The 72,089-nt window shown below is 37.6% G+C and overlaps 2 protein-coding genes across 2 annotated transcripts; one reads left to right on the top strand and one right to left on the bottom strand.

Moving 5' to 3' along the window:
• Nucleotides 1–21,208: 21,208 nt before the first annotated feature.
• Nucleotides 21,209–22,484, bottom strand: LOC129752015 (uncharacterized). Its single transcript, XM_055747805.1, has 4 exons — nt 22,418–22,484; nt 22,177–22,369; nt 21,501–22,117; nt 21,209–21,438 (listed from the first exon to the last, which is right to left on the bottom strand). The coding sequence occupies exons 1-4, from the start codon at nt 22,482–22,484 to the stop codon at nt 21,209–21,211; spliced, it is 1,107 nt and encodes a 368-aa protein (XP_055603780.1).
• Nucleotides 22,485–25,658: 3,174 nt separating this feature from the next.
• On the top strand, nt 25,659–62,270 carry LOC129755789 (clavesin-1-like). Its single transcript, XM_055752444.1, has 2 exons — nt 25,659–26,101; nt 60,596–62,270. Coding segments are annotated over exons 1-2 (975 nt in total). The 5' UTR covers nt 25,659–26,100; the 3' UTR covers nt 61,570–62,270.
• The last annotated feature ends 9,819 nt before the right edge of the window (nt 62,271–72,089 follow it).

Here is a 72,089-nt window from a genome sequence, read left to right as displayed (position 1 = left end):
ACAACCTCACCCTTCTGAATACTGGGGAACATACACGTCTCGACCCAGTTTCTGGATCAACGGGTCCACTGGACTTAACATTAACATCCAACTGTTTGGGGAATACATTTATCTGGAGCGTAGACGAGGACTGTAGAGGTAGTGACCACTTTCCAGTAAAGTTATCGATACTCGCAGAATTCCAATCCATAAGCATTCGAACCCGCTGGAAATTAGAGGAAGCTGACTGGGCACAATTTGAGTTAAGCATTCAGGAAGCTATATCACTAGATTCAGATTTTAACAATGGTGAACTACTCAAAATTATTCAAAAGGCCGCTCACGAAAGTATTCCAAGAACATCCGGACGCGTCGGTAAAAAATCTCTACCTTGGTGGAATCCAAATGTAGCTACGCTTATAAAAGATCGACGTAAAAAGTTAAGAGTGCTTAGAAAACTATCAATCAACGACCCCCGAAAAGCCGCAGCCCTGAAGGAATTTCAAACCATTCGAAACCTCACACGATCTGCAATTCGACAAGCTAAAATATTGTCATGGGAACGGTTCGTGGAAGGGATTAACCCAAGTACACCCACACAGGACATCTGGAGAAGAGTCAATACATTGAGAGGTCAACGTAGGCGGCACCAACCCTCATTACTTATCAATGGAAACATAATCGAGAATCTTTCGGAAGTTGCCAATATTTTTGCAAATCAATTCGCCCGAGTTTCTGCAACCGAAAATTACACCGCAGATTTCCAAGCACGTAAACGTGAAGCCGAAAGAAATTGGTTGTCTTTCGAGGGAGGCGAAAATCTTGAGTTTAACACTGAATTTAGAATCGAAGAGCTCCTATGGGCCTTAGATAGAAGTAATGGTAAATCTGCTGGATCCGACACGATTAGTTACCCAATTTTAAAACACCTACCGTACATTGCAAAACTGGCTCTCCTTAAAACATTCAATGGTATATGGAATTCCGGGCAGCTACCACCTGAATGGAAACACGGGATCGTTATTCCCATTCCTAAGCCAGGTAAAAATCACAGAATACCAGATAACAACCGACCCATTACCTTGTTAAATTGTGTCGGAAAAGTGATGGAGAGAATGGTGAACAGAAGACTAACTAATTTCCTTTTCAAAAACAATCTTCTCAAGAAAGAACAATACGCCTTCCTATCGGGTAAAGGGACTGATGCCTACTTCGGGGACCTAAAACTTTTACTCCACCCAGTATTGAAGGAAAGTATTCATTGCGACATGGCTCTTTTGGATATTAGTAAGGCATACGACCAAGCATGGAGGTACTTAATCCTGTCCACTTTGCACAAGTGGGGGGTGAAAGGACAGATGGGAAAATACATTGAATGCTTTTTAAAAAACCGAACTTTTGTGGTTTCGGTGAATGGAAAGGAATCGGAATCTAAAACTCAAGAAAATGGAGTACCCCAAGGCGCTGTTATATCAGTGACCTTGTTTCTAATAGCCATGAACTCTTTAATCTGCAGAATTCCAGTAAACGTAAAATCTTTAATATACGCAGACGATATTCTTCTTGTTGCCAAAGGAAAAGATCAAAAAGAATTACGAGCGAAAATTCAACATGCTGTTGAAATTACTAATTGCTGGGCAAAAGAAGTGGGTTTCACGCTGTCCTCTACGAAGTCCCAAATACTTCACGTCTGCCGCAAAAATAAACATATAGATGTCCCTAGTATTATAATCGATGAACAACGAATAGAAGAAGTACAAGCAGCTAAAATCCTTGGTTTAACAATTGATCGACGCCTCCGCTTTGGGGCGCATGCCAGAGATTGTAAAAAAGCTTTGGGTACTACCAGCAGACTTTTCGAAATGATCGGAAATCGCGTGACTGGAGCTAACAGACGCACTATGATGAAACTACACCGTAGCTTAACAATACCAAAAATGTTTTATGGTGTCGGAATGTACAGCCTTGGTGGTGAGAGAATCTTAAAAACCTTAGAGCCAGCATACAACTCCATCATTCGAAGCATAACAGGTGCATTCAAATCCAGTCCAGTTTTATCCATATATGCTGAATCAGGCCTTCTACCATTTCGACATACATACGTCGAACAGCTCAGCTTTAAAGCCATTCAACTGTATCAGAGGACAAAGACCCACGAAGATAATGATTTATTTGGCCACCCTTTGATTGATCGTACAAATAAAATGCTAGAAACTCTCCACTTAGGGACTATAACTCCCATCGAGCCAGTGCTGCAACATGGTCATCGCCCCTGGTACTTGCGTTCCCCGAAAATCGACTGGACATTCAAAAAATCTCTTAAAGCTGGCGTATCTTCGGCTATAGCAACCCAAGTCTTCAAGGAACACGTAGTTCGGAAATATGAGCATTTCCAACAAATATTTACAGATGGGTCAGTTACTGGAAATCAAGTTGGTTCAGGAATATGGTCCGAATCTTTCGAACTAAGCAAACGACTGCCAAACGAATGCTCAATTTTTTCAGCCGAAGCGTGGGGAGTTTTGAACGCAGTAAAAATGATAGCATCACCCAACACACCAACAATCATTTTCTCCGATTCAGCCAGCTGCATCACCGCGATCGAAAACGGAGCCTCGAAACATCCTTGGATTCAAGCCATTGAAATTGAATCTAGACAGAAAAACGTGGTCTTCTGTTGGATCCCTGGACACGCCGGAATCTCCGGTAATGAAAAAGCCGACCTACTCGCTAATGCTGGTAGATCTAAAGAAATGAATGACATGAAAATACCTGCCGCAGATGCAACCAGAAAAATTAAATTGAATATCCGAAATGTATGGGAGGACGAATGGATAGAGGAACAGGAAAAATTCCTTCGTAAAATAAAAAGCACAACGTTTTCCTGGAAAGACAGAACGAACCGAGAAGAAACCCGCGCTCTCAGTCGACTCAGAATTGGACACACACGATTAACACACTCTGGACTATTTAGCAGAGAAAGATGCAGAGCCACCTGCGAGGTTTGCGGGATTGCTTTATCTACTGAACATATACTTCTTGATTGCCGGAAATACGAAGACGCCAGAGCAAGCCTACTCATCAATGGAGATATCAGCGAAGTTCTCTCAAACACCGCCGAAAATGAAGACAGATTAATCTCGTTTCTCAAACAAACAAGACTGATTCATCAATTATGAAAATACAAATTGTAAAAATTGTGAAAACAAAAAAGAATAGACCCGAATGACCCGGGTGGTTAAAAGGTCTCAAATAAATTATAATAATAATAATAAGGACATTCTTCAACCGGTTTTAAGCGCCGATGTGGTCTAGTGGATAGGTTGGCGCGAGTCTGGTGTTGGTATGCCAGGCGTACTGGGTTCGATTCCCGGTATCGGCAAGAAAAGTTTTGGGTTCGAATCCCATAAGTGGCCGACAGGTAAGATGTGTTTCCTCTTATAACTGACTATATAATAAGAATGTTCAATCAGTTGCCAGCTGGCCAGGTATATACACGGATGCCGGAATACCTGTAAGTAAACTAGCCCATCTAATTGACTCGTTCTTCCAGAATAAACCTACATCTACACAATACATTCATCCATAACAGTTCATACGAAGCCATGGGGTCCGGGTATGATGTACGCGTTGCATTGGAGATTTGTCAAACTTAATAATCTAAAGAATGCATGTGAGCACATACTTAGGCAGAAACTGCGGTGAATCCGTGCACCCATGGTGGATAACCAACATACATACTAGAGATGTACCGAATAGTGGTATTCGGCGAACGGCCGAATACCGAATATTGACCTTTTCAACTATACGGCCAAACGAATATTCGGCCGAATATTCGGTCCAATATTCTATTGAGTATTTAATGAAAAAAATTTAAGCGATCATTTCAATGCTTTCTATTTCTTTCATATTAATGCCCCACATGTTTTTAGTCGATTATTTTCAACCAGATGATATTATTATTTTTTTTTTGATTCTTTTTTCTCAGAGATTTTAAACCAGGTAGGTTTATTCATCCCGAAGGGATGATATTATCGGATGATTAAGATATTTTAAAGGGGTCTTTCTGATTTTAAAATGTCACCAATAACTGAAAAGACATAAGATGGTTAGTCGCTTCTAGGGCGTTTATCCCCAAAGAGATTGCGTTCCTGTGAAATCTGGGACAAAATATATCAAAACAGGTGCCAAGCTATTTGAATTTGCTTCTCTGATATTGAATTAAATGAAGGTCGAATTTGAGCAAGATATCTTCAAAATAGTTGTTGAAAAGAAAAATGATTTTTAACCTTTAGCATACCATACTTTCAACCACACGGTCAGGCATTCAGGACGATTTTTGAAAAAAAAAATTGAAAAAGGGCAAAATTTTTGTTTATTTTGAAATTTTTGAAACATCAAACAAAAAACTTAAATTTCTCTATAAAAAGTTTCAGATTTTGTATTCAAACATCTGAAACTTTTTATAGAGAAATTTGAGTTTTTTGTTTGATTTAGCCAATAATCTGACAAAATTTGGGAAGTTTCAAACAATATCTGGACATCCCGGACTGATTTGACTTATCTGGAATCTTTACTGGATTTATGGGCAAGCCTGAATAAGTCCAGAAAATCTGGAAAAAACTAAATCCAAAGTATAAAGCGATACTTGACAGCATTCTCCTGTACGATCTACAGTGAAAGATACGTGGATACACCTTAGATGTTTTGCTAAAACCATAAGTTTTTAATGATTGTGTAGCTTTTACAACATTACTTTTGAATATTTTATAAATTATCCAAAGTCATTTGAAAATTTTTTCAAGTCTGTAGTAGATATTTGGCCTATTCGGCCTATTCGGCCGAATACTTAGCTCAACTATTCGGTGAACGGAATATTCGGCATAACGGTTTTTTGGCGGTATTCGGCGCCGAATATTCGGCCGACCGAATATTCGGTACATCTCTAATACATACATACATAGGACATTCTTCTACCGATTTTACAAAATCAGCAATTCTATAACAAAAAGGCAGAAAGTGGTGTTTTCTAACTGTCAAATTTATTTATTTAAGTCTTTGACTGCCGTCATACAGACCGAGTATTAAAATCACTTATGATTAAATTAAAGTTATGTTAATGCTAGGGAACGTCACGGATTGCACATTTAAACATTGATTTGGATACATTGAAGTCAAACAAGTGTGAAACATCGTTGAAGACTTGACAACATCGATTAAGCGGGTGGTTTTGTCCAAAAACTGTTCTGCTTCTAGGTAGCCAGAAGGTGGTTTGGTTGCGCAAACGGCGTGCTGGGGCGTGTAAACTCAAGCTTTGGAGCAATTGTGGACAGTCAACAGTGTTTGTCAGGATATCGTATACAAACATTCTTTGCAGATATGTTCTTCTTTGACTCAGAGACGATATAGACAGAAGAGCGCATCTTTGTAAGTAAGGCGGTAGCCTTACGGGGTCTCGCCAGGGCAGTCGACGCAGAGCATAACGAAGAAATTTTTTCTGAACTCGTTCGATCCGTTCGATATGAACAGAGTGGTAGGGTGCCCAAACTGGTGCCGCATATTCCAAGACACTTCGCACTAAAGAGCAGAACACTGTCTTGAGAGCATATGGGTCCTCGAAGCTTAAAGTATTTCTTCGCAGGAATCCAAACATAGCGAAGGCTTTAGCTGTTGTTGTCGCGATATGCTGATTAAACGATAGCTTCTGATCAAAGGTTACTCCTAGATCCTTAATGGTGACAACTCTTTCAAGTGGAGTGCCACCAAAAGCGTATTCGAAGGGCACGGAGGTTCTGGTTCTAAAAAAACTGATACACTTGCACTTATCGGCGTTTACTTCCATCCCATGTTTTCCACACCATGCGAGTAGTCTATTGATGTCTTCTTGAAGCGCAGCACAGTCCACTCTCGAGTCAATGATCCTGTAGATTTTCAAATCGTCTGCGAACAGTAGCTTTGGCGATTGAATGAAAGTTGCAAGATCGTTAATGAAAATCACAAAGATAAGCGGTCCTAAGTGACTTCCCTGTGGAACACCAGACGGCATATCGAAACTAGTGGAATGAATTCCACAAATATTTATAAATCCATGACGATGTAACAGGTAGGAATGCAACCATTTGATTGCCCATTCTGGGAATCCGTAGCGCTTAAGTTTCTCGATCACGATCATATGCGGCACTTTATAGGTTTTTAAAATAAAAACTTTTTCAAATGAGTCCACGTGGACATCCGGGGGGGGGGGGGTAGGGGTTAGCCAAATGTCCACGGAGGGAGTCAAAAATCTCATTTTTCTGTCCACGTGGTATCTGAACAGCCCCTTATGAAAGTTAGGGTGCCAATGGATGTACAAGGAAAAAAAAGTCATCTCAATATTTCCAAAGAAGACCAAGCTCATTTTGTCAAGAGACTGAAGCAACTGTCAAATCACACACAAGCAGACCGTACTGACTTTTTGGAACCCGAACGTCAGTTTCCCTTTTATTTCAATGCCGTTTGGCACCAAAACGTCAGTGTGGTACTAAAATGTCAGTACGGAATTTTCTTCTCTTTCAGCCCCTTGCATTTTGCAGATTAGCCCTAAAAACTGAGCTGTGCAAAATGTCAGCTCCATCGGACTTGATTTGAGGGTGTCTCAAAGCGTTATTTTTACCCTAAAAATCACCATAGGAAATTGGAGAAATAAAATTTTTAATTTTGATGCCTAATGAAAGATCGATTTCCATCCAATTTTTTTAAATAACACCAGATCACTAGATTTGGTGATTTTTTTAATCATTCAGGAATTGAAATGCTCTTGCTTAAGCGGTTGAGCATCAAAGCTCTGGAAGATAGAGAGCGGAGAAAGCTGAGAGCCAGTTTTCGCTCACCAATAAATTCCCAAGTTGAGCTCGTCATAAGTCATACCTCTTCTGGCTCTAAGAGACAAGGTTTTGCATATTGCTTTGAGTGTATGTTAGCTCAAGGAGCCGAAAAATCTTGAGCATGCTGGTTCAGAAAAATTTTAGTTACAAAGTCTAGTTAATAGAACTCTTTAACACTTATTTTAATAATCCTCGCAACAAGCCTTTTCATTTGGCGTATTTCTCGAAAATTTCAAAATTTTACTATTTCATAGTTACTAGTGCTGGTAACTTTTACTAGTTACTAGAACTCTCTAACATTAATTTTTATAATCTTCGCAACAAGCCCTTCCATAGTTACTAGTGCACAAAGAAAGCAAGCATTGACTAGAACAGCACCAATGAATACAAGCATAGCAAATTTGAATCTATTGAGCCTTAAAGCTCATGATGAATCTGGTATGGTGGCTTCACATGCCAAATCGCACCTACAGCCATATTGAAACAAGTTTTGACAGCTGACTGAAGTGTTTACGAAAAAGAGGGTCCAGGGATGTCAGGTGTTTGAGATAAAAAATCAGAGAAATTTGGAAAAAAAAGTCTATGTATGTCTGTGCACAATAGACTGAGTCGATTTGGGGTCATTTTGGAATTTCTCAAACCCTGGGGTCTCAAAAGCTTCGTTTTGGTCCAAAACTCATCCATGATTTTTTGCAGAATTTTTAGGTAACGTTTACATGAGTAAATTTGGACTTTTAGGTTTGTATGGGAAAATTGAATATTTTGTACTAAAAAATCAACATCATTTTTGTTTCTTCTGTGCAACCGAGCCAGCTAGTGGTTTTTGTGCCAATTTATAAATTCTTCAAAGGAAATTTTCCGCTGAACAACTTTGTCGAAGACCGTAAATTCGTCTCTTATTAGACAAAAAAATGATTAGCTGTTTAACAGGGGTATGTCTTTTGGCATAGATAAACAATAAATTCAATTGACACCACTGCTTGTGCCCCGCGAAGTATTGCATGAAAAGTAGTCATGCAATACCTCGCAAGGCACACAACAGTGGTGTCTATTGAATTTACTGTTTATCAAAGCCAAAAGACATACCCCTGTTGAACAGCTAATAACTTTTTTGTCTGATAAGAGACGAATTTACGGTCTTCGACAAAGTTGTTCAGCGGAAAATTTCCTTTTAAGAATTTATAAATTGGCACAAAAACCACCAGCTGGCTCGGTTGCACAGAAGAAACAAAAATGATGTTGATTTTTCAGTACAAAATATTCAATTTTCCCATACAAACCTAAAAGTCCAAATTTACTCATGTAAACGTTACTTAAAAATTCTGCAAAAAATCATGGATGAGTTTTGGACCAAAACGAAGCTTTTGAGACCCCGGGGTTTGAGAAATTCGAAAATGACCCCAAATCGACTCAGTCTAGTGCACAAGCTTATCGTAGACCAAAGATCGAAAGATTTAAAACCAAATTGGGTTTTAGTTCATTTTATTTTATTTAAAATACATTCCCTCACGGAACCGAATGCCAAAAAAAGTTCTAAATAAATTTAAAAAAAAAACACTCCGCACTTTTCGGATGCTCCGAAATAGCTGTGATTAAACGTGATAAAAGGAAGGATTTTTAAAGGATGGACCAAACAATCAAAATCCTAAACCGGATGTTGCTTTTCCGATCGTTGGCATCAAGGTCGGACTCAGGGTGTTCACCATCGAAGCGGCAGTCAAGGCTACACTATGCGCTACGTCACTGCCACCGATGACGCCGCCCCCGTCTCCACCCTTCAGCTCATCGGTTCCCTCGTTCAAAAGGGCCAAAAACTCCATCTGGTTCTACCGAATGATATCCATCAGATCCGGATTACTCGATTTGATCTTCTGGAGCAGCGATGGAAGCCGCCGGGGGTCCTTCTGAAGCAGCTGTTTTATCTCGATGAAGATTGGATATTCCTACACGAAGGCCAGCCGCTTCCGGAAGATGGAATGTTATGCCTCGTCATGTTACCATCCGATTGGATGACATTTTGCTGCTTCCAGACAGCTCCTGGAAAAAAATAGTGTTGAATAAGCATAAATTTGTCTTAAGTAATGCATAATTAATGTTACTCACCGCCACCGACAAAGCTGGCACCGTCATCTATTGGTCCAACGTCTTCCAGCTTTGCTTACCAGCCCGGAAGATTTTTTTTTTCGATTCTATAAATGAAATTTGCAAAAATCAAGGCGAAATCTTTGTCTTAGCAATATCTTGATGATTGGAAAAACTCCGAGTTTACAAAAAAATTCAGAGCACATGGCATCCCAGCTAGCCAACAGCCAGCTGTCTAATTCAACCCTTGTCTACTTTTGCCAAAGTGAGACCACCATACTAGATTCATCATGTACAAGCTCAAGCTTCTCTGGAGGCATGAGCTAACGTGCTCTCGAGTCAAAAAAAAAAGAGCTAAGGCTCCTTCCAAAATAGTGCTTAGCAACAGCCTTGCCAGATCTACGGATTTCTCCGTAGTTCTACGGAGCTACGGATCGATGCTCGAAATCTACGGGTTTTCAGCATTCCCTAAGGATTTTCTACGAATTATCGAAGAAATTCAAGGGATGCTGCGGATAAATGAAAATTCTATCTGACGACCAAAAAAAAAGGTCATCAAGTTTTGTTTTGCCGAGATCAGTACATTTTTAGGGTTTTCGTCAAATCTACGGACTTGAGCGGTTTTCAATCTGGCAACGCTGCTTAGCAATACGAAGCTCCGGAGACAAAAACGATAGCAGCTTCGTCTATTGCTTTGTAAGCGGAGCTATAAAATTATTTAGCAATGAAGCTCGCGCAATTCTCCCGATTTCCTTTGGTCCTCCTTAGTTGATTTTTTATAGTAAAAAATGTACTTTGAGCGCTTTGGGGCACCCCTTAACGGAGTCTTTTAAGCCTGAAATTATGCACAGGTACCGTAAACTGGGAGAACTTTGATCTACATGACATTTCTCCAGGTAATTATCAATAACTAGGCCTAAAGTTTAAATATCTCCAAAATGCCTTCTGTGGATCAAAGCCTATAAGGGGCCGTTCTAATATTACGTAACGCTTTTTTCGATGATTTTTAAAAGGATTCAGAAATGAACGAGTTGTTTTATGAGAAATTTTATTGAATCAAAGCAATCAAAAGATTCCTTTTAATTCAACCACGGTAAATGAAAAGTTCATATACCAGTATTTCGATAGCAACTTACTACCTTCTTCAGTGAACGTTTTCGATTGATATATGGATATGTATATGAACTTTTCATTTACCGTGGTTGAATTAAAAGGAATCTTTCGATTGCTTTGATTCAGTTGAATCGTTCAACCAAGTAGGCTCATACCACAACAGAGAGAAATTTTATCTTATTTCTTTTCTATAAGTATACAGTTTCAATGTTTTATGAAGTCATTTTGTCATATTTTTTTATGTTAAATAATGAAAAATCTTCCAAGAGTAGGCCTGTACAGTAAAAAAGGCTAGGAACTTTATAAAATCGAGTAGTTTGAAGAAAAAAAAGAAAATGGGAATACAGTAGTTTTTCGATTTCATCACACTCAAAAAAAATTCATTTGCGAATCCAAAAAGAAATGCTAATTCAAGTATTTTTTTTGTCTTAAATTATTAATTATAATGTCCTAAGTGTGTATACGGTTTGTATCAATCGGTTTTAATCTTCATATGTATTGTTAATAGTTTACCTTACACGAAGAATCGTCTTTAGTTCATAATACTCTTCTCCATAGCAATCTTACGATGTCTCCTCAAAGCCAAAGCATATAAAATATCAATTTAATATTGTTAAACTTATTGAAGTGCATCATTGAGTGAGTCTAATGAAGACAGGAGTTCTATCTTATACCAATTTTTCATATTCCAGACGAAAAGTTTTAAAAATATGTGTGAATTTCCACAACTCAGAACTTTTCAAGTCGAATTTTTTCGAAAGAAGATTTTGCCTTCAAAAGCCTTACATAATCTTTTATCCATCGTCCCCTTTGACCCTATTTTTCAGAAAAAAAGTTTTGGAATCACTATCGCATATTCAAGCCAAGGCAAATAGAATTTCATTTTCATCAACAAAATTTTCGAGTATCATACTAACATTTCTTCCTTTTATCCCCGTTGACTAATAGGACGTGGCCGGCGCCGTTATTAATCATTTAAAAAAAGGAGAGCATCGGTTTAGTACAATGAGAATCTACTGCTAATCCCATTCATTCTTTTGGACTATGTACAAAATGGATAGCTTCGATTAATTAGCAATTATGGAATTCAAAATGTATAAATAGAAAAAAAGTTTTGGAAAAAGAGACACTAGAATGCATTTTTGAATAAACTGTTCAGGAAGCATTTCGAGTTCAATGATTTATGTTGAATATGAGTAGTCAATCAGGCTAAGCTTCAATAACAAAATTTTCGTTGAGATAAACCAAGCACAAATAACGCAGGGTACATCACCAACTCAGCACGTAGTTTGACGTTGAAATTCGTATGCTATAAAAAAAAATTAAAAATACCAATGGCGTTTAAAGATCTATTCAGTAATAATATATACCAATCAGTGACATTTTTAAATTATTTATGGCTTTAAAACCACACCATAAACCATAAAAACACCATCCACAGTAAATTTTTGCCTCGATTTCCAGCAAAAAAAATCCTAGTTTTGCTGAAAACCAGCAAACATTCTCCGTCTGGCGGATTTTCCAGTATACACACAAAACTTTTGGGGCTCTACTTAGCAAAAAATCGCTGTTACTTTCCGTTAGCAAAATTTTTTTTTAACTTTCGAGTTAGCAAAATGCTAAATTTGCTTGTTTTTGAGTAAACCAAAGTTTGGTAGCCGTTTGATTTTTGACAGAAGCCGTTTTGCCGCCGCCAACCGTTTCCAACCAAATCCAACGAGCAGAAATCTAGTGCGGAAGCAGAGTTCGCGGCTGCCGTTGGCTGTTGTGACCAAATCGACTTCCGAACGGTGCACTTTTGTCGATACAGGAAGCGTACATGTGAGGATAGATCTCAACAAGAAATTCCGGTTTATAATGTGTAACTTTTTTGTATTTTTTTAACCAGGTTCCCGCTGCCGGCATCACATCAATCCAAGAATGGTTGGCGGGAAAAATGCCAAGTCCTGGCACAATTTAAAGTTTTAAGAACAGACACCAAGAGCTGAAATCAACCCCGCCATTTTGGAACAATCCGGAACTGGTAAAAATTTCGATCCGGATTCCGCTACCCGGAGGATAAGTTTACATGAACAAAATGAAAAAAATAAGTGAAGAGGGAAAATGAGTGAGAATTCATAAAAATGTCCCAATAAATAAATAGAAGAAAAAGAATCTGTTTCTGTACTTTGTTTGGTTATTCCCCAAGAATATCAATAAAAAAAAATTAATTTTTCTATACAAAATCCCACGCGATCTTTTCCACCGGTTTTTGCTAGAAATTTGAGCAAAAATAGCGGCGGCTAGCTTTTTCTCTCGTTTACTAAAGTTTTAGTTAAAAAATATTGCTATATTGATTGCTAAATTTCTAGCTGGTCAAATTTGAGCAAAATTTTGCTAAATTCTGGCCTCGAAAGTTTTGTGTGTAGGTACTTGATCTGCATTGCTGAAAAACCAGCAATTGATCTGTCAAAATTGAAACTTGTGTTATTTTTGTAGGTGAAATGTAATAAGAGAAAAATTGAGTTGATTCTGCTTGGTGAAACTTTCGTCCAATAGAATTTTTCGGTGTGTTGATCGTTTGAATACTTGAAATTTGAACTACAAAGCAAAGCTAAAAGAATTTTCTTTTTTCTAGTTCTATAAGTTTTCCTAAGAAGTCCTATCAAATTTGTCTAGCAAAACTTCCTAAAAAACGCGTCGAGGTCAACATTCAGATTTCTCATATTAGTGTCTGATGTATATAAAGTTAATTTATCTAATAAAAGCACTAAAAAGCATTTAAATATTTTTAATTTAGAAAATTGGAATGATAATTACTGAATAATACCGGAACCGAACTTGCTGGTTTTCCAGCAATGGAGATTGCTGATCGTTCCCAGCAATTCATATTGCTGGAAATTTTGCTGGAAAATCAGTGGGACTAAAACCAGCAAAATTTTGCTGGTTTCCAGCAAAAAATATTGCTGTGTGGACAAAGGAGTTCTACGTTTTTGAATTAATATGAAGATATTTAAAATGGTTTCAGGATGATTTCTGATATTTAAAAAAAAAAGTAAACAAATCGAAACAACAACCGTGATAAATTCGAGCGTGAATTTGGCGAGTAGCGAAAAAATCGAACAGTGATAAAATCGATAAACTACTGTAGTGGAAAGACCTTAATAAATTGCATAAAGCTTAAATTAATTTATTTTGTATCTAAAAAATTTTGAGAAATGTTTGTTTAAATTTATTGCAGCATCATTTTCCATCCTACAAGTGAATGAAAAAAGTGATTAAAGTTCCTTCAGTATACGGTACATAAATTTCTTAAGCCAGTCAACCAAATGGTTTAATTATTGGAAAAGGCTTACGATTTCCAAATTTTTAAAGGATTTAATTTTATGTCAATTGACAAATGTAAAAAAGCTGTTGGTAACAAAAAAACATCCTAACTGTTTTTTTGAATTTCTTTGATGAAGTGTTTATCTTATCCACATCATACACAATTTGTGTTTAACAAAATGTTAAGAAAGTAGTCTTAAAACTGTTCCTGTTCATCTCATTTTATGGTATTTTTTACAGCATAACATAAATTAAATCTAATTTTTGCTAACGACATGTAAATGTATATCCACTAAAGTCATAAAAAATTTGAATATAAAACATTTGAATGAAATGTAAAAAAAGAATTATTATTTTCAATGTCAGGCAGATAAACATGAATCCGTTGAATGATAATTGGTTTGCTTTAAGCGAATTAATTTTATTGTAAAATTGCTACATACAAGAATTCCGCTGAATTTTTGTTACACTTCTTGAAGAATTTTACCTTAATTTTTTATTGGCCATTATTGTCGTAATTAAACATCATTTTTTCATCATTCCGATTCCAAGCCTTAAATCTGATTAGATTTTAATATGTTTTTAAATTGATTTCCTGAAGATTGCAACTTTCACAAGACTTACTTAGAATATAATATCTTTGCTTAAAGCTAAAAATTGTAGATTTTACTAAGAGGCCGGGCACTGAAGGTCTCAAAACATGAATGAAAACATCAAGCCATGATAATGAGAACATGCTTCTATTTCAACGGATTTCACCACGCTGTGCCTACTTTTCGAAACTTATCTAGATACAAAAAAGAGCTTTTCGTTGCCTACCGAAAGGCGTTTAAATTGCGTAGCACAACAAACCGGTACGAATCTTTCGATGGGGTTGGTTGGCAGCGTTATCGAGACTAGGGCACATCAAAACAATTCACAGAAAGAAGAGAGATGAATGGACCACAATTTCCGGTTGAATAACTGAAGAACTAATTATACAAATGGTATTACATTTGGCGGATGAGATTTTTTTGGGTACAAAAAATTTGTTTTTGGATACTTGGAAACAACTTTTTTGTACATTTATCCAACAAGGCATGCGAAACTTTATTGGGAGCTGAAGCTGTTATTTGGAATAAATGGTTGTTCTTTGAGAACTTCAAACCTGAAATTTTTTTATGCAAGTCAAAAATTTGAACCCCTCAAAATCAGAGATTACCAATCGATTCTTTAACTTAATCTACATCTGGTGCAAACCTTAGATTTGTTTTTAAATTTTTAACACTTTTTCGATAAAATGCTCGAATTAAAAAAATGTATGAATAATCGAGCACCTTGAGAACTTTGAAGCGCGTTTTCTCGGAACTACCATTTGGACACTTATCACCCTCGGATTCAAAGGGCGAGTGCCTCATTAAATATCTTATGTTTGTTAGAATTTTAAATTCATTTAAAAATATGTAGGTAATTTGAATTAAACTCAGTATTGTAATTAAGTTTCTGATATTATCTACATCAAAGTTTCAATAATCCTCTCTGGGACCAATTTGGCATTCTTTATATTTAAAACGGTTTTCAATTGCTTGGATCACAGATGGAGGATTTAAAATTTTTCATCTGCGAGTTACGATTTTTCTAATTCTCCTGATTGTAGATATCTGGGATGTCTCATATTTGTTTTCATAATTTTTGTTTAAAACTGCTTTAAGCTGAGATTACCAGTTTTAATTCACCACTTGAGGAAAGCACCCTTTATAGGAAAGAAAAATTTCCTTTCAGTTTAACTGTCATTGCAAGCAGGTTAAATTAAAATCGTCTTTGCCCAACCAGTTTCGAAGCGATGCATCAAAATTGCGGCACCTATCCGTCTCTATTCCATCACATTCACAACACCATGATGCCCGGCGTTTGCTACTCTAAGTATATTGCTAAGACTGGATAGCATTATTTTTGTTTTTGCAATTCCTCTATCAGCGTGCGTGCGGCTGCAATAAAAATAAAACCCAACTAACATTGCGCATAAACTTGATTTGTTGCAAAACACTTTCAGCCAAAGGTAGGTACCTACTTACACGAGAAAGGATCGTTGACATTGGACGCGCAATCCCTCGATTGGAGAAGTGCGGATAAGGTGAGAACCTGTTGGATGTTAAATAATCGGAGGTCTGTTGATATGTTTCAACGTTGATTGAATCATCTGCCAATTAAATTTTCCTGGTGGAGAAATTTTCGAATAAAAGGAAGCAAGATTTTTTAGATTTAAACAAACAAATTCTGAATTAGGGAAACCTAAAATCGTATCAGCACAACATCAGCTTTTCACGCACAGGTTCATTTTGTTAAGCAATAGTTTTTAAATAGGTACAAAACAAAGCCAGACTAAGTATGTTTGTTTACACATGCTGATACTAAATAATTATGCTGCTGGATTGTGATGCCTCAACATATCGTTCATTTATAATTGCTAAAGAAGTCAAAAACCCATCGGAGCATGTCGAACGAACGAAAAATCGGCTGAACGCATGCAAGTTGATAGACTAGCTTTATTGTGTTTAAAGCCTTTCTTTTTGCCGATCCAGTTTTCCTGAAAAAACATACGTTCGAACAATTTCGACACGTAATAACTGTCATTTGGATTGTTTAGCTTCCTGGGTTATTGTTTCAAGGGGAAAAAACAAACAAATCAAAGAAGTACCAACAAACTCTTATTTATCGAGTTAAAAAGTTCATTGCACTTTCCCTTTCGTTGAGACAAAACATGCTCTCAACAAAACTCTCCACTACCTGGGAGGAAAAATAAGGGAAAACGACAGTCACGTTACGTAGCTCGACGAACTGCTGGCTGAAAAACAGTGAACAAACCAGTTTTCCTCTTGACGACATACTTTTCAACTACCGTGGCCTTTTCCGATAGGAACCATTATACACCAGAACGTCATCAACTAACGCTTATCTTTTTACAGATATCTGAAAGAATATTTTCATCCGATCATAGATGATGAGAGTGGTAAGTTTGATCTTATTCCATATCTACTGTATTAAAGATTTTGACAAGATGATACAAATCCATAGTGATCATTCGATCAATTCGAGTAAACATGAGTCGATTTTGAATAAGAGAAATAAATTTCAAACCTAATATAGTCACCTTCATTGGTGTCACCAGCTCTCTAGTCGCGAACATACATGCATGTATGTTTTCTGTTTCTAATTTTGTGTCTCGCGTATAGCTACAAATGTATCTACGCCTGACGACCTCCAAACTTCGTCCGACATTCAAAGGTACGAGATTTCTCCACAGGCTATCTGTGGCGCGACCGACCTGTTGCACTTGGCCCGGACTAAACGGTAGTTAATGAGTGTTACGTGATGGTCTACATTCGGCCAGTCATGTGGTGCCTTTTTTAATTGAGCAGCATTTTAATTTTAATCATAACTCTCACTTTAATTATTTTGCCACCCAGCACTTTGTTTGAATGCTTTCGAGTTTCAATCGAACCTAATGGAACTCTCGAGACTCATTTTGACAAGTTCTTATTAGTTCTTAAAAAAATACAGGCTCATCCAAAAAACACAGGTATATCGCAAAAAGAGTTATTCAAACGTTTATACCAGATTAAACTAACCAAAATAGAATATAAATAACTACAAACGTGAGGCATTATAGCTATAAAGACTAGATTTCAACGATGGATTTGAGATTTCACTTCACCTACAACATGCAAAACCGTAAATAATATGAGGTTTTTGAAATAAAACCTCTTGCTCCCGAGGAAAATTGAACTCTAAGCGAGTTTGCTTTCCGGCATCTTACTACAACTCGTCAGTTGAAGAGTTTTTTTTATTAGCTGATCACACAGTTGGTAAAGACTTTTTACGAATTGTCCTCAGTATGCTACTATGGGTCCATGGGTGCAATTGGTTAACTCTAGATACTATGTAACCCTACGCCATAAAGTCCACCTGGGGCCTCTGGTCATTATTCCCATCCGGACCTGCATCGAAGTCTGTACCCGAGATGAGAGACCAAGTCCGCGCTTAAGCGCTCATCGGCTTACTCAATTTCAAGTCAAAACTCCAGCATATATACCTTGCCTCTTGTAACGATTCAAGACTAAGGACCTCGAGGTCTCGAGGTCCGGCCTTTACTCGTAACTCGTGGCTCGCTTGGTCTGCACGACTATCGTGCACTCCGTCTCTGTTCGAGACCACTGACCTCTCCTCTAATGACTCGAGATCTTGGTTCCGCTTGGTCTGGCTCGAGGCCTTCTCCTCTTTGCCCGTCCGTGTCCGTGCCGAATCGAGAGCAGCATATCCTGGACACGCGCCTGTCACAGCACACGTCCGGGGCTTTACAAAACTACTCGGATGATTCCCGGCGAAGACGTCATCCTACACCGACTCGAGTGACTCACCCGCCGACGACGTGAAGTCACTCTACCCGAGAATATTTCGCGGCGTAAATACTCTTCTCCCTACGAGTTTGTAAGCGTTGCTAGTCTCTCGAAAGAGGTCTCAGCGATTTTGTTCGTAGATTGTAGTTGTTGCGACGTCACGCCCAGCCGTTACCGCCGCTGAGAACAATATCGAACAGTGTGAGCAGGCCGATAGTTAGAAATGTCATGATAGAGAAAGATAGCAAAGTAGGAGTAGAAAGAGTGAAGATAGAAAAGTAGAAGGAAGTTAGGAGGAGTGAGTTTTTTGAGGAAAAGTGTGTAAGCTAGGCCAACGTGGTTCTGCGGAAAATTATAATTGAAGTATTACAAGAATTCGTTGATATTTACCATTCCCATTCAAAGTGAACTGGTTGAAGTTGTTAATCATACGTTGCACCAACTGTAAGTACGGTGAACAAATTTTTTAAGGCATATTTGCTAAAGGTTAGCACTCTAAATTTCTAGGTAAACGTGCGACAAAAACCAGTCCGTACGATAGAAAATACTCGTAAATTCGAAGTATTATTCACATCCTATATCCTATTCGTATTATCCCAAAGGATTTCGGACATTCCGGATAATAGCGTAAGCATTTCATACCAGCTTCCGAGTGCTCTGTATTAAATCCCATCCCTTTGAAATCATAGGTTAGGAAGTAGAACCACAGGGATAGAACCCCGAAAGGATTCGAAAGTAATAGTTGTCTGCTTGCCAACGGGAACAACGTTGCTAAAAATGTAAGATTGATTTGATTACCCGTTAAAACATTTAAGTAATTTAACCTACAACAATTTCAGCTTAAAAGCGTCAATAAACTTTGTCGACTTATGAGAAGTGGCGTTTGTTTTCCGTAGCGACAACAGTAGTTTAACGTATGCAGTGGGATTTGTAGGGGTTGAACTATTCCTCTGGAAGGCGAGACCATTGACCAGAAGGCGAAAAGTACGCAGCCCTCACTACCAGTTCCACTACTCACCACCAGAGACCGTAAGCTACCGGAGCGAAGCGAAGAGGCAAAACGGCGAAACAACCAAATTAGACGAGGCAAGGAAAGGCGCGAGGCGAGAGCAATGACCAGCTGGAGTTCAAAGCTCCATCGGAATTTTAGATTCAAACTCTCCGACATTCGGATTTGAATTAGCCGTTGACTTGCCGCATCGCATCCGTCGCTGGATTGGGTTAAATTCCCACCGGCGAACTTCGCCAGGTACGCCACAACCTACCGTGCGACTGTTCGCTTCTACAATAACCCCGTGCCTGGTTCAGCACCCCAGATGGGGACAGGTACACAACTCACCGCACGATCGCTACGCTTCTCGAGAGTCGTTCACCAAGGTCGCAATTAACAAATCGCCACGTCGGTGCAAGGCTCCGACTTCTTCGAACCCGAGGTTGAATCGCGACGAGGATTGGATCCAGGTGGTAGCAGCAACAGGTCAGATACAACCTTATTTTATTTAGTGATTAAAGTGGTGGGCAAAAACCAAACTTGGATTGTAAACCCAAATAAATAATGTGTTAAGCTAGAAGGTGGAGTTGTTTCTTCCTCCGGAAATTCTCTGCATTTTGCATTTTACTCAGTAAGCTTGCCCACCCTAGGGATTACTAGGGAATCTCTGGGACGCCTGCCGACTGACTAGTGGTTAGTCTAAGAAGTTCGACTGCAAAGAAGGTCAAGTCTTATCCCCGCAGCTTCCGTCGTAGGGAGCGCGTTCTACTCAGATACTCCCCAGCAGTGGAGGTATCCTACACAACGTTCACGACGTTCCTAACAGCTCGGCATACGCAGAAGGTAGAGTCTTATCTTTGTATGCTTTACTGCCAGGCTCGGACGCACACTACTCAGATGCTCCCCGACGAAGGAGTCACCCTACACCGGTCGCGGACCGGTGCTGGCTCCAACTCCTCTGCAGGGCAGTTATGATCCGGGTGAACCCATCGCTGACCACGCGTCAAGTATTGGCATCTCACACATCCTCCGCGCGATGTTGTCGGCTGTCGTGTCTGGGCCGCAGGCGGCAAACATGTTAGCGCGTACCTCTTCGAACCTCGGACAGTTGAACACTACGTGCTCTAGTGTCTCTACTGTGTCACCACAGGTTGGGCAGAATGGCGAGGCCACATGTCCAAACTTATGGTGATACTGCATGAAGCATCCGTGACCAGTCAAGAACTGTTTTATGCAGAAATCCACCTCTACATGTCTTCGATCCATCCAGAATCTGATGTTAGGGATCAATCAATGGGTCCACCGTCCACTTTCCGAGCTGTCCCACTGAACATCAAGGCCTCTCTGGCATGTTTCCACACATCGGACGAGCAAGACCGAGATGGGCATGACCCCCGCCACAACATCAGCAGCTACCAAGGACACCGTTCGGTATGCGCTGATTACTCGCAGGTTCATCAGCCGCTGTACCCTGCAGAGCTTTTGCAGATTACCCTGCCTGCCCAAGGCTGCCGCTCCGTACCGCAAAATGGACGAGGTCACACTCGCCAGTACCCTCCTTCTGCTGCAGCGGATCGCCGAGTTGTTCGACATGACCCGTGAGAGGGCTGCTGTCGCCATTGCCGCTCTTCGTAGGCGTAGTCCACGTGGGCCGTAAAACTCAGCCAGTCGTCGATCATCACCCCCGAGTATTTGATCGCACGCTTGGATTCGATTGCGCACGGTACAACTGCAATCGTCCCTGATTGTGTTGAAATCAGGTTGCTGATCAGCACCACCGGTCTTGTGGTGAGCCAGACGCAAGCTCTTGGAGCGCATCCAACTTTCCACCTGCTCAATCACTTCTGTGGCGAGTAGCTGGACCTCTTCAGTTGATGGGCCCGATGCCAGGAGAACCACGTCGTCTGTGAATCCCACAAGTCTTACTACCGTGGGGAGACGCAGTCTCAGCAGTTCGTCGTGAACGATGTTCCACAGTACCGGGCCAAGTATCGATCCTTGTGGAACCCCTGTCGAGACACTCACTGTTTCCAGTCCCTCGCTGGTCATATACTGTAGTTGGCGGTCACGGAAGTAACACTCCACCATCCTTCAGATATATGCCGGAATCCTCATGTTGATGAGCGACGACGCAATTGCTGCCCAACTGACGCTGTTGGAAGCGTTCTTTACGCACTGCGCACAACCAGTCTCCTCTCCTTTTCTTCATTCTGGCTTCAACTGCCCTTTCGATGCCTGTCGAATGGCATCCACCGTACTGCGGCCTTTCCGAAAACCGAACTTTTTTTTTGTTTCGATTACAGTCGTTTTACCATCTTTATGGCATTCGCGACTTTATCAACGTTGCAGTTGGCGGATCGTTATTGAAAAACTTATCCGGTAAAACTGTGTTCGATGTTTACTCTTGGGCTCGAACTCGCGGACATCGGCTCAGGAGACAACAGACTTGCCAACTGAGCTATATTACAAGCTGGATCCTGCTCTGTACCACCTTTCCATCAGTATCCAAGAGGCATATCGGGCGATGGGTCACCTGGTGGCTTGTCCGGTTTTGGCAGGAGCACCAATCGCTGCCGCTTCCACACATCTGGGAAGACCCTACCATCCACGTACTGTTGCAGTGAAGACCGGAACATTTCGGGATGTTCCATGAGCGCAGCCTTAACTGCCACATAAGGGATGTCAGCCGGACCCGGAGCTTTGTTCAGCTGAATGTTACCTCCTCGTGCTGTGGGAACAGCTCGTTGACGATCTCACGCAGTTTTATCGGACACGACTCCTGTAGCGCACCTCCGCTCCGCGTTTTGGCCATGACAATTCTATAAGCGCCGCCCCAGGGATTGTCGTTGGTGTCCTCGCAGAGTTGCCTGAATCGTGCCTTTTTACTCGCCTTAATTGCCTTGCAGAGGGCAGACCTCGCAATTGCGTAGGGTACTCTTAACTCCGCTCTCGCTGACAGGGACCTCGCTCTCTGCATACGTCGCCTAGCCCGTAGGCAGCTAGTACGCAGGTCCGCTATTTCCGCCGTCCACCAGTAGACGGGTTGCCGAGTATCCTTCCGCTTGGCCCTCCTTGTCATCGCAGCGTCGCATGCGCGTGTGAGTACCCTCGCCAGGTTTTCCGCGGACAGGTTTTCCAAGGTCCGCTCCCAGTTTAACACTTCGACAAAGACGTCGCGGTCGAACTGTGTTGTCTTCCAGTGGCGTGCTCCTGTTGTCGTACCTCTTCTACCTGCCCGCGTACTTGTGCCCACACGACAACGAATCGCAAAATGATCGCTATCGGTGAATAGTCGCTCGTCCAGCCCGGACTGCTGAAGGTGACGTCGATGATGGACTCGCTCCCATTCCTGTGGTAGGTCCTTGTATCGCCTACATTCCCCAGGTCTACGTTCAGCCTTGCCAGGGCTTTCAGTAGAAGTTGACCCCTGGGGTTTGTAAGGCGACAACCCCATTCTACGGCCCACGCATTGAAATCCCCGCCTATGACAACGGGGCTCCGACCCGTGAGACCTTCGACGATTCTGTCCATCATGACGCCGAACCTCTCCAGAGACCACTGCGGAGGGGCGTAGCAGCTACAGACGAAGATCTCGTTGACCTTGGCTATCACGAAACCTTCTTCTCCCGCCGACACCACCTCTTGTATGGGGTATCCTCCTGTAACCCATATCGCGGCCAGTTTGGCTTTATCGATTACTCAATTACTGCCATTCGTGGTCCTGCGATACGGGTCTGCCACTAACGCCAGGTCGAGCTTTTCCTCAAATGCCATCTGCCACAACAGCTGGTGTGCTGAGTGGCAGTGGTGGAGGTTGAGCTGGACCGCTTCTATCCCCGCGAAGGTGCAGCCGACGCCATTTGAAAGGCGGGGCACCTAGGGTTGCCAACCCTGTGTCCTCCACCGTAGTGGAGGACACAGTGCGTATTTGGTGCAGCTAGCCGCCTGATGGCCGCCTTCACCGCGCCGCCAACGAAAACTACTTCTGTCAGTGCCCTTGCACGCAAAAGATTTGTGCCCAAATTCCAGGCACCGGAAGCACCTTTCCGGTTGCTGAGGGATGGCTATCTGGCAGATAGACCAGCCCACCTTTAGCCGCCCACACTTGAGTGCGGCGTTTGCTGCCGCAACCGTAAGCTTCACAAATGCCACCTGTGTCCCGGATCTGGGGGGGCCCTCTCGCATCTTGACCTAGATCTGGTCGGTCCCGATCTTGCACAGATCCTTAAGCGCCTCCTGCACCTCAGCATCCGTGGCTATCTCGTCAAGGTTTTTCACCCTGACGGTAACCGTGGTGCTGAGGGCACGGATTTCCGCGGCTTCTCCCACTATCTCTTGCGTAAGCGCGCTATACTCCGAGCTCTTTACCTGCGAGCCACGTCGGAGCTCGAGGATCATCTCGCCGGAACGTGTTCGGCGGATTCTCCTAACATCCCTTCCTAGGCCCACCAGCCTATCGCTTGACCTCATTTGTCGGAGGACATCAGCGTAGGTCCCTTCCGGTGCCTTTACGACCAAAGCCTCTCCCTTGTCCCTGACCCGATTGGGCTTGGGTTTGGGTTAGGCCTTCGTGGTCCTTTTCCTTTTGCGCTCAACCGTCTGCCACCCGGTTGGCGCCTCAGGAACTTGGCCTTCCACATTTCCATCCTTATCATCATTTCCACCCGGATCCTGCCGGACCGTAGAATCCCGGGTCCGCTTTTTTAGGGCTCCTGGCCTCGTTTCGCCTGGCGATCCTCTCTTTCGTTTGCCGTTTCCGGCTATCTCTTCACTGCCATCCGTCTGCACGCAGACGCTGACCTTCTTCGGTCGGGTTGTATCTGCCCGAAGGAGGGTCGCAGCATTCTCGCGTGCCTTTGACCGGCATTCTGGAGCTGTGAGCAGGTTCACTACTTCCCTGTTTGCTTTCACAAACATTGCCATCACGTTTGCGAGTTTCTCGCGCACTTCCTTGTGGATTTTGGACTTCTTCCTCACACAATTCACAAGGTCCTGCATCCCAGCCTTCGCGACAGCTAGCTCAGCAGGGGTCTCAGAGTCCTGAAGCTCCGGGGAGCTTAGGAGTTCCTCGACTGCCTGCTGAACCTGAGCGAAGGGGTCTCCGCTCCCTCCACTAACGACAGGCGTCCTCATCGACTCGGCGGGTTGCCTAACCGGCGAGCGCCTTAGCCCGCTCCTGCCAAACGGATTAGGACAAGCGTCCCTCTCCGCATCGCTTCCTTCCATCCGCGTTCTATTATTTTGTCTGATGTTGTTATTCATAGTAAATCCCACGAGTAGCAAGCTAATATACGGTCCACTTCTTAGCGCAGCAAGGACTGGGATACTGCGGGGTGTGTCCCCGTGTCCCATCGGCAACCGTTAGAGACTGGCGTGACTTAACGACCCGTCACCTTCACCAAATGGAGTCGGTTTCCAATAGTTTTTCCATTTTCATATTCCGCGGTCATTGCAAGGGTCTTCATAAGGGGGGGGGGGGGGGGGGGGTTGTAGTTCTCTCGGCCGTACATCTGCATAAAGCAGATACCACGAGGAGGTGGAACTACTTCGCAGAAGTTGAAGTGTGCTACGCTATTACGGTATACAGGGTTTGTCCGGAAAGTAAAAGGACTGACTGTTTTCAGCCGCGACTGTACTTCGGAGCATTCCCGCGCTGACTGGTAGAGGGCGTTTCTAGTTAACAAACGAGCCGCTTTTGTTTGTCTCCTAGCAACGGGAGAACCAGGAGAGCCATTTTCACGCGACGTGTTTCTGTAATAGAGATGCAAGCCGAAAATTCAGCGTTCGTTAGACCGGAACGCGATAAAATTCTGTGAGAAACTCGGTAAATCTGCGAAAGAATCGTTTGAAATGATCTAGCAGGTTACTCAGATGTTGCTTTAGCAAGACGTGGTGTGTTTAGCAGTCACCAAGCCTTTTTGGAAGGCTGGGAAGAGGTATGCGATGAAGACCGTGCTGGAAGACCTTCGACACGTTGTCGGTGTTTGTCGAAGTCGAAGGTCTTCCAGCACGGTCTTCATCGCAGACATCTTCCCGGCCTTCCAAAAAGCTTGGTGCCAGCGCCAATCGAAAGATTCCGTTTATTTCAACCACGGTAAAAGAAAAGTTTAGATACCGGTATTTCGATAGCAACTTACTATCTTCTTCAGTGAGCATTTTCGATTGAAACTCTCACTGAAGAAGATAGTTAGTTGCTATCTATCCAAATACTGGTATCTGAACTTTTCTTTTACCGTGGTTGAAACAAAGGAAATATTCGATTGTTTTGATTCAGTAGAATTATTCAACCAAGTAGGCTCACAACACATATCAGAGTGTACCACTTTTAAATGATAATCATTATTATAAAAATTATGTTTACTTAAATTACTCAATTTTTCAACAAATTTTCAAAACCATTCAAAATCCACATTTTTGATTATGTTTTCATCAAAAATACTTGATCTTTTTTTTTTGGAAATAATTGTTTAATAAAAGTTTAACAAAAAATCTCGTACATTTAGCTTGAAAATCTTACAAAAAAGTAATTTTAGACCCTCCGATCGATTGTATTTTTGTGATTTGGTAAATAAATGTCGATTTTTTTTTCTTGAAATCATTCTAAAAAACACTGTGTCAGATTTTTAAGCAGTTTGGCCCGGTTTTTTGCTATTTGTTATATATTTAAAGCGTCTCATCCTAGTCATCTTAATCTATCAATTAAATAACCAGTTTTTTTTTTTCAAATATTAGACAACGAAAGGAAAACTTTATTGAAAAATTCCAACAAAGTTGGCAACCTAGACTAAAAGACCACCCCAAAAAGAAAGACGCAGACCACGTGCGTCTAATTTCGCCCACAGCTTTGCTTACCTTAGTAGCGCACCACGTATCACGTCTTCGTCGTTCGATAAGACGCGCGGCAGCAACGAAAGCGAAAAAACAAAACCGCCATTCGGCCTGAGGAGGGCGCCCCCCTTTTTCCATTTGGCGGCTCGTTCAGCGCAAAACAAACCACAACTCTAGCTTCGAGCTAGGCTTGGGGTGGGGAGGACCAGTTTGTTTGCCACTTTTGGAGATCGACCGATCGACCACACCAAAGCCAGGCGAAAGCTGCTCGTTCGTTGGACGGGCTCGTCAGTTTGGATTTATCCATCTCGGAATTCGGAAGTTTGCGCGGCGCGACGCGTTTCGATTATTACGTTCGACTTGTTTTTTTCAAACAAACCCTAAAACTACCCCTAATTCGTGTTTCCCGGGCTCTCCAGGATCGATTTCCGTTAATCAACACCCACTTCAGCATCCGAAAAGGAACACAAAGGATCTCTTCACCGAGCGCCGCCGCATCTTCCCAGCTTCCGTTTCCAATTTCGAGCACCCACGAGACACGAGAGGATTCACTGACATTGAAAGTGAGTTTCTAATAAATTATGTCAAATTATTCCAAAATTAAGTTTAACAAATGAGATCAATCTACAAGCTAAGTGAAGAAAAAGTGCGAAAATCAATTACGAGTTACACTGATCCGATCATCAGGCTAATGAATCGAATCAATTTCTTTCCGGCAAGTTAGCCAGAAACGAATCAGTGTGATGGAGCTTTCTTTTTCAAAAAAGAAAAGCAAAAGAGAAACAATCAAAAGTGCGAGTGGAAAAGCGATCAAACCAATTTGATGAACTCTTGCTGCAAAGTGCATGCAATGTTGTGGTTTCGCTCAAACTTATAAAATGCCAAATCATTCGGAGGAAATTTGGGACCATTCATTACCGGAACAGTAATAATTGCTCATCTCGAGGGGAAAACCAGTTCAGCCAAAAATACAAAACGGACTCCCAGTAATTGGATAAAAGTGAAAGTTACCACCCGTTTAGTAAGGTTTAGTGGAGGACCAAACAAATTAAGTGAGATATTGCACTTAATCATAATAAAACATTTTTAAATGCGTCAGTAGTAATTATTAAATTACTGGCAAAATGGTTCATTTTTTATGTTTCGATTATAGTCGTTTTAACATCATTGAATTTTGAAACAATTTTGAAACAATTCGTTGTTAAAGTAAGGATACAAAAAACAAACATATAGTTTTGAATATTATTTTTATTTCACGCGATATTTACGAAAGCACAAGGGATTGCACGAAACTGGCCCAGTTCATGGCAAGACCAGGACGGGCGTATTCTAACAAAATATCAAAATACGATATAAGAGGAGATTCAACTCTTCTAAACCCTTTAACCATTCTAAAGCCAAAGTGAACTTGTCACTTGTGTCAATACAAGAGAAGTTACACCCTATTGGGTGAAACAGGTATAAATGTCGACATGCGATATTAATTTTGACTTCCAACTAGACACAATGAGAAATTTGAAAGCCTTTCGGCTAAATACCTTAAGAGAAAACATATCCTTGAACATTTGTTCCTTGAAGACGATAATATCTATTTCCGAAAGGCCATTTACTTCCAAAAAAGAATGTTACTGTAGAAAAAAGTCCATTCAAACGGTATACCGGTAAACTTAAAATAAAGTTTTGATTTCGAAACGATAGACTTCCATCACTACAGTTATCATACTGAAGATAGAAGGCACTGGACACTTGTATTTACACAAGGAAAAATACGAAAAATTTTACTTGGTGTCACAGATATAACTGATGTAATTTAGATCAAACCAAGGTCTAAAAGTTATAAAATACCAGCAAGAATTCAACCCCCATCCAGATTCAAAAAGAAAATTCACATCCAAAATCCCAGAGAATTTAGAAAAAAACAAACACTATTGTTACAGTCAATCATAATTTCTACAATTTTCAACCGATCATAATAAATAACCTTTTGAGTTATTTGCTTAAAACTGTTTAGAACTGTTTAGAAGTTTCAAATCTGGTACGAAACTTTCAATAAAATTGAATTTTCCCTGACAAGGCGTTTTTTAACGTGTTTTGATTATCAATTTTCATATATCTACAATACTGTTAATTAAACACAAAAACTGGGCCGGATTATACCGTTGAGGGGCCTTGGGCAATATTTCTAGGGATACTTGAATTTGAAAAAAAAAATTAAGAGTTCGGATTATTGATAAATTGCAGTTTCCAAACTGTGAAATTTTAAATTTATCTCGTAATTGTGAAAAAATATATTTTTTTCCAAATCTAATGATTTTATAAAAGTGCCTAATACAAATCATGATTCGTAAATACTTATTTATTGCTTTGTCGAAAGTTTGAAGATATGAAACGTTACTTTACCATTTTACCGTTTGCTTAACCCATATGAGGCCTTCAGAATCAAAGGGGTAAAATTGCCAAAATTGCCAATTTTGAGTTTAATCCATAACATTTTTTCATGTTTCAAACTATATTTGGTAAAATTTTAAGATTTATAAAATTTTTCCGTTATACTTTTCCGATCGCACGAAAGTTACAATTTTCTGAGCGATCAAAATGAAAACTTTGAAACGCGTTTTCTCGAATAAATAGATATTCATATTCTTTATAAATAGATAGTGTACATCTATACGATTAGGAAAAGGTATAATTTATGAAAATCGGTTAAGTAGTTTAGAAAATACAGCCAAAATATTTTTTTTAATTTTTAATTTTGTCTGAAAGTTTGTTGATGTCTGAAAATTAAGCCGAAAGATTAATTGGTAAAAAATATGGCGTTTTTAGATGAAGACCATGATCATCCCGGTTCGAACAAAGAAATTTCGATGTCATATGTCGATGAAAACATGACAACCAATGCACAGTGGTCCAGAAATGAAATTTTGTGGTAAATAATTATTAGCGTCTTCCCCTTAAGTTTGATGCATTAAATGTCTTAGACAAACTTTTACAACATCTAAAGGCGGTCATTTTGACTGGAAAAATTTTAGGCTGGTTTATAAGATTTTTTATATCCAAAAATTATTTCTAACTATGAAAAGATAGAGGCCTACATTATTCTACAACATTGTAGAACATAATAATCCAATAAACTTTGTCCAAGACACCACACATCTATCTCTTAAGCTGAAAGTTTTATGATATCTTGTTTCCATGGGTGATATAAAAATCAGTTTTTTTTTAAATCTTTTCATGGTGATATTTTACCAAAATTATTTATTCATCAACATTTTAGATAATTATAATGCGCACCGTTTGTTGAAAACGGAAACCAAAGTTTGTTTTTGTTTAGAAGTTATAAGGCAATATGTTTTGAAAAATGACTCTTTTAAAGCTTCAATAACTCCCAATGGAGCAAGTCGAAAATTTTATCGTTGATTGCATTTTAAAGTTCATGTTACAATCTTTGCTATATCAAAAATCTGGAGACATGTTTTTAGTATAATGAGTTTAATCGTTGTATAAATTTTACTAAAAATCGTCAAAACCTCTATACAAGTAGAGAGAATTTGTACATTTGTTCTTCAAGAACTCATAAACTACTCGACCGATTGATGTAAAATTCGGCATGAAGTATTTTTTTTTTATTAAAAAAAGATATCTGTGGAGTTTTGAGTTGGTCACACTCAAGGGAGGGAGGGCTCCTATACAAAATAATCGTAAAATACGATAAAAAGCGGTTAATTTCAATATTTTAATAAGTGAATCTCATCAAATGTTGTGAAAATGCTTACATTTACATGTTCAGATAATTTTTAGTACACAAAAGTCTCGTCCGTCAAAAAAAGGAGGGTTCCCACCAGTATAAAGAAAACAAGAGACAAGCCTTATTATGGATTAAATGTGCAGATTTCAATTTTTTGAGTTAGTTGAAGTCTCTTATTTGATTTCTTTTAACATCATTCAAAAAATAATTTTAACATTTCAGAGTATATAGTTGTGCCCAGGGTAACAAAAAGCGTAAAGTTATAGCCAATATACCTCAGATTTGGTTCTTTATATGTTGAAATTCTATGATTTAACAATAGAATTTGTCATCCTATCAGTCTTTTCATTTTTAATTCATCAATATCGGTTGTAACTGAATGTAATTGAACAGAATGGTAATTTTTTCTTCAAAATTTCTTGATTCTCATGAAAATTTTGTTATTTAATTTTTGATTTTTTTTTATATGTATTTTTATAATAATCAACTGTGGTCTCTAAAACCAAACACTTTTATTATGAGCTATCAATCTATCAAAATTCATATCAATCACAAGTTTTTCAATACGACTTCAACAAAATGAACTGTCTTTTATGCAAAACACCCAATTTCCAAGGACTTTTTGGCTTTAAGGTCGTTTTCTGAAGACCATAAAAAATCAAAACTCTAATTTTTAAGAAGTATTTGATAGCAGACATTTGAATGATTTCAAATTAATTTTAATCTTATAGGCAAAACAATAATATAGCTCCTCATTTTAGGTAATCAAGAGAAAACATCGAGAATGTACCGTACTGGTCATATAGACCCTAACCGCAAAGGAAGGTTAAGTTAATGTTTATCGTAGACAGAATGCAGTTTTGGTCCATAAAAATATACAGCTAATAACACCAGTTTATAAAATTGGAAAAAATGTGACCTTTATTAACTAACCCATATTTCTAATGTAAAACAGCTGAATCAGAAAATGAAATTTAAAAAAATTCAAAAGAACAGTTTTCTAGTTATGTTCAAAATAAAAAAAATTTGCTAAGATAAATAAAGGGCAACATCCAAAAATCTCGAACTATATAACATCAATTAATTTTTTTTTATATTGAAGGTGAATAAATTTGCTATAGATCATCTGAACTTCACTTTTGCAACGCCGGATTAAGGGGGGGGGGGGGCAATGGGGGTAATTGCCCCAGGCTCAAGGGGGCCCCCTAAGGAGAAAAAAAAATTAAAAGTTTAACTCTGAACAGTTATCAAAACTATATTAAAAGTTAACCAATATTAAAAGTTAAAAATTTATAAAATCTTACACAAGGACGGGGCCTCCCAAAATAAAGATTAATATTATTGAAGAAATCCTCCATGGCTCGATGGTACAACATATACCGTCAAACGGGGCATCATGCATCAACAGGACTAGATGCAACACCACAACACTTTTTCAATTTTTATTTTAATATAATTTAATAAAGTTATCGAGCAATAGATGTACAAATTTTTACAATTTTTGAGGCCGTAAGAATTTTACACAGAATGACGGATTGGCTTAATGGTAGCACCTACAAACATTATATTGCTTTTATTATCTTATACCAACACTGTTTGTATAAAAATATTTTCTCGGACAATCACCATTTTTTTAAATATACTTTTAAACTACTAAACTACTACCGTCAACTGAGGCAACATGCAACACTTTTCAACTTCAATGGCTTCTAAAATCTTAATGCTTACAGATAATCATACCTCTTGTACATCAAAAGTTCTAAGGTTGATGGGACACCAAACTGACGTAGTCAGAAAAATTATAGGTTATTTTTAAATTTACAAAACATGCGATTTTAACCCTAATAAGAAAAAGAGGTAAGTTGCAACAAACTCTGTAATTAATGAAAATTCAAATGAAAACGTTTGAAAATTTATAGTTTTTGATACATTTGTAATGTCATAACGCATAAAGCACCAATAGCAGTAATTTTTGGTTTTGTTCGAATTAAATTTTACATTTTTTCTGTCAAAAATGTTTTTGAGAAAAAATCTGCTGCATAAATTTAGGGGTAAAAATACTACAAAATATTCTATTAGCTTAAATCATGAAAATAAATCGTTATTATGGATGAAATTTTAATGTTAACATACGCATAAAGCAAAACAATCATATCCCAGCATATGGAGACGCGATTTATGAGATTTAGTTCTGATTTGCATTTTGTTGCATTTTGCCCCAGGCAGCTAACTGAATTATACAAATATTTATTTGAAAAAAATTGGTGATTTTCCGGAAAATATTTATACACCAACAGTGTTGGTAAAGGATAATGAAAGCGATATAAAGTTTGTGGGTGATATCATTAAGCCAATCCGTCATACTAGGTAAAGTTTTTTATGGCATCGAAAAATGTAAAGATTTGTACATCTAAGGCTATGATCATTTAGTATCCGGGCACTTTATTTTGGTGATATCTACGTTAATAGACCTCGGATATGCAAAACTTTAGTAGCGTTGTGTTGGTTATGAAAAGGACTATCTTTCCTATTTTTGATGGATTTTTAGGTTAACGTGTGTTTGAGATATTTACGACGCAAAAAGACATGGTAAAAATAATTTTGCACAAATTTCCTTCTTTTACGCATTTTGCGCCTCGAAAATTCTTCATTGTTGACTTGAGAGCTCATGAACTGTTGATTTTTTCTGATTTTTTTTTCGGACCGAATGGTTAAGAAGTATAAGGAGCTACTCTAAGATGCTCACGAAGGTCAAACCAAGCATCTTAGTGGAACCCATGATCTTAAATATGGTAAAAAGTCTATGGTTATTGGGGATAACTGAATGCAGACTCCTTAAATAATGCAAAAAATCCATTTTTGGCAGGCAAAAAGTGTTGCCTGACTAGTAGACACCAAGTAAATAACTAATAATAATCAGTTACAGAAATTGTAATCTGTGCATCCAGTTTTTACGCAATATGACAGATGTGTTCTGAAGGACAAAAAAAATTATGTTAAAACCGGAATTAAGAGATAAAATTCTTCGAGATGCCTACTCATGAAAAGGTTCCTACACGATTCCAATTGCTTTTTCCAGGTGAGTTTGTGTAAAATAGCATGATTTTGCAAAGGTTTTGCTTCTGTGGTAAAAAAAAAAATCATTACATGACTGAAAAAAGTGTGCAAAGATAAAAAAGAGATTTTATGAAAAAATTAGAGTATTTCTTGAAATCATCGATAAATAATTTTTTTTTATATTTTTACATTAAATGTCATATTAACACCTTCATTTCTTCCATAGAAAGTTTTCCGATCAGATGAATAGTTTTTAAAATACACACGTTTGTAACTGCCCGGATACTAAATGATCATAGCCTTATTGCTCGATTTTTTAAATTTTTTATGTGTAGGATCAGGCTCGTTGTTTCGGAATTCAAATTTTTAAAATACTTGAACGGGTTAATTTCCGGCAGCAACCGATAATATATTCACTTCGTAAAACTTTCAGTTACAAATTTCGTAGACAAAGTTGGCGAAATAATGACTGGCTTTATTGGCGGTTTAAGAACAAGTAGTTTAATTCCAATGCCTTATCCTAGCTTCAAACCTACAGAGGCTAAACTGACAGCCTTTCCTTCTCGCTACTCTAAATACTCTCTCTCTCATTGCTAGAGAGGTAATAGAAAAGTTGAGTTATGCGAAGCTATAAATACACACTTCGTTAAGAATATTCATTGCCGCCACCTGAAATTGTGAGATTTCACTACAACTAAACTTAGCTAAACATGTATCTCTGACAAACCATAACAATCTAAACATAAACAAACAAATAGTGTGCGGAAATTCTCCTACCATCTATCTTAATTGAATCGAATTTTTCTAAATTTCCGAACTAAATCTTTCTGGTTGCATCTCACTTTCGTAGGGCAGCATGCATATTTTAGTGATTGCTCGTTCCGTGATTCCTTTGCTCGTTCGCAGTTGTACGACTCTTGGTAAGCCGTCTTTCCCAGGAATGGTTTTGATGATACGTCCCAAGGGCCACTTCACGGGTGCCAGGAAGTCGTCGACAATAACAACCATACGCCCGACTTGGAATTCGGTGTTTGGTATGGTGCGGCGGCTTTCTTTCTGTAGTTCCTGTAGGTATTCACGCTTCCATTGATGCCAAAACTGCTGAACGTACTCCTGCAATCGATGGTAATGATCCAGCTTGTTGGCAGGGATATGTGTGACATCAGGATCCGGGAGAGATGACATTGACATCCCAATAAGAAAATGCCCTGGTGTAAGAATTGCTAGATCATCAGGACTTTCCGTCATCGGTGTAAGCGGGCGAGAATTCATGCAGGCCTCAATCTGCGCCAAAACCGTAGCCATATCCTCGAAACTTAACGATGAGCTGTCGAGCTGTTTAAATAAATGCTTTTTCGCCACCTTGACTGCCGCCTCCCAAAGGCCGCCGAAATGAGGAGAACGGGGAGGAATCATGCGCCACTGGATGCCAAGGGTCGTGCAACTGTTAGAAATATGTTCAATGCTCTCCTTTTCCGTCAGCATTTCGAACAGTTCTCGAAGATCATTTCTAGCGCCTTGGAAATTTTTACCTTGATCGGAATAAATTTGCGTGGGAGAGCCACGCCTCGCAATAAATCTGCGAAGTGCATTAAGAAAAGCGTTTGTAGAGAGATCAGCGACAAGTTCTATATGCACGGCTTTTGTCGCGAAACAAACAAAAACGCTGATGTAAGCCTTAGGAGCTGCTGCTTTTCTATGAGGGGGTTTTAAGTAAACCGGGCCAGCATAATCAACGCCAGTAAAGGTGAACGGTCTACTAGCTGTGATTCTTTCGATGGGAAGTTGACCAGTTTTTTGTTTACCCGGGACTGGTGCAGCACGTCTGCAGCGAAAGCAGTTCCATACTATTCCTCGAATCAATCTGCGTCCGTCGATTGGCCAATACTCGTCTCTCATCGCTGCCAGACTCACACGGCCGCCACCGTGGAACAATTTTAAATGAAAGTACCGTGCAACTAACCGTGTGTATGGATGGGAACTGGGGAGTAGGATGGGGTGTTTGATATGGAAAGGCTGCTGTGAATGTCTCATTCTACCTCCTACCCTTATAATACCTTCAGAATCGAGGAACGGGCTAAGAAGACGCAAGGGGGACTGCTTCGATACGGGGTTTCCCTTTCTCAGTTCTCTCAATTCTGCTTTCAGTCTATCCTCTTGAGCCAATCGAGCTAAACATTTTCGAGCTCGGACTATTTCGATAATGGTGAGAGCATTAATATTTCTGCTTACCCTTGCAGATTTATCTTGGGACTTCTTTTTTCGACACGCTTCAGCAAACCGCAAACAGTAAGCCACCACACGTGACAGACGCAAGTAGGAACCTTGATCGTGAAAAAATGGATTCACTGCCGATGTTGTTTGGACGGCCGCCACCGTTTTACGCCGCTCAGGAATAAGATCATCTTGATCAGGCTTGTTAGACGAAGGCCATTCGCATTCTGGAGACTTTAACCAATTCGGGCCATAACGCCATAAATCGCTTATCAAAAACTCTTCAATGGACGTCCCTCTCGAAACTAAGTCAGCAGGATTTTGACTACCACATACGTGGTTCCATATGGCTCCATTGCTAAGATCTTGTATTTCTGCTACTCGGTTCGCAACGAAGGTTTGCCATGTTCCTGGGGTGGATCGCAACCAAGCAAGTGTAACCGTTGAATCAGACCAAAAGAAGGATGATGAAACCGATAACTTCATGGCATTATTGATTTTTCTGTGTAGGCGTGCTCCAACTAATGCTGCGCTAAGCTCTAATCGTGGTATCGACATCCTTTTTAATGGGGTCACTCGAGATTTTGATGCAATCAAACAAACTTTAATGCGACCAGTGGGATCGATGGATCGAGCATAGGTGCACGCACCATACGCTAGCTCGGATGCGTCGGAAAACGTGTGTAGTTGGATAATAGCTTGCGGTAGAAAAACGTAGCGATCGACCTTGTAGTTGAAGATTTTTGGTAACTCTACACAATAATGGTCCCATTTTGTTCGGATCTTATCAGGCACCTGATCGTCCCATCCACAAGGCTCCTGCCACAATTCCTGCAGCATCATCTTTGCGCGAATTACAACTGGACCAGTTAGCCCAAGGGGGTCAAAATGCTTCGATATCGCCGACAGTATGGACCGTTTTGTTGGTGATCCTGTTGTTATTGCCAATGTACAATCAAAACGTAGTTGATCTGATCCGGGCTCCCAACCGATGCCCAGTGTTTTGACTGCTTCTTCGGGGTCAAAGTGCAATGTCGATTTTGTTCCGATACGCTCTTCCTCCAATCCCTCAAGAACCTTAAGATTATTGGAAGTATATTTCCGCAACTGAAACCCGCCCTTGGCCATCAAGTTGTCTAGCTGGCATCTGGTTTCGATGGCATCTTCCAAAGTTTGCACTCCCCCTATATAATCATCCATATAGAAGTCATTTTTCAATGCCGTACTACCAAGAGGATAATTTTCACCTTCATCTAAAGCCAGTTGATGAAGCGTTCTGGTGGCTAGAAAGGATGATGGGGTGAGTCCGTAGGTCACGGTTTGTAGCTCATACGTCGATATAGGTTCATCGGGATGAAAGCGCCAATAAATCCGTTGTAAGGCGGTGTCTTTAGGGTGGACGAGTATTTGTCTGTACATTTTAGCAATATCGCCCACAAGCGCAATCGGATACTTTCTAAATCTGAGAACCAACGACAAAAGCTCTTCTTGAATGGTAGGGCCTATTGTTAACGCATCATTTAAAGAGTTTCCCGTTGAAGTTTTAGCTGATCCATCAAAAACCACTCGAATTTTTGTGGTAGTGCTGGATTCTTTAAAAACAGGGTGGTGTGGTAAGTAGCAGACTTGTTCTGGCTCATTTTCGGACGGCGATACTAGTCTCATATGTCCCAAACTCAAATATTCCGATAAAAACTCATGGTATTGTAGCTTTAAACTTGAATCAACAGCAAATCTTTTCTCAAGTAATTGAAAACGACGGAGAGCGATGTGCTTCGAGTCACCGAGAACTTGGTCGAAATTTTCATTGCGGGGAAGACGTACAATATATCTGCCTTCAGAATTCCTGGACACATTTGACGCATAATGAGCTTCACATTTCCTTTCCTTAGGGGAATATTCTGGCCGTTCGATAACTTCTTCAACCTTCCAGAATCTTTCAAGCGCTTCAAGCAACGAATCGGATACAGCAACATGACAAGTCGTAGTTTGATTGACCAATTGAGACTGATGACGGCCACTAACGATCCAGCCAAATAGACTATTTATAAGAGTAGGGTGTCCTTCTGTTTGTATTTTGTTTCCGGGGTTGACTATGGTGAAAAAGTGTTCGGCCCCTAGCAAAATATCAATGGGACCAGTTTTGTTGAATTCCGGGTCGGCCATATTCAGATTTTTGGGTAACTTCCAATTGAGGGTGGAAAAGCTGGTGCTGGGCAAATCAATGGTTATCCGGGGCATAACTAAGAAGTTGGCTTTCAGTTCATATCTGTTAGTACGTGATCGAATAGTTATTTTCACTGAATGTCGCACATTTGACGTCGATTCACCGATACCATACATTGGAATACTGACGTTTTCTCTTTTCAAGCGTAGTAGTTGTGATAATCTTTCGCTTATTATGTTGGATTGGGAGCCGCTATCGAGCATCGCTCGAGCCGGGTGTGCCTTTCCATTAGAATCAAGGATCAATAGACTAACCGTTGAAAGCAGTACATTGGAGTTGCAAACTGGGGCGGAGTTGCTAATTTGAACAGCGGAGTTGGTGGTTTGAACCGCGGAATTGGTCGAAGTAGTTTCAGGGTCGGTGATAATAACGTCTTCACTTTCAAATGGAACGGGATGCATTACGGTTGGATTTGCTGTTTGTGGCGTGTTGGTAAACAAGGCGGAATGGATCATACTGTGATGACGTTTCTGACACAAACGACAAGAGAACTTTGATCGGCAATTTCTGGCGAGGTGACCATGACGAAAGCAATTTTGGCACAGGTGATGAAGGTTGATGACAGTTAAGCGTTCGTGGGCATTCATGTTGTTGAATCGTGGGCAGTGGGTCAGCAGGTGTTGTTCATTACATGCATAGCAATGATAAGTAGGGATTTCAGCAGCAGCGTGATTCGATGTTCGAGCGAATGTTGAATTTCTAGAAGCATGTTGGATGTTGGAAGATTGATAAACAGAATTGTGGTTGACTGACATTGATTCGAGGACTCTTATACGACGGTGCAAGAAATCTATTAGGCAGGGATAATCCGGGTTTTCGACGGTGCTTGCGAAATCTTCCCAAGCCTTTAGGGTGCAGTCATCAAGACGTAAACATAAAAGGTGCTCGAGAATGGTGCTCCATGAATCGGTGGGTTCTCCCAGTTGTCGCAAAACCTTGATATGACGTTCAAACTCATCGACTACGCCGTGTAAGGCGGCAGCAGTTTCCTTTTTCATACGAGGACATTCGAGTAAAGATTGCAGATGACGTTTCTTAAGCAAATAATCGTTGGCGTATCGTGATTTCAAAGTCTCCCAAGCGGTAGAGTAGTTGATAGAGCTAATGGCAATGGATTCTATTAACTGAGCGGCCTCGCCTTTTACTGCAGCACGAAGATAATGAAACTTTTGGATAGGAGGCACCTCAGCGTTAGAATGTATGAGCGCATCAAAAGTGTCATGAAAAGTAAGCCATTGGTTGTAGTCTCCGTCGAATTCAGGTAGGGTTATAGTGGGAAGCTTCAGTCCAGAAAGCCCAATTGTGGCAGCATTAGGGATTGCGTGCGAAAAGGTAGGAGGAGGAGATGATAGTTTGGAGGATAGACTAGCCTTTATTTTAAAGTACTGGTTTTCAGAGGAAGCACGGATTTGCAGGTTATTTTCCATACCTTCAGTTGTATCTTCGATGTCCGTTAGATGCCTTTGTACTTCACCCAGTTCCCTCCACATGGCATCCAGGGCATCCAGGCGAATTTGAACTTCAGCTGCATCTCTAGCAGCCTCATAGTTGTTGACGAAATGTTCAGCCCTCTCGAAGGAAGATAGCAAAGCAGTCCTTTGATTAACCAAAGCTTGCTTCCGGCGTGTGTCTGGCATTTTCTCAACCTGAATATTGAGGGAGAACGAAAAACAAAGGTAGAGCCGTTCGAAAACGGTGTATGCTTTGGAGCGGTACTCACCTGCTCAAAGCAAATTAATGCCTTGAGAATTTATAATTCACTCCAACTAACAGCTTGTGCAACAAAGTTGCAGTTTCCTGGCTATAGTTCTGGCAACGTGTCGTGAACGATGGTACAAACAGATGAGAGGTGGTTTCCGTGACCTTGGATACCGAACCGTCTAGGACTCTCCGATGGACCCGTGATATGAAATAAGGTATAAAAAATCTCAAAGCACCCGTTGAATACCCTGCACACTTTGGAATTTTACGTACCGTGTGCCTGTACGTTACAGGCCTTGTATTAATAAAAAACAGGAGCTATTATTTCGGGGTGGCGCCAAAATCTCCGAAATGGCGTGTATCCTTTGTAGTCGATATTCACGATGGCGCTTTATCAATTGTTTGACTGGCGGGAATTCCTCGAAACAAAAGGATCCTGGTCACGGCACCAAAATGTAGGATCAGGCTCGTTGTTTCGGAATTCAAATTTTTAAAATACTTGAACGGGTTAATTTCCGGCAGCAACCGATAATATATTCACTTCGTAAAACTTTCAGTTACAAATTTCGTAGACAAAGTTGGCGAAATAATGACTGGCTTTATTGGCGGTTTAAGAACAAGTAGTTTAATTCCAATGCCTTATCCTAGCTTCAAACCTACAGAGGCTAAACTGACAGCCTTTCCTTCTCGCTACTCTAAATACTCTCTCTCTCATTGCTAGAGAGGTAATAGAAAAGTTGAGTTATGCGAAGCTATAAATACACACTTCGTTAAGAATATTCAATGCCAATCAAAAATTTTATAAAACTCTTTCACGATGTTAAAAACTATGTCATCATCAATTTGTTATCATTCAATAATAACATTTTTACAGTATAATGAAATAAAAATTGAATGAGTTTTTTGGTATACAAATGTTGCATTTAACCCTGCTTTTGCATGATGCACGGTACTAAACTAAACTACTTAACCGATTTTCATAAATTATACCATTTTCTAATCGTATAGATGTACACTATCTATTTATGAAGAATAAATAGATATTCATATTTTTCATAAATAGATAGTGTACATCTATACGATTAGAAAATGGTATAATTTATGAAAATCGGATAAGTAGTTTAGAAAATACAGCCAAAATAGTAATCCGAGTCTATGTGAACCTAACCGGCTTATTGTCCTTATATAACCGTAAAAGAAGGTTAAAGAACTTACATTTTTTTTAATGTTTAAGAAATACAGTATTCCTAAGAATGTTAATAATGATTATTTCTTGTACATTTTTATTGTTCTTTTTTTTAAATAAGTCAATTTTTATGAATGACTCAGTTGAAAATCAGTTTTATCAGAATATCGTCAACCTTGAAGTTCAAAAACGTGTCATTCACAGTTTTCTTGATAAATAACGACCTTTGAATTGAATAGAAAATCGTAAAGTTTGAAGAACTATTTAAAAAAATGTTTTATAACCCGGAAAACGCCAATTAATTTTTAAGTTTTCAAAAAAGACACTTTTCCATACGTAATGATGAGCTGTATTTTATATTCATGTTTGTTCATTGTGTTTCGATAAGATTCATCTTTCGGCCGAATATTCGCATCGCCAAAAAGTGAAATAAAAATTATTCTGTATTCGGCCGTTGACCTAATAAACTGCTCAGTTCAGCTCTAAATAATTCGTCAGTTTTTGTTCGACAAATCATGATATGCCCTTGAAGTCTAAACTACACTAGAACAAATAGTACTTATATAAATGACAAAATTGACGCTGCGTTCCTGTTCAGCAAACCAGAACCATTTGATTGGCAAACGGACCGTTCAATGTCAAAACAAAAACCGGACACGCTCCGCCAAGTTCAATATTTGAATAAGGTGCTTTGAAGTGTTATCAAACGTCATGTGTTGCCACATTTGTAGCATCTATGTATGAAGCTAGTTCCGGGTGACTCAATTCTACCGTAAATCGATTCGCACCTTGAGAAATGTAAGGTCGAGATTTGACACATTTCCATGCACACAGATTTCAATTCAAGAAATGTTTTCTGTGGAAAAAGTTCGTTTCTTGCTTTTTCGATTCTCAAGCAGTCGTTTGTGTGAAGATTTCGCATCAAGCAAACTACAAGCGAGAAACCCGTTTTTCGGGGTTGACATTGGTTCAACAGCCCAAATTCAAATATCATAAATGTCTTCTCGCGCCCCGGTTTGACGTCACAAAAAGCGCCATTTTGAACTTGTTTTAACGTTTGTATCGAATCAGGTAAGCGCCGATGACCAAATACCTACCCCTATCTTCAGACTCGAAGGCGCTAATGAATCGTCTTCGATTGTGGCATTGCAAATTGCGTAAAAGAAACCGGCTGCCGGCTGCTGCTGATGGAGATGACAATATTTAAACTATTCATGACGATACGGCTTGTGTAATGTACGATGGGATGCGGAGGTATGTTGCTTTTATTTTTGCTACACACCATCTTGAATGGAAGCCCTCCCAATTCCTTTCCGAGACATCAAAACAAGATGATCAGAAACAAACCGGTTCCCCCGTGAGAGACCTTCGTGGGTCCCATGAAAAAGAAAGTATTTACCCTACCCTTCGCATTTCGCGACCCGCTACAAGAGTACCTCGAAACGGCCCCAAAAAAAAACCCCTCCAAATAGCGTGTGGGTCGCCAAGAAAACAAACCTTAAATGTTAATTTCCCTTTTTATTTTGGTCGACCGATGGACGAGTTGAAACTTCTTTTTTTTAGATCAACTGCAACAGTTCAAACAACTACAATCAGCTGCGGCTGGCTGAGAAAGGAAGCAGTTGTTGAGTTGAGGTTGAGGAAAAAGGTAATGGAAAACTTTCTCTTTTGCGCCGGCCCATCCGCGCGATCTTCATCTGCGCAAGCAGCTATGCCAGTCTGCCTTTCCTCTTGGATTGTTCCGCGTTTTTCCGTTTGCGTTGCTGGATGATTCAGATTTACCTCATTGCATGAGATATTGCGCGCGATTGCAACAGCGTGAGGTTATTGAACTATGAACATTCTCCCAATCGTTGGTACTTATGGTAAAGTCAGACTTTTCATAGAAATTTGAGAATTTCATGAAGTTGAGATATACTTATAAGCAGTTAAAGGTATTCCAAAACTTTTGGACCAAGAGTCAACACTCAACACCAATATAATTTATTACTTATTTCTTGAGTATGACAACAGTTCTAAATTTGGATTCAACTTTTACAGACTCTACCAATTGGAACATATGGCAGTTGGGCTTGACGGCATATTCACTAGACTGGCCCACAACAAAAACAATCCTTATATTCCACGCGGCACCCCCTAAATTTGTGCATTTAGGTGAAAATATGACTTTCTGAAAGTTTCAGGTCATTTGGAAGAAGCACGAGCTGGCGCAAAGGACTTGAAATTTGTATGTAGATTTTAGGCAAAATGTATGAAAAATCGACATACTTTCACTCTTTGTGTTCTAAATTATGTTACCAGAATGATAGAAAGCTCAGAATTCTATCACATATAGAGTTACATATAGAAATTGTTTATGTATTTGTATTCAAAACTGTCTCAATCCAACTCAGTATTAAAATCGCAAATTAAGGTTTCTGATAACTTCGTTTCTTTTAGCTTTGATACTTGGTATACATTTGCTTATTTCAAAGCTCCAGATCTATTAATTCTGACTCCGAGATCTAGCTTTGACTTACATGTTTACCCTCAAAAGATATGCAGCAAACACAGGTTACATATTTGACTTCCTAATTGAATTGCCTTTAGATCAAGACCCCAAATCTGTTAAATGTTCACCATAGTGAAATTTAGTTCATGTTTTTACTGCTTTCACATTGGACGCTACCTTTAAAATCTTTTCGTCATTCATATAATTTTTTATTTATTTATTTATTTATATGACAATCTTTGCAGATGCTTCTAATTGTTTACGAAAATTAAACTATCCTATTCTAGATTTGAAAACAGATTTCGAAATATTAAAATCAAATTCACTAGCGACTTCATTTAATCTAACACAACATACATCTAAAGCAGGGATGAGCAACCTTTTGAACCAACGGGCCAATTTAAAATTGAAATATTGTCGGCGGGCCGCACCTAAAATATTTTTTTTGTGATAATTATCAGAGCTTCACATCATTTTTCATAACTACAAATTTTTGGCGAAAACAAATTTGAAAAAGGAAAGATAAATAGAATTCACGTGTTCAAAAACAGTAATTCAACACGGTTTTTTTTAAATACCCGATATTGAAAAGGTACCTCGCTAAATGTTTGTCATTTTTAAATCCTCTTAATTTTTTAATAGTAGGTACTTCTTGGCGAATATTCGTTGTTACAACATTCTTGTTTAAAACGATGATACTATTAGTCATCACATCCATTTGAAAATCTTCTGGAGCTTACCACAGTAAAAACTAAGAGTTTGTTAAATCGCTATTTGACATTCTGTGATTTTTTTTCACCATTAAAATTTGTCCTCAAAGCTTATATTTGTTTTCTACAAACTTTTAAAAACCCGATTTAAATTGAAGTTCTGTATTGGATCATTGCATTCAGATGTTGAACAAGGTTGTCGAAATCACAGAAAAATGTTCAATTTCCCATATTTTTAAGCAACTATCTTCAAAACTACATTTTTGATTTTAGAATTTTTATCTACATTTTTATTATTTTCAATCTTTTTTATGTAGATATCATTGCGATAGGATTTCTTAAGCTATATTTTGACTCTGGTAATGTGGATTGCGAATTATAAGTGAAATAACTCAATTTATCGATGTTTGCGATAAATTTGCTATTAAATTTCTGAAAAAAGCATCACAAATAATCGTCAAAGATATTTTGGGTGGAATCACAGAATTTCAGATAAGTTAAGAACTAATAATTTTTGTGGGTAACTTTGATGCCGGTTGATTCATGTTGAAAACCAATCGTTCTCCCAGGCTTTATTATTTAATTGTCGTTATTTTCGTCAATATTGAAATATGAAAATTATTTCACAAGTTGTTGGTTAATTTTTTTTGCCAGAATTTGAATGCTAACAGAACAACCCTTTTTGCCGAATTGGATAGAATAATTTTAAAAAAATATCTGCTGAGCGTATTTTTTATCATTCAATTTTATTTTTGCTTGAAATGAAATAATGACTTCACTAAACGGGCTTCAAAATTCCTTTGATCATGTGTAGGTTCCGATTTTTTACTGTTCTTCCGACTCACTTCAATGGCTCTCAAAGTGTTAGAAGTTAGATAATAAGGAAAAAAGTATGCTGAATAAAAATAACACTCTAATATAATGTTATGCCAACCAACAGTATTCCATTTTAGCCTTCAAGACTATAATAAACGCTTAAAATATCAGGATTAAGCTAACAATCTGAACTTTTCCTAACTATCCATTGTTAAAACAAATACAGGCATAAAAAATTGAAAAAGCGTCGCGGGCCGCACAAAAGGGTCTCGCGGGCCACATGCGGCCCGCGGGCCGCGGGTTGCTCACCCCTGATCTAAAGGGTTGTTTCGACCGTATTGAGTTCGACGATGAGAGAGTCTCAGCAATTCCTGGGATCGGTTAGTTCTCAGAGGAGCATTAAACGGTAGAAGTGATAACAATTCTGGACAATCCACGTTATTCTGCAAGATGTCGAAGAGTCGTTGTAAGAATACGCGCCTTGATGCCAGCGTCGGTAGATTAAGTAGCAAGCAACGTTGTTCGTAAGGCGGAAGTTCAAGGGTGTCGTTCCAAGGTAGCTGGCGTAGAGCGTATCTTACGAAGCATCGTTGTACTCTCTCTATTTTTTCGATTGGACCGCCTGATATGGTGCCCAAATTTGTATTCCAAATTCGAACTTTTGGCTGGGAGAAGTTGAGCTTGTTGTCTAAAGTGATGCCAAGGTCTTTGACGGCCGATGCGCGATTCAAGTTAGTCGTTGCCATTTTGTACTCGAAAGCGATGGGACTTCGTTGTCGAGTGAACGTGATGGTAGTACATTTGGTAATATTCGGAGTCATGCCTTTTTGATGGCACCAATCTAGCAGACTGTCAATGTCCTTTTGGAGAGCGCAGCAGTCGACTAACGAAGAAATAGTTCGGAAAATTTTGAGGTCGTCGGCGTACAGCAGTTTTTCTGACTCAAGAGTAGCAGTCAAGTCGTTGATAAAGAGAAGGAATATCAGAGGTCCCAGGTGACTTCCCTGAGGCACTCCCGAGGTAATTTTGAAAGGTGTCGAGTAAACAGAGCCCAGTCTTACGTAGTTAATCATGTAACTAATTCTGATTTGCAATCGAAATCACTCGCACTATTCATGATTTTAATCGAGACCTCTCGCTAAATATTTCTATTTTTCTCAGACTTCTAGCTCGATTAACTTTATCAGATCGAGACCTTTTGCTCGATTTTATTACACTAAATTGAGAATTTTCGTTCAAAAGTATTTTTCGATCAAAATCTTTCGCTAGATGAAATTTCCCACATTTTTAATGAGACCTTTCGCTCGATTGATTTTATTCGATCAAGAGATCTCGCTTGATTTGATGGCCCCAAATTTAGACCACTCGCTCAAATTTAGACTATCAGTACGAGACCTCAAAATCGATCAAATGATTTTAGTTAAAGATACAGTGCATTATTCTTCGAGGTTCAGAAACTTTCGTCCTATATAGATCCTCCAACTGTCCGATTTAATCAATAATTTAGACTTTCAGAACTTTCAGTCTGACGTTCACATGTTCAGAAAGTGTGGTCTGACATTTACTTCTCCTATTTAGATCCTCACTCTGAAAGTCAACACTAAACATGGTTATGTTCAGAACTTTCAATCTGACACCATCAGTAGTTTCCTCGTTCAGATCCACCAGTCTGACGTTTTTGATAACCTACGCAATCTCAACGCTCCGCTAATTAATACGTTTGGGATTTTACCTGCGCATTACTTACCGCCATTTTGTGTTCCAAAAACTTTACAATTAATATTTATTTTCTCAATATTTTTCATCTTAATCGTGACCGAATACTTTCCCTGGGGGAGCAGGTACGCCATAAAGCATTTCCCGACTTGTCAACCGAACAGCTGATTTCTCATGTTTATAATTTTCGGCATCTGGTGGTAGGGTAAAAATAACAACAACACTACGCATGTTCAATGACCGTATAGTAACGAAACCAAATTGGGGGTGCAATAGTAATGGTTATGAAATTTTTTTAAATTTTTAAACTAGCTAAAATAAAAAAAAATTGTAGACATGACATACTCTGGAGGTTATGTTGATGTTATGTAACGTTAATTTGGAAAAAAAATCTTTTGAAGAAATAATTTAACAGTGCTAATCTCCCAAGTTCAAAATGGCGACCAGTAGATGTTTACATTTTTTCAAAACAAAAACAAAATGCTACCCTACCACCATCTGTCTCAGGAAATGCTCTATTGTCGTGACTCTGGGCCTTGTTCAGGTATCAGGTATCAGAATGGAGGTAGGCTTAATAGCGGCACGTTATCCAAACATACGGGAAAATTGTGCCTAGCCTTTTTTTTATCCAAGATTTCATCATTTACCTGAGAAACCTGAAAAACCTATAAAAGGAAGAAATAAATTCAATCTATTTAAGATGGCATAAAGCCTTTCCACTAGGGATTATTAGCATTAAAGCTCTTTTCTACATTCGGTAAGGAATGATAGAATGTTTTTTAAGTCTAATTTCTTAAACTCAGATTCGCTTAAAGCGTAAGATCCCAGAGTACGAAAACGTAGTCTGGCAAATGAGGGACAGTTACATATAAGATGGAAGGGATCTTCCACATCTGATTCACAACTACCACATACTGGAGATTCAGCACGCTGAATGTTGTGCATGTGGTAGTTGAGTTTACAATGACCGGAGAGTGCTCTGATCAAGATGCTGCAATGAGATTTATTTAAAGTTAATAAGTAACTCGATATGATTGGAGATGGTTTTTCTAAAAATAATTTAGTTTGACGACAAGTGTCCAGCTCTTCCCAGTATCGTTCATGCTGGTTAGAGGACCAAGTTTGAATTTGGTTTCTGAACCAACATGGTGATATTGGGACAGCTGGCTCTGGTCCGTAAAATTCCTTTTCCGACCCAGCTCTAGCGAGTTCGTCGGCGCATTCGTTTCCAAAAATTCCCTTATGTCCGGGTACCCATAGAAGGTTTAATCCATTGCCTTCAGCAAGTTCTTCGATTGCTTTCCGGCATGCGATTACCAGTTTTGATCTAGAACTGGAAGCACTGAGTGATTTGATAGCTGCTTGGCTATCTGAACAGAAATAAATTGTTCTGAACATAATCTTCTTTTGAAGTGCAATTTGCACTCCATACATAATAGCATATAGCTCAGCCTGAAAGACTGTACAATATTTTCCTAGAGGTTGAGCACATTCTATGTTCAACTCGTGACAGTAAATTCCTGCACCTGCACGGCCTTTTGATAATGAACCGTCAGTATAGAATACAATATGAGAGGACATTTGGTCCTCTACGAAACCTGATAACCATTCTTGAGGAGATGGAAATTTGACTTTAAACCCCATGTAGGGAAAACTACTCGAGAGTGTTAAATCGTTTGGCGCTAGATTAAACTTGTTTAATCTAACTAATTCAGGCCACACATTTGTATGACTCGATGATCTTTCGATATTTCCTGACAGCCAGAGACCAACTGCCTGTAGACGAAAAGCACATGAGAAGGCTTCCTGTTTTAGGAACAAGTGTAGAGGTTTGATAGAAAACAGAGCCTCTAGTGCTGCAGTAGGAGTTGTAGTGAACGATCCGGACATCCCCAAAAGACACATTCTTTGAAGGTGATTTAATTTAGTCCGAACTGTTGCAACTTCTCCTTTCTGCCACCACACTAGACACCCATAGGCCAGAATTGGTCTTACTATTGTGGAGTAAATCCAGTGAATATGTTTGGGTTTGAGTCCCCAGTTTTTTCCGATTGCACGTCGGCATTGTCCGAAGGCCATGCATGCTTTTTTGATTCTGAATTCGATGTGATCAGACCAGTTTAATTTGGAGTCAAGAATGACACCCAAATATTTAACTTGATTAGACACGGTGATTTCGGAACCATAAAACAGCAGAGGGCGCACCCCGCGGGTGATACGTTTTTTAGTAAATAAAACAATATTAGTTTTTAGAGGATTAACTGAAAGTTCTACATGAGAACACCATCGTTCAACAGAGCGCAGAGCTTGTTGCATTATATCAAATAATGTGCTTATGCACAAACCTCTTACCAGCAGAAGATAATCATCTGCGAATCCATAGGTTGGTATTCCACGGTCATTGAGTTTTCTCAACAAGCCGTCTGCAACTAGGTTCCACAAAAGAGGTGATAGTACACCTCCCTGTAGGCAACCACGTGTGCTAACTTTTGTTATTGAAGCCTGTCTTAAAGACGAATGAAGATTCCTGTTACTTAGCATTGCGCTAATCCAGTTAGTTATAACACTAGGCACTCCATGAAGTAGTGCCGCATCCATTATTGATGTAAACGAGACATTATCAAATGCTCCTTCTATGTCTAGAAATGCTCCTAGACATGATTCTTTCTGTGAAAAACTATTTTCAATATTATGTACTACGTTGTGCAGAAGAGTTAATGTTGATTTTCCTGTTTGGTATGCATGTTGTGTCGCATTAAGCGGATGTTGGACAAGGCATTCTTGCCTGATATGATGATCAATTAAACGTTCAAGTGCTTTTAATAGAAATGAACTTAGACTAATAGGACGAAAGCTTTTGGCTTCGTCGTATGATGATCGTCCCCCTTTAGGGATGAATTTCACGGCTATCTGCCGCCAAAGTTTAGGAATATATCCATGAGCAAAACTGCTTATCATTATTTTTCTTAATATGTGTTTGAAATGATCGAAACCTTTTTGAAGCAAAACTGGAAATAAACCGTCACTTCCAGGAGATTTGTATTGAGCAAAACCATCGATTGCCCATTTGATCGATTCTGTAGTAACTATTTTCCGAGCAAAATGCAAGGAATCTAGACTTCCAGAAAAGAACTCAGGCTCTATCGATGAATCTTGATCAACACATCCTGGAAAGTGAGTATTGAATAGACAACTTAATGTTTCTTCGTCGTTTGATGTATAATCACCACTAGGGGTTTTAAGGTATGAAACCTGATAATCTTTTGATTTGGCTAAGACTTTATTTAACCTACTTGCTTCGTGCAAGCCTGAAATGTTTGTGCAGTAGCTCTGCCAACTTGAGCGTTCGGCAGCTCTTGTTGCTTTCCGGTAAGCTCTGCGAGCCAACTTGAAAGCATCAAAACCTTCCGTACGCCTTCGGTTCCAAGAGCGTCTGCAGTTTTTTCGTAATTTACTGAGATTTGAGTTCCACCATGGTGTACTGTTTTTGTTGAATTTCAACGTTCGTAAGGGACACGCTTCTTCATAAGAGTTTAAAATAATTTCGGTGGTTTTTGCAACCACTTCATCCAACTCAGAAGGAGTAGTAATTTCAGGTGTATATCCATGAAATTTATTAGCAAGATGCTCCAAATATAGGTTCCAATTAGTTGTTCTTGGGTTTCTGAATGTAATTGTTTCTAAAAACTCACCTGAGTGTTCAAAATAGATAAACCTGTGGTCAGAAATCGATTCTTCGTTAGGCACATGCCAATTTGAAATTTCCTGAGAAATTTTTCTAGAACAAAGTGTGATGTCAATCACCTCTTCTCTGTCACACCTAACAAAAGTTGGTTTATTTCCTACATTTAGAATTTCTAAATCAGTGCTGCTTAAATATTCCATTAAATTTAAGCCTCTCAGATTGATATCTGAGCTACCCCATACAAAATGATGGGCATTGGCATCACAGCCAATTACAAGAGGTATATTTTGTGATTCACAGAATGAAATGACATTTTTTAAATCATCCGTAGGGGATGATTGTTCATATGGTGAGTATGCTGAACAGTAGACGTATTTTCTATCAGGCAGCGAAACCTGAACGACGCAAATATCTCTTGTTGTTAGATTGGGTATAAGTGTTGCATTTAAAGAATTGTTTATCAATATACATGCACGAGGCATTATTCGGGCATTAGTCATTCCAATCACACTGAACACAGTAAAGTTTGGTTTGAGCAAATTCCCTGAGTAAAAAGTTCCATTTCGGAAATAGGGTTCTTGGACCAAGGCGATTGATGCAGTTCCATTAAGGATTAAACGACATAAGTTCAGTGTAGCGGTTCTTTTGTGCTGCAGATTTATCTGTGCAACCTTAATAGAAAGCATTTCTATCAAAGAATTCCACACATATTCCCATCACACACAAGAACCACTGCACCTTCATATCAACGCATGAAGCGGGGTATCCCATACAGGATGAAAATTTAAAAATCGTGTGTATAATCTGAATCCCACGAGTTGCCAGGAAAATTACGGCCCTTTGCACCAGTGCCTGGCTATAGTGCAGACCTTAACAACGTTCTGCTTAAGATAGGATTATTATACACCCTCCTACCCCCACTTTGGGGCCCGCAGGCACAGAACCACCTTGAAGCGGGTGTTGTTGCTCGAATTCGCAATATTTTTCTTCATATCAATACACTTTTTTTGCGGAAATAAAACGTGTCAGTTACTTCCAAATTTATACAACTGAATGTCCGCTCTTTTTCGCAAAGTCACTCAGTTCCATTCTCTCTCTCTCTCTCTCTCATCTCTTTAACCCAGTACTCAGTAAGCGCGTCCTCTCAGAAACCCAGTAAGCGCGTCCTCTCAGAAATCGACAGAGCATGCAAAAAATTGAGAGTTGAGCCACCGAACTTAGAATAAAACGGTTAACTTCGGTGACACTCCAAGAACGCAAATATTTTCATTCGGTTTGTCCTGCCGAGATACCTAGAGGCAACAAATACGAATGCGTACATGCGAAATCAGTTTGAATCGTACACTCGCACGGTGTGGTCGCATTTTGTCCCCGTGTCCCGTGTGTGCTTTCAATCGTAGCTGTCGACTTCTCAGGCAGGCGAACACGCGTCTCGGAGGGAAACATACAAACACGATTCGGATTGTGTTCGTGTGTTTCTCTGGAGGGCGTGTCTTAGCTTAGTTCGTGGCACTCACCCAAGGCACGCGTATGGTGTGTCCTCTCTAACGATGTGATGATGCAAAATCGCCAGAGAGATCGTTACGATCCCTCTGGCGATTTGAGTTACCTCTCTGCCGATTCAAATTTACCGGGTAAGCGCGTACTCTCAAAAATCGACAGAGCATGCAAAAAATTGAGAGTTGAGTCACCGAACTTAGAATAAAACGGTTAATTTCGGCGACACTCCAAACGCAAGAATTCTCTTTCGGTTTGTCCTGCCGAGATACCTAGAAGCAACGAATACGAATGCGTACATGCGAAATCAGTTTGAATCGTACTCTCGTACGGTGTGGTCGCATTTATCTCCGTGTTTTTTATATGCGTGCTTTCAATCGTAGCGAGAGAAACATACAAACACGATTCGGGTTGTTTTCTTGTGTTTCTCTGGAGGGCGTGTCTTATGCCATATTCGTTTTCATCTGGTGGAAAGATGGTTGTGCACCAACTACTGTCATCTTCATATAAAAAAACGCTTTGACAGCACTTGGTGCACTACCGGTGCACCACCAGAATGAAAATGAATATGGCATTGGATTATTTCGTGGCACTCATTCAAGGCAAGCGTATGGTGTGTTCCTCTCTACCGATACGATGATGCAAAATCGCAAGAGAGATCGTTACGATCCCTCTGTCGATTTGAGTTACCCCTCTGCCGATTCATGTTTACTGGGAAGTAGCTCGGGAACCCCTCAACAAATCTCATTCTCTCAGTTACACGCTTCAACTGTTTTGCAACATTTGAGTTAAAAGTTTTAATTATTTCGTCAGAAAATTATTCATTATCGATTACGAAGAAATTCAATATATGTATTTAATCGTAACATTGTAAATAATGAATGTAAAATTAAACTTAAACTTCATTGTGCTTCATTTATCATTATCATACACTAGATTTCCTACAGGGATCATTAAAATATTACGTAACGCGTTTAAGAGGGGAGGGGGTATATCAGCTTGATAAGCTTGGTAGATTTCGGATCGAAAATCTGATTTGAACGTTTTACGTCGAAAAGTAGGTGGGGGTTTAAAAAGTTTTTATTTATGTTTTAAGGAATCTTAATACATCCAAGCTCAAAAATTTAAAAAATTACTTAGCAAAAACTTGTATATTTTGCGCGTATATTTGACTTAAAAATCTTCAAAAAATGCAAATTTTTCTAGACCCCCGATCGACTTTTTTTCCTGAATAGTGTGTGTGATAGGGTGTAGTCTCCTTTATAATGTGGCAAATTTTTAGAAATGCCGATTATTTTAAAGATCCAAACAAGAGACATGTATGAAAATGTTTTTAACGAAACAATGGCGTTTTCGGAATCCAGAATTTTTATAGGAGCTTTCTTCACGGTAGATAAACTTTTTACAGCTTTTATAGCCTGTTTGAGATGCTGAGTGCTTTTGAACGACAATTGCTCATGCCAAGGTCTTTTGAATGCATATGAAATTTCAAATCGGTGAAAATTTTCAATACCTGGAGAAATTTAGGTGTCTGTCTTACCCGACCTAATAACTTTTTCTTGAGCACGTGGACCATTTGCTGCCTTTTCTTCAGATGGTCAATGAGAAGCCTAACAAAAATTCCATCGTTGGAATGTTGCTAGTTATGGACTGTTTTCTGAGCAGAGAAAATTATATAACATGATGCGACCTCAAGGTTTTTGTTTGTTTTATTTACTTTTTTGAAAGCTTGCTTGCAGTAAATCAACAAATGGTCTTGAAAGTGTTGATATACTTTGGCAACACTTATTCTTATCATTAGATTTGTGCCGAAAACTGTAATTTTTGAAATACTGGAAGTGTCCGTTTCACCCGCTGTGTCCATCTTACCCAACTTTCCCCTACATGAAGTACTCCTACAATGCTACAATTTTCCTAAGACATTGATAAATACCGAGGGAGGAAAGCATTTATGAACTCACAAATCAGACTCTATTCCAATAATGATCTTCCTCGGAGGTGGAATTATCGGTATAAGATTCTATGCCGAACCAGCATTAACAAGCTTTCTCATAACAGGCGCAATCGCATTGCATATGTCTGAAAGAAACTAAATAAAACTTATCCCATATGCTACCACAAGACAAAGCAAGATGGAAACAATCAGCCAGCAAGGAAATTGTCGAATGATGTACAGAGTGCTGTGTGTGTATGTAAATCGGCATTTGAAAAAAAATCTTTCAGTCTGTTGAATGAAGTTGGGTCGGAATAGGTCAAAACAGGTAGAAATGAAATGACGGTTGATCACCTGTCTTTTTCCAATTGACTTAGATCGATTTCTATCAGGTCGCAACGGATCCTCCTACCGAGCTGTATCGAATTTGACTAGTTTCGATCGATTTCAACTTGCTTCATTGAACGACCTGACTAGTTTCAACAAAAAAATTGGCTCATTGAACAACTACCAGTTGACAGAAACCAGTAGAAACCAATTTCTGCCTACGATTGAACGAAGCTTTTGTTTCCAACCGACGGCAAAAAAACACCAATAATAGAATAATAGAAAACAATATATAGTTTACATTCCCATCTTATTCCCTTCCCTTTATCATCCCTTTCCCATCAAAGCCAAAGGAGGATAAAAAAACACCGACCAAACGACAGTCATCCTCGACTCAGATGGTGCACTGCGAAAGATACCCGACTGTCAAGCCGAGATAAGAATGTGGAGTGAGTTCGAGTTTCGCTTCAAATTTTGTTTGGGATGAATTATCCAGTAGGATGAAAATCCCATAAAATGTTTTTCTTGTTCCGCTTGAATGTGTAGTGGTCATGGCATCACTTTGCTATGCCAGTAATTCTTTTCCAATAATTTCATATTTGGTTCAGTACATATTTCAGTGAATTTTCGGCACAGAGATTTGCTAAATAGGCATTGGATTTTTGAACCTTTTCTATGGGGGTACATTCCAGTGACTAAACTTGAAATGAATGCATTTACCAAAAACATGATTGGGTATTGTTAAAAGAAAAATAATCTTACAAAATATGCTTTTTCATGCGCACTGTGCTTTATTGCTCAGTGCAATACTTCTACGTCCAGTTTTATTTTTGCTCAACATATGTTCATTTCCTTAAGAAATTTTAAATTTATAAGTTCGGTTGATGGAAGCATAGGGCATGATTCTTCACCACAGGAGGGGGTATGTAATTCGTATGCGGTAATCAGTCATTGCGAGCCGCAATGTCGCAACACTGAAAGTGAAATCGATCAACGCAACCGTTCGAGTTGGGCCTGCGATGAATGACTCGCCGCATGACTCGCAGGTAGGCCTACGCAGAACCGGTTCGATTAACGCGTACGCTCCAAGCAAAACAGAGAGCATAAATACTCAGGTCCTACCTATCGATATTGCATGGAAAATTGCTCACACGTGAACATGTGCGCTCAGCTGCTTGCTTTTGCGTTATCATTTTTGTTTTTTTTTTTTTTTTGGTGTGTAGGTATGTTCGAGAAAATGAAATCATGCTTTCGGATCGAATTATACGACTAAATGGTTACCGGCATCGACTTGCTCAGAAGCCGGCTATTTGCGACATTTTAAGGGTTGCAAATTCAAATCAACCCATCGATCGATTAATTCTCTTGAGAATTGATGAAATGCGATTCAAGCCCACTTGCCATGACCCAGTGTTCCGGTAAAGGTGAAAAATATTTAATTTGAAGTTTGAACTGACTCAAGTAAATGGTTGTCAATCTAGTTTGTTCATAGTTGTACACACGAAGCGCGTCAGCTAAGATTTTGGGCCCAAGGTGGACATAGTTGTTTATATGGTCACTCGCAATGGAAAATTGAAGTTATTAGAGTGCCAAAGTGAACATGACTGCGAGTCGTATGATAATTATTCCTTCATTTGACGAAGGCAGTCGCGGATGATGGTCTGTCACTCATCAGCTCGTGATGGATAATTTCGATGAGAAATAATATCCGTGCAGTGAGGCTACATAAAGTGGATAATTTCGTTAAAAATTTCCAACGAAGCATGTAAAAATTGATATGTTTACCATCACTGATGAATCTAAAACTATTTTTCTAGACAGGGATGGCATCTCGATACCACATGGAACTTTTTGATAAATAGCTAGCTATAGTCCCCAGATAGAGAATAGGTCTCTCTTCAAAACATTGAAAATATGTGTATATCACACGATAAAAACGGCAACAAAAAAAGGGTTCGCATTTGTCATTCATCATGCGAATGGTCATCCGCTGGAAACTTTCAAAGTTCCGTCTACTGCAGATTAGTACGGGGCGGATTTAACGCACATAACGCTAGGTGGCCATCTATTACTAATACGGAAAACGAGTGAGATACATGCCAGAAAAGTCACGGAATGTGGGTATCGTGCCATGCCAGGGCCAAGGTTGAAGCGACGGGTGACGCCACTTGGAGGGGAGTTTTGCTAGATGATTAATGGCAGTTATACATAGCTCTGTTGCTTGTAAAAGAACACTTTAAATGCTTGAAAATTGTTAAAAATTCCAAAAGGCCGAATGGATGTGGAATATATGCATATATGACCTAGTGAAGTGTATATATGTAAAAAGTCAAGTATCGTTGGCAAAGTTCAAAAATAAATTCAATTTGAGAAAACCTTCGCGGGTTGCCTTTTGTTAATCCCTGATTTATATCAATATTTCCTTATTCGCAGGGAGGACATGGACGTGTGAATAAGAAAATTTATTTAAGAAATTTGTGCACTATTTTTGCAAGAATGTCGAATATTACAAAGATTTTGAAAAAAGTGGTTTTAACTTAATGATTAACTTTAAAAAAAATCTGCGGTTAGTTGATACTTTTGAGTAAAAGGTTATGGAAAGTTTTTTTTGACAAATTTTTTCTACGTTCTGTGAAATTCAGGAATTTCGATGGAATTTTAAAGAAATTTTACACTAAAATAAATCTTAGCATGGCCGTAGAAACGGTGGGGTTTTGAGGGTTAAACACCCTCCTCCCCCACTCAATATTTCAAATTCCCAATCAAACTGAATGATTGAGTAGGGTTATTCAAGAGTAATAATCTTCATTCAAAACTTATGCCAAATCTCGAAAACTACTTCTAGGTTCAGTATTCTGCCAAAGCTGAAAATTTTGGTCACTAATTGATAGAAATTCCGTTACATGCCTCGAAAGTTTTGGTTCCATATTTTTAAAATCAAATCTGTATTTTTTTTTTTCATTTTTCGGATTCTGTATTCAGTTTGGGGTTCTTGATTTTCAGTTCGAATCATCATAAGAAGTAAAAAAAATTGGAATACTTTTCTGCAATCCTGGTTCAAATATTGTTTCGCATGTCGTTCAAACTTAGATTAATAATTTTCAAATCTCAAATATATTTTCAATATATTTCCGAATATGAAGAAAAAAAGGAAAAACCATCCTCACTCTTTGTTCACCATTCAGATACGAAATTTATAAACTAAATTGTTATGAAAAATGTCCACTTAACAGAGCTTCTAACTGGAGATCCACAATCAAAAACTCAGAATCAGATTGATTATTTGAAATTAATTTTTTTTAATTGAAGAAGAAGTCAGAATACAAAAAAGTGAAACAATGTATTCTGATTCAAACCAAAAACAGGAAAGTTTAAATTGAAGATTCATGACTGAGGGCCCTGAAACAAATTGCACTTCTTGGCTGATATTTAAAAATTTCTGACCTGCAATTTGGATACAGAAATCGTCGTCAAACTTTAAATTTTGAATTCAGGTTAAAATTTCAGAATCTTTTTTGTTATCTAATCGACGTTTTTCGGCAAGTTTTAAAAAATAAAAACGTTTTTATCAGTTGTCCAGACGTTTCGAGCTACTCTGGCTTTCGCTCCTCTCCAGTGGACACTAAAACTATATTTTGAAATTAAATCCTACACTTAATTAACAAATTTTAAAATAAATCTTTCAATTTTCTGGCCTTCATCTATACTATTTGTTCTGGCTCGGTTTGTTTTGTTTTGCGTTTACTTTTACTTGTCATTATTTGTGTCAGTTTTGTTATGATAGGGTCGTAAGCTGTTTTGAAATTACATGAGTCTCTTTGCCTATTAACTACGTTCTGATCATCTCTTAGTTTGATATAGAATGTTTCGGCAGTTATTCTTGCATTGTAGCCTGTTACACGTTCTAGAATGTTAGTATTTTCAAAGTCAAATAAATGCCCGGTTCCCAAGCAATGTTGGACTAGACCAGTGCTTATCTGTTTTGTTGATACGGTTGTTTTATGTTGTTTGATTCGTTTCTCTAAAAACTGACTAGTCTCACCAACGTATGACTTTTTGCATTGCCCACATTCTATTTCATATACTTCATTAATGTTTTTATTTTTTGGGATTTTGTCTTTCGTTTTTGTAAAGATTACATTTTTAATTTTATCAAATGGTTGAAACGCAACATTAATATCGAATTGCCTCAGATATTTGGAAAGTAATTAATGTTTTGAGGGGTATCTTGGGCTACCAATATTTTCATGTTTTTATACACAAATACGATTTTTTATCTGTACAGTTATCTTATGCCAAATGAAGAGTTATGAAAAATATTTTGTACATCTTATATAAGGAATTTTGCCGAGACGTTCGCGAACCAGGTTTAAGGAATTATTCGATCATACACAACTTTCATTTTTATTTCCTCATCTGAAATTGCTTTAAAATAACTAAATGAATTATGAAATTCCAGTTTTGGGACAAGTTATAAACTTTGCACGTTATTTAATCAATTTGGATCTGGTGGCCCACGGTTCCCCAAAATTTGTCAAAATCCAAAAAAAAACCTTTTTTTAAACAGACGGAACACGTGGAAATTATTTTATTTAAAAAAAACCAATGGTACCATAAAAATGTAGAAAACCTTTCCATTTATTTTTTTCTTTATATCTTTTATAATAAAGAAATTATGAAGCGAAGAAAAAAAGTGGCCCATGCTACCCTACTTGATTTAAGCATAGAATTTTTTTTCCGAACAAATTTATGACTTTCTTTTAAAAAAAATTATTTTTTGCCCAAAACAAATAACCAAAATCTCCCAGAGTATTCAACAAAGTCAAAGATCCTAACCAACAATGAAAGTAAACTATTTTGTTACTGAATACTTCATTAAACAAATTTAACTTACGATTTTAAAAATTTTAGGACGTATTTTCAAAAGTTAGCACTTCGTGTTTCAAACTATTAATAGAAAAGAACTTAAAAAGGAATAATCAAATGAAGTAGATACTAGAATATTTCTTGTTTGGGTTTTTTGTTCAGTTCATGTACTGTTTGAGCCAAAATATATTATGGAAATAAGTCAGTTACCAAAAACCAACCCGATTGCCCGGATTTCATTGAAAAAAGCCTGTATTTTGCCCGGATTTTTTTCACTTTATTTGGCAAATTTGTAGTAAATTCTGGGTTTGTTCGAAATGCAAAAGTTTATTTTTACATAAAAGTTTCTATAGAAAATTGAAAATCGATGCGCTATCGGGAATACACCAAATTATCTCTTAGGTATTTAACAATGATGCTTAATGACCCAAAAGAAATCGAAAAAAACGTTTGGGAGTCAATAGTCAATTTTAGCAGCGGTCTAATGCAGATACTTGATGAAGGCTGATGAGGCAGAATTACTGTGGTTGAAGGACCAATAAAACAGCAGAACCCTCTGGAGCCAAGGCCCTGCGAACGGGGGGCCCCAACCCCCCCACCCCCCCAAGGAGATTTTTTTTCAAGTATAATTTTCAGTACAAGAAATGAATTTACCGTGAAATCACTTGATCCCAAAAGGTGTTTAAAAATAAGTTTTGACAAACATGTCAGAAATTCGGCTCGCCTCAGGTGGAATTCCATCTTAAATCATTCTCTAGGTCTAAAACATTTCGTTTTACGGCTCTTTATGATGTTCAGGAATTGAACCTAATCAATTGTAGATTTCGAGTTGCAATTCGGTCAATACCTTTTGTATTGAAACTCAAATCTTTGCTCACAAAAACCCTAACTTTCGTTTTAAAAGGGTTTTTACTAAGAAGTGTAAAAAACAAGTTTAACATTTGAAACCAACCATTTGAAATTCAAAATTCATTCATAGAATACTAATTTTACACCTCACAAGTTGGTAGCCATGTGAAATGTCAAATTTCACATTTTTTCTAGGTGCAAAGAATTTAAGAGATGATTTTGAATAGTTTTTGCTTTTAAGCTTTAAAGCTTTGTTTTTGAAATCTCTTTTAATAATAGGTGAAAATTGTTTAGGAAGTTTTTTTTACTTTTTTGACAAATCTTTGAAACATAAAAAAATTTAAAAAAGGCTTCAAATCAATTTTCTGCTTCCCCTAGATCGCAACTAATTTTGGTTTCTACGAAAAAAGCTATAGCACGTTCACGTTATTCTATTTCAATCAAATCTAATTAAAGATTTTTTGAAGAGAAAAACAAATGTAGGGTTCAACAAATTGGTAAAATTAATCTTTTCTATTTAAAATTTCTTTACTAGATTCGGACACGCTTGTAATAAAATATTCCAAGTTTATAAAAACTGCAGAATTTTTCTTTTTAAGGTCATGCATCATCATCATCATTATTATTCATTAATAAATTAAATATAATAAACAAAAAAGGATTCAGTTTTTTATTTCAATTCCATGAAGATTTGTTAGAGCATCAGTTATCAATGATTGATTTCACTTAAAACTAAATCATTTTTAAACTTATAAACGCCATATCATAAGCACTAGAAATGTATCTTTTTTAACGTCTTATTTTGTTTTACAATCAAATAACGTTACCGAAATTTATAGTTTATTTTTATTTTTTATTGTCACATGAATTTTCCGGTTTTCATAGTCAAACATTTTTAATTTCTTTTAAAAGAATTTAAATAAGCTTCTTATTGTTTTTCAATCCTGAATTATTGTGTTTTGAAAACATAATAAGCCTAATAATCTAATTTTAAAAAAATTAGTTTCTACCTTTTGTCCTTTCTAAGACCCATTTATTTTTATAAGTTTCTTATTTATTATTCACGAAATCACCCATTTCCCAACCTGTACTTTGGCAATAAAAGCTTTCAATGATGAACTGAACATGTTGTTTTATGAATATTTGAAGTAATTATCGTAAACTTCAGAAATGAACTATTTCAGTCTTTTAGGTTGATAACTGGACAAAATTAAAAATGATTTTATCTCTGATTTTCATCACTGGTACTCTTGAAACAAAATTGATATTCTTCATTGTATCAAATTAAATTAAATCATCAAGTAGATATGTGTTTCGAATAAATTCTCTGAAGTTAAAAATGGATTTTTATCCAAATCAAGATTTCACAATTCAAATGGTGATTAAATATTTCTTCAAATTTAAAATATTACAGCGGAATTTTTCAATAATGCCTTCAATTGAAAATGAAGAAAAGGAATGTTTATTAAGACGATTAATAAACAAAAATTAGTGCAGTTTTGCTGAACAATTTTAAATCGTGATTAATTTCTTATCTTGTCTGAAACTTATTTTAGAAATCATATTTAGTTTCTTTCCCCCCCCCCCCCCCCCCCACCCCCCCCAAAACGGGTCCTTCGCACAAGCCTGTCTGGAGCCATTTTTACACAATTTTCTAAAAGGATTTTGTTGGTAATGGGTCATTTCTCGCTGTTTCTGTTAATTAAAAATATAGGGTTTCTTTTAGTATTCAGTATTATTCTTCATGCTTTAAACCGAAATTAAACTTGTTTACTTCATCGTGGGAAGATAATGATATGAGATTATGATATCTCAGCATTGTGCAACACTGTTTCTAATTATTGAAGTAAATCCTCCAAAACCATAATTTTTTTCTTGTCATCAGCTTTGATGACAATTACATTAACTTTGTAGGTTCTGTCATCGAAAAGAAATTTTTTAGTGTTCTCTCTGGAGCCACCTTTGAACCAAGTGTTATCTATCTAACCTACCACAAAAATTTCATCTCTAACGATTCCTCCTCTCCTTCCATTCCAGTGGCAGCCGCACTCAACCTCAGCAAAGCGCCCGAAACGTACGACAGCTACTCGTTCAACTTGGCGGACAAATACAAACTGGTGGCCCAGGATGAGCTGCGGGAGGAGGACGACATCCGGGAAAATGCCCTGAAGCAGTTCCGCGAGTGGATCGCCAAACACCCACTAATCAAATCCTGCCGCACGGATGCTCCATTTTTGCTGCGTTTCTTGCGAACGAAGAAGTTCAGCATCCCAGCTGCAACGGAAATGTTGGAAAAGTACCTTTCGATAAGACAAATTTACCCGAATTGGTTCCACAAGTTGGACATTAACGATCCGGATCTGGAAGCGATCATCGATAGTGGTTATCTGTTTGCGTTGCCGGAACGTGATGAGCGTGGCAGGAAAATTGTGTTTTCCAGTGCCGGAAAATTTGACACCAGCCGATTCACAGCTGCCCAACTGATTCGAGTCCACTCTTTGGTCGTGGAATCGTTGCTGGACGAAGAAGAATCTCAAATAGCCGGATATGTCCACATCATTGACGATTCGGATCTCTCGATGGCCTTCCTGGGGATTTGGTCTTTCGCCGACATCAAAAGCCTAGCTCACTGCGTCCAGAACTCCCTGCCGATGCGTCAGAAGGAAAACCATTTCGTGAATCTTCCCCCGTTCGCAAACAAGCTTTCGGAATTCATCCTATCGGTGCTAAGTGATAAGCTGAAGGATCGTGTCTTCGTTCACAAGACCATGGACGACCTGAAAACCAAGGTCAATCCAAAGTATTTGCCCAAAGAGTATGGTGGCAGTGTTCCGATGGCCGATTGCATTGCCCAGTTCAAAGCCTTCGTCAAGGCCAAGCGGGATCAGCTGGTCGCCCTAGACGATATGCAGATCGAAATCACCAAAAGCTCGGCCTTCTGGCAGGACACAACCGATGCTGATATCGCAGCCGGTGTTATCGGTAGCTTCCGGAAGCTCGAGGTCGACTAAAAATCCACGCTTGTGCTGCTAGAACCCCCATTTCAATGATTCTCATCTTCATCCAGTCTCATTCTCAAAAATATCTAACCCAACTCCATCATCCGGATAAAATAAAAAAAACCATTCCTATAAGTTACTTGTTTGAAGATTTTAATCTTAGTAGTTAGTTCAAAGCTATATAGTACTTTGCAGAGCAAATTGGTAACTTTTTATGTTTAATCTTAGAACACTTTTACTGTTAATCCCTCTATATAACGTTACATGTTAAAACGAAAGCAGGAAACCGAAGATTTCAGCATCCTCTTTCGCCAAACTGGTGGAATAAAGTTACCAAAACTCAATTATTATCACGTATGATATTAGAAAAAAAACGTTCACATTTCCTTATGCCCATGATATGAAACCGTCGTCGTTTATCCTTGCTACTGTATAATTCCAATTATAAAAATGCAAAAAATCAACCTGGTGCTCCTCGGGATAAAACTAAAAAAAAGTCGAGAAGCTGTGATTGTTGTTTGCACGGAATCTCCAAACAAACCCCTGTGTCTTTGTTTATTCCTAATTAAAATTCTTAACTGTTCTATTTATTCTTACAAATGTATTGCGTTGAGATAATGCAAGACAAAAAATGTATGCTACAAATATAGTAAAAGGTTTCGAAAAATTGTTGTCCAGAGTCTATCAAGTTTTAGTTGAAAGTTGATAATAAAAAAACAAGCGGATAACAACAAAACCAATAAGAGATTAATTGCAAAAAATGATGACATATTCCCATACGATATTTTAAATTTTATTTTTAAAAGTTATTCTCAAAACTACTTTAAAGAATTGACGTACGTTTACGGTTTTGATCCTATCGACTATTCACTACTTAAAGCGAAACTTTATTTGTAGAATTTTGTTGTTGAATGCCAACGTTCAAACGTTCAGAATTTAACTGTGGATTTGACATGACTCTAGGGATGAATCATCCAACAGGATGAAAATTCCAGAAAAAAAATGGATTTGACATACATCAACAAAATTTCACTAATTCTTGGATTGAATTCTTAATATATTATTTATTATTTATCTTTGATAACCTACAATCGTAGATTCAGTCCTATGATACCTAGTAATACATATCGGTAATCAGTAAAAGAAAAAAATAAATTTAAGACTTCAATTTTTGATATTTTTTTCTAATTCACCACTTCTCGAAGTTTTATTCAGTACAATTGTGGAAATCGAGCAGTGGTGAATATGGAACAAAAAATATCGAAAATCAATGTCTACATGCAGGCGCAATTTCGAGCACTGGTTATTAGATGCTTCAAATTGCGCTTTACTGTACGTTGAAGCTGTTCGATATGTCTAAAAATTTTAATAAGTAAAAAATTACCCCCCACTAGAAAAAAAGATGTGAAGAGAAAATCGTAGATTATACTCGAAGTATGTTATTAAGATATTTTTGTATGGAATAAAAATGATTTTACTAAGACTTATTTAGTAAACATATCTATATTTTTTAAAAAGAAGAATCCAAAAACTTATAATTTTAAACAGAATTCGAAAAATTTGTTGCTATCAGAAAAGTAACTATAAACAATAAAATAAAACTAAAATAAAGCAAATAAAGTGCAAAAAATGAAAACTTCGTCAGAAACTCAAAATAAATTATTGAAAGAACACTTTATAACAAATTTGGTAAAATATCTAAACTAAAAATAAAATCAACACTGAAAGACTGATAATCATAACTAAAGAATATGTCAAATTGAAAATTACTAAAAAATTTAAATTCGTTTCTCATATACAAAATGACAAAAATTCAAAAATAAAAAATGAAAATGCAAAAATGAAAAAAAATTCAAAAATTAAAAAAATCTAAATGCAAAAATGACAAAAATGACAAAAATGACAAAAATGACAAAAATGACAAAAATGACAAAAATGACAAAAATGACAAAAATGACAAAAATGACAAAAATGACAAAAATGACAAAAATGACAAAAATGACAAAAATGACAAAAATGACAAAAATGACAAAAATGACAAAAATGACAAAAATGACAAAAATGACAAAAATGACAAAAATGACAAAAATGACAAAAATGACAAAAATGACAAAAATGACAAAAATGACAAAAATGACAAAAATGACAAAAATGACAAAAATGACAAAAATGACAAAAATGACAAAAATGACAAAAATGACAAAAAATGACAAAAATGACAAAAATGACAAAAATGACAAAAATGACAAAAATGACAAAAATGACAAAAATGACAAAAATGACAAAAATGACAAAAATGACAAAAATGACAAAAATGACAAAAATGACAAAAATGACAAAAATGACAAAAATGACAAAAATGACAAAAATGACAAAAATGACAAAAATGACAAAAATGACAAAAATGACAAAAATGACAAAAATGACAAAAATGACAAAAATGACAAAAATGACAAAAATGACAAAAATGACAAAAATGACAAAAATGACAAAAATGACAAAAATGACAAAAATGACAAAAATGACAAAAATGACAAAAATGACAAAAATGACAAAAATGACAAAAATGACAAAAATGACAAAAATGACAAAAATGACAAAAATGACAAAAATGACAAAAATGACAAAAATGACAAAAATGACAAAAATGACAAAAATGACAAAAATGACAAAAATGACAAAAATGACAAAAATGACAAAAATGACAAAAATGACAAAAATGACAAAAATGACAAAAATGACAAAAATGACAAAAATGACAAAAATGACAAAAATGACAAAAATGACAAAAATGACAAAAATGAAAAAAATGACAAAAATGACAAAAATGACAAAAATGCCAAAAATAACAAGAATGACAAAAATGACAAAAATGACAAAAATGACAAAAATGACAAAAATGACAAAGATGACAAAAATGACAAAAATGACAAAAATGACAAAAATGACAAAAATGACAAAAATGACAAAAATGACAAAAATGACAAAAATGACAAAAATGACAAAAATGACAAAAATGACAAAAATGACAAAAATGACAAAAATGACAAAAATGACAAAAATGACAAAAATGACAAAAATGACAAAAATGACAAAAATGACAAAAATGACAAAAATGACAAAAATGACAAAAATGACAAAAATGACAAAAATGACAAAAATGACAAAAATGACAAAAATGACAAAAATGACAAAAATGACAAAAATGACAAAAATGACAAAAATGACAAAAATGACAAAAATGACAAAAATGACAAAAATGACAAAAATGACAAAAATGACAAAAATGACAAAAATGACAAAAATGACAAAAATGACAAAAATGACAAAAATGACAAAAATGACAAAAATGACAAAAATGACAAAAATGACAAAAATGACAAAAATGACAAAAATGACAAAAATGACAAAAATGACAAAAATGACAAAAATGACAAAAATGACAAAAATGACAAAAATGACAAAAATGACAAAAATGACAAAAATGACAAAAATGACAAAAATGACAAAAATGACAAAAATGACAAAAATGACAAAAATGACAAAAATGACAAAAATGACAAAAATGACAAAAATGACAAAAATGACAAAAATGACAAAAATGACAAAAATGACAAAAATGACAAAAATGACAAAAATGACAAAAATGACAAAAATGACAAAAATGACAAAAATGACAAAAATGACAAAAATGACAAAAATGACAAAAATGACAAAAATGACAAAAATGACAAAAATGACAAAAATGACAAAAATGACAAAAATGACAAAAATGACAAAAATGACAAAAATGACAAAAATGACAAAAATGACAAAGATGACAAAAATGACAAAAATGACAAAAATGACAAAAATGACAAAAATGACAAAAATGACAAAAATGACAAAAATCACAAAAATGACAAAAATCACAAAAATGACAAAAATGACAAAAATGACAAAAATGACAAAAATGACAAAAATGACAAAAATGACAAAAATGACAAAAATGACAAAAATGACAAAAATGACAAAAATGACAAAAATGACAAAAATGACAAAAATGACAAAAATGACAAAAATGACAAAAATGACAAAAATGACAAAAATGACAAAAATGACAAAAATGACAAAAATGACAAAAATGACAAAAATGACAAAAATGACAAAAATGACAAAAATGACAAAAATGACAAAAATGACAAAAATGACATAAATGACAAAAATGACAAAAATGACAAAAATGACAAAAATGACAAAAATGACAAAAATGACAAAAATGACAAAAATGACAAAAATGACAAAAATGACAAAAATGACAAAAATGACAAAAATGACAAAAATGACTGACAAAAATGACAAAAATGACAAAAATGACAAAAATGACAAAAATGACAAAAATGACAAAAATGACAAAAATGACAAAAATGACAAAAATGACAAAAATGACAAAAATGACAAAAATGACAAAAATGACAAAAATGACAAAAATGACAAAAATGACAAAAATCACAAAAATCACAAAAATCACAAAAATGACAAAAATGACAAAAATGACAAAAATGACAAAAATGACAAAAATGACAAAAATGACAAAAATGACAAAAATGACAAAAATGACAAAAATGACAAAAATGACAAAAATGACAAAAATGACAAAAATGACAAAAATGACAAAAATGACAAAAATGACAAAAATGACAAAAATGACAAAAATGACAAAAATGACAAAAATGACAAAAATGACAAAAATGACTAAAATGACAAAAATGACAAAAATGACAAAAATGACAAAAATGACAAAAATGACAAAATGGACCCAAAAATTATATAAAAATGCCACAAAAGGGACATCAAAAATTTCAACGAATAGTACCAATCTGAGACAAAAATACCTAAAAATAAGACGAAAAAGGGCACAAAAGTTTGGAAAAAATCCATATCAATATTTACTCAGACAATGTACAAAAGTTTTATAACTTTGCCATAGAAGCTTCACAAAATTGCTTGTTTTAATCTTCGATAATTTTTTTTTCTATATGATGCGAATGATTCTCGTATCACATTCAAAATGCTTGTGTGAACAATCGAAAAACAAATTTGCATCCATGCTCTCGATTTGCCAAATACATATTTTTATAGAAGCCTCTTGAATCACAAGTATAACACTTCTGTGCTATACATTCCACCGCTTAGGCGACGATGAGCTATGATGGCACGCGTCTTCTAATTTATCACTTAAGCCTTCGCAAACCGTCTAGCAGACTCGACACGAAAGGCACTTGCAGACGACAGAAGACAGCCTTCTGGGCCCATGCTGTTGCGATAAAACTTGGTTTCGCACAGCATCTTGCAATGATCCATCGATAGATTTGTGTCCACAAACCCAACAGACGCTTCGAAGATCTTCATTGAACCCGGGCCAAGCAGTCTGAGCAATCTCATCCCCAACAGACAGCAGAACGACCTAATAACCACCTCAGCTGATTATAATGATTAACATTTTATTTGCCGATCCGAGCCGGGTGTTGAATCGAGCATGTTGTTGGTTTTGATAGTCCACGTTGATGCGATAATTATATAATAATAATGCCATCTCTCATGAGATGCGGGGCAGGGATCAATCGTTTGAATTAACCCCGGAGCAGCGGGAGGCGTCAGAAGTCAAGTGTCATACACCCGCGATCAGAACGATTGAACCAACCGATCCCCTTGCACCCTCTTCAGAATTAGCTGATCTCGGACGGGTTCAATGGAGGTTCCTTCATTCATTGCTATGCACGCGGACGGTATGTGATTGTCTTCTGGTTGGTTATAAATCAGCTTAATAAGACATAAACTCAATCCCTCTATCGAATAGTGAAGATTCATGCCGATTAGAATCGGATCATAACGAGCTAAATCATCAGCCACCGGTGTTGCCCGGTGGCTCCGATAATTATCCTTGGGAGCTGTTAACATTGTTGGCGGTACATGGAGAGCTGCTTGTTTTTATCAATAGTGAACACTGTGTATAGTCACATGTAGGGTCTTTCGTGACAGACATTGTAACACAAGGATAGATATTCAAACAGGATTTTTTGAAGGATTTTTGCAGTACGACAGGATGTGTGGGAATACCTGTTAGTGGAGTAAATGGTCTGAAAAGTCAAGAAGATTCAAAATAGACGAAGTGCAGTCAATTTTTTCAGCGTAGATTTTGGCTTGTGATACTATGTAGAATCTTGTTAGAATCAACACAGTACGTTTTTTTTGCAGTGTTTTTTGACGATAATTTCAACCTTATATTTACTGACACAGTTAGTTTTGACACCGTCCTATAATAGTTTTTAATAAAAACTTTCCTATTGCATCATTCTGAAAACACCTGTGGGACCTTTGGACAGGCACTTTGTCCCTTAGAATATAAAAATTTAAAATATTTGATCGGTGACCCCCGATCAAAGTACATTTATTGAAAATGATCTGTTTAAAATCTTGGCAGAAATAAATTTCAGTGTTCCACGATTTTAGTGGTACTTATTCTTTTAGTTTTTGTTTTCGATGTTATGAAATTTTAATTTTTCATTCGAAAATTTCATCAAAAATTTTTTTGATTAGGGGAGATAAGGGCATAATGACCACCTTAAGAAAAAGGCTTAATTAACCATAGAGAACAGCTATAACATGTGAATTACATCATTGTTTCGTGTTCGTGTTCCGTGCCTAATTGGGTGAAACTTGTAAAAGTATATAAAAACGTTTAAAAATGCATTTTAATTTTTTTTTGCCGAAAGCTGAAAACCATTCACTGTAGGGGCATAATGAGCAGTAGAGGCAGTAGAGGCACCATTAATCGGGGCACGATGAGCGTTTTCTGCCGGGGAATCTAGCAGCGAATTCGACTTTATGAAGTTAACAGAATAATAGAGCTACAGCTTGACTTGTTTCATCTGACGATTTGGCCTATTGGTAAGTAGTCGGAGAGGTAATCAGTAGACTCGAGTTCGATTGCTGGTCCAGGTGATTTTTTTTTATTTATCATTCATGATCGATGCATTTTGCACTAAACGGTGAGGCGTTGATTCATCAAACAAAGCAATAACAAAATAATTTAGGTCTGTTTGTAGAATTCAAACATTTAACACATGCTCATATACTTTATGTTTCTTGTGATTTGTTTGACGGATGTTGCTACTAGCCGTATAATGTAACAATCAAAAAAATCAATCATGAATGGTAGTGCAAAAAAAAATACCCTCGAACAGGAATCGAGCCCGAGTCTACTGATTACCTCTCCGACATCTCACCAATAGGCCAAATCGACGAGTCAAGCTGTAGCTCTATTATTCAGTTGACTTCATCGAGTTGAATTCGTTGCTAGATTATACGGCAGAAAACGCTCATCTTGCTTTCATTGATAGTGCTCTGTTCGCCCCAGTGAACAAGTTGAAGTAAAAACGCGTTTAAAAATTGATTAAAATGAAAAATAAAAATATTTTATGATGTTGAAAATTGAGAAAAGGGTGTAGATCATGTTGCAGTGCGTACATTTCAGAGCAAGATGATTTAAAGGTCATAAAAGCTTATTTGGTGGAGCTAAAAAATTATAATATTTTCGTCACTTGAGAACTTAGCTGGTTATTATTTAATATTTCTGTAAAGATATACATATATTATAAAGATGAAAAGGATATTTCTTTTTTGGTGAAAAATTAATACTATAGGTAGTACGAAACAAATCCTTATGAAAATTTGTTTAAGAAAATACGTACTTATGAAGAAAAAAGGAGTGCTTATTAGGCCCTGGGTGCTCGTTATGCCCTCATCTCCCCTACCTGTAATTAACTTTTTGAAGGATACTAAAAATTAAAATAATTACGTTCTGCCTACATGTATAAGGTGAATTATTATAAATTGGTTTCCAGTTGAATTCAATCTGTTGTGTTCTGTATGATTATTTTTTGACTCTTAAAACCTTGGAGGAAAACTTTGGTAAATAAACTTTAAAAATTTGAAAATAATCCAGTATTTACTTTTTAGAACCGTTATAACTTTTATTTATAACTATGTTGCATCTCAAAATGTCTCAAAATCTCATTCACACTAGTTACTTTCAACTCCTGTGCAATTTCTTTCCGTTGTCTGATCTAGCATAAATTTTGCATGTGACTTCTAGAAAGCCAACATGTGTATGGGAAAATTGAACTTTTTGTTTTGTTTCTTCTACGGAACGCTTATGGTTTTTGTGTCAATTAGTAAATTTTTCGAAGGAATTGTCCGCTGAACAACTTTGTTGAAGATCGGAACTTCATATCTTATTAGGCAAAAAAGCTTCTGAGTAGGGGTAGGGAGATTTGCCAATCGTTGCACTGCTAAGCACATGATTTTGGTTTTAATGCTGTATTTCAGTCATTTCAACCGAATTTACACTATTTTTTTTGTTGATTGTAATCATACAGGATTGATCAACAAGATTCAAAAGTTTAAGTGTTCGAATAAAGTGACATAAAAAATCAAAAAATCGTTTAAAACAGCTTGTTTGCGCCCAATAGTTGCACTTTAATTTTTTTTGTCGTGCCTGATGTTGTTCGATTTTTGTTCCAATAGTTGCACATTTTAAAAACTTTCTCAAGTCTCAGCCACCATGTGGCAGATATTTGTTACGGAAGCTTCCCAAGCAACCAAAAGTCACATATTTACTTGAATGGAGGCATTGAAAGTCACATATTGGCTGACAAAGGGAATCAACTGTCCAATTCCCTTTAGTAAACTTTATGTACTCATTAATGAACTTGAAAGTTGCAAAAGTGATCAATATGTTCGTTATATGTGACTTATTTTGCCCAATTCCCATGAGTGAACTATATGTGCTCGTTAACGAACTTGAAAGTTGCAAAAGTGATTTATATGTACGTTATACGGGATTTAAGTCACATAAATGGCACAAAAGTGCTCAAAACGGGATAATGAAGAAAAAAAAAAGTCACAAAAGTGCATTGATGTCCTTTCAAAATCATCTTGTGGTAGCGTGTTCGATTCTTACCACAAATGTCGGGGTTCGATCCCCAAGCCAGGCAAGTTTTTTTCATTAAGTAATTTTGTAATTGAGTGACAATTCTGATGCGATATATGTAGGAAATGTAGGATAGAAGCAATTGAGCAATTTGTTGAGTTTGGAATCCGGCAGGTGGCATCATGGCGGCACCATGTACAGAACATAGTAAATAATCAAGAGAAGGTGATATGAACAGAACCCAAGGGCGCAGTTGAGATAGAGAGAGATTTTTTGCTTGTTTTGCAATTTTTTGGGAGCTGCATCAAATGGCCGCTGGAAGCTGAATAGAATCATAAGCTGAATCATAAGGACTTGTTTTGGAACTTGAAAGTATCAATAAGAACTTAAATTTTAAGCTGCATCGAACGTACTTCATATCAATGATGGTGCTGAGTAAGCGTTTTTGTACCTGTTTTAGGGGAGTTTTGCTTGCTTGGGTTATTATGAAAACTTCTAGTTCATATGCAATCCAATTTGGAGACTGCCCTTTTAAAGGGGGCTTTCATATAAATCGCCCAATGCACAATTGGAAAATTGGAACCCAAGATCTATAAATAAAAATACGAAACCGTCGGTTTAAGTGTCTACAGTAGGGATACAATACGTACTCTTTTAAGAGTAGGGGAACATGCCCTATTATGCGCCACCTAAGCGAATCGCTGATTTTCTATGTATTCCACGTACAAATTGTGTTGAAAATGGGTGCAATCGTTGAAGAAAAGTGTTTTCCACAAATGCTTATGATATTTTATTACTCAAATTGCTATAGTTGCTTCAACAACTTGATTTTTAAAAACCATATTCAAAGAACAAAACTGTGTTGCAAATACGCGCCGCTGTGTATTCAATATGCGCCTAGCAGCCGAACACACCCGAAAGCAGCCGAAGACCAAAAACACACCGATACTTACAGACCAAGGTTGCGAAATCTCATGAGATTGAGATTTTTTTGAGTGAGATTTTCCCTTTTTGAATCTCAGTGTGATGCTAGGTAATCTCATCGTGAGTATCACAAACGGTTCTTGTCTTGAATGTCAACGCTTTCTCAGAGTGAGAATCACGAGCAGAAAAACTACTTTTTGGAAGGCAGAGATGCCATGGAATAATACTTGTGCAAGCTTTTGAACAAAGAAACAAGTTTTATAGTTCAGAAAAAGCTGAACATACCACGACGTTCTAAAAACTGTCAGTTATACTTGATGAATGTTAAAGGCCATTTATACTTTTTTTATACATTTTTATAGAGAACATACTATTAAAAGCTCAGTACAATCAGGTTGATGATAAGAATTTGTTCGTTCAGTTAATTTTTTAGCGAGTGAGGTTCTTCCTTTTTGAATCTCAGTGTGAAACGTTAACGTTGATTGTGAATAAAAGTTTTGATTTTAAAACAACTTTCTGAAGAATGTATTATCATGACTTGTAAGAATCTGATTATAATATTTATGTCTTAGTTTAATGAAAGTTTTATAGAATGAGCAAAAAGTTTTTATGACCAAATATGTTGATGAGTCTC

The sequence above is a fragment of the Uranotaenia lowii genome, chromosome 3 (genome assembly GCF_029784155.1).
Source record: "Uranotaenia lowii strain MFRU-FL chromosome 3, ASM2978415v1, whole genome shotgun sequence".
NCBI classification, from domain to species: Eukaryota; Metazoa; Arthropoda; class Insecta; order Diptera; family Culicidae; genus Uranotaenia; species Uranotaenia lowii.
Note: the sequence above shows the minus strand (reverse complement) of the source record. Positions and strands in the feature narration are given on the sequence as shown.

Bases quoted from the DNA above. Each gene is read 5' to 3' on its own strand.
- LOC129752015 (XM_055747805.1), bottom strand. From the start codon at position 22,484: ATGGCATTTGAGGAAAAGCTCGACCTGGCGTTAGTGGCAGACCCGTAT. The intron at 22,370-22,417 runs GTAATTGAGTAA...TATGGGTTACAG, and splicing joins TCGCAGGACCACGAATGGCA to GAGGATACCCCATACAAGAG. The intron at 21,439-21,500 runs GTGCGCTACAGG...CTGTTCCCACAG, and splicing joins GGCCAAAACGCGGAGCGGAG to CACGAGGAGGTAACATTCAG.